The 72089-nt window shown below is 41.4% G+C and overlaps 1 protein-coding gene across 1 annotated transcript; it reads right to left on the bottom strand.

Moving 5' to 3' along the window:
* Nucleotides 1–28341: 28341 nt before the first annotated feature.
* Nucleotides 28342–54573, bottom strand: MANEA (mannosidase endo-alpha). The gene is made up of 5 exons (XM_074948123.1): nt 54375–54573; nt 49338–49924; nt 43433–43542; nt 39514–39590; nt 28342–34919 (listed from the first exon to the last, which is right to left on the bottom strand). Exons 2-5 carry the CDS (start codon nt 49885–49887, stop codon nt 34283–34285), a joined length of 1374 nt encoding a protein of 457 aa, XP_074804224.1. The 5' UTR covers nt 49888–49924; nt 54375–54573; the 3' UTR covers nt 28342–34282.
* Between the last annotated feature and the right edge of the window lie 17516 nt (nt 54574–72089).

Here is a 72089-nt window from a genome sequence, read left to right as displayed (position 1 = left end):
GTAGAAGGCAGATATAAACTCAAATCTCCCATAGCCTGGGTGAAGGCTCTAACCACTGAGTTAAAGGGAACAATGCCCCCCTTCCAACTGTAGTTTGTGTGAGGCCCAATCTGGTAGGGCTGCTCTGAATTTACCTAGTGGGTTGGACCTCACAGAGTGAGATAGGCAGGGCAAGGATCCTACTGGAATGTAGGCATGAGCTAGACACATGGGCATAAAAACCTAGGCAGCTTTGCACATACCCTGCAGCAGAAATTTAGGTGTCATGGAGACTTCAGTGGAAACCTAGGGACTTTAGGCATCTGAAGTGTTAGGTGGCTATTGAGCAAGGGTTTTGAGGATCTAAATTTTGAGGATTCTACCCAGGAAAGAATTTTCTGTAGTATCTGGCTGGTGAATCTTGCCCATATGCTCAGGGTTTAGCTGATCGCCATATTTGGGGTCGGGAAGGAATTTTCCTCCAGGGCAGATTGGAAGAGGCCCTGGAGGTTTTTCGCCTTCCTCTGTAGCATGGGGCACGGGTCACTTGCTGGAGGATTCTCTGCTCCTTGAAGTCCTCAAATCATGGTTTAAATAGCTCAGACATAGGTGAGGTTTTTCGCAGGAGTGGGTGGATGAGATTCTGTGGCCTGCGTTGTGCAGGAGGTCAAACTAGATGACCATAATGGTCCCTTCTGACCTTAGTATCTATGAACCTATGAATATGTACTGTAGCTTTGCACATGAACAGTGGCCATGAAACTCAGAGTATGAGAAAGAAGCTGCCCTGTAAGTAGTCAGATGGTCTCCTGGTGTAAACAATGTATTGTTAATTAAGAACCTGGTTCTGCCATTCTTACTCACTTTCTCTTAGTAAAGACTGCAAGTACTCTGTTGAGCAAAGCATGGACTAATGTACAACACAAGGTGGGTAAGTGTGGCAGAACTGGGCCATAAAAGGACTGCACAGACAGATTTTCAGAGGATACCTGTAAGAGGGGGACTGTCCCCTTTACAAATAGTAGGGACAAGGGGTCAGTCAACCTCTGTTCCATGGCATGGCCCTTTCATGGCCCAGGCATGGTTCCTGGACTTCTGGAGTGGACAAAAACCTTAGGGAAAAGCAGAAGCAGGTGTTGAGAAAGAGGAATTGGTCCCCAGAACAATTATATAATGCTGCAGAATGTGAAATATAACTCTGGAATACAGTATGTTCCCTAAACAAAAATCTAAAGCAGTGCAGTTAGAAATAGAATCACATTTCTATTCTGTGCTCCCTTTGGTGATTTGTGCTGACATAGTAACACCAGCGGAAGCCAAAGGCAAGGTTTTCCGCAGACTCCTTGGAGCTGACTGCTTTTATATTTTTTGAAACATTCAAAGGCCTGACATAGCTGTCCTCTGAGTTTCCTGACAGCTCTGTCACTGCAGAGTGAACGAGGCCCCTTCACAATGTTTAATATAGAGCAGGCAGGGTTGATTTGTAGTTGTGTGACAGGTAGAATAAAGGTTCATAGGAAATCCGTACCAGAGACAGCAGGCCTGCAGCACTAAACACCTTGAAGCCCTGATGAGAACAGTATCTGACTTGGAGCAAAGGAAAGATAGCACTGATAACTCCCAGAGTCTATTGTAACTATAATATCAAATGATAACAAACAAAATCTTCCTTTCTGTTCTTTATCAGTGTTTTTTTTAAAAGCATGCACATTCCCCCTTCTATTGCTTGAGTCTCTGACTAAGGTGGTTTAAGGGATACAGGCAATATCAGAAGCACATATTGCTATGAGATGAAAAGATGCAATGGTGATTGCCCTACAGAAATATTAAAGGCAGATAAATGAAAGAGAAAGCTAGACTTTGAGGGGAGAGACCCTAGTTATCTTTACATGCAGGTAATATAGATTGTCTAGGGCACCATATGTAAGGATAAGCTGGAATAGTGCTGGAATTGCCATGGTCATTCTGCCTACAGGCAAGCAAAAGCCAACAGGTCAGTGGAATGCAAATGGAATAAGAGAAATCAGTCTCTTGGTCTCAAGGATATGTCAGGAGCTCAGAAAATAAAGTGCAAGCAGAATCTCAAAGAAAAGGAAGAGCAGACTGAGATTATTCTTGGCACATTAGGGGCATTTTTGGGAGCTATAGAGAGTGGCGATGGTAGGAACTAAATCCTTTCTTCAGCTAGGATGCCAGTGCAGCTATTGTCAGCCCAGGTAGTTGTGCACAAAGGCAGTGCATTGCCTACAAATGCATTGATTGCAAATGTGCATGCAAAATGTGTTGGGGGACAGAAAATTGTTAAACCATAAATCCTTCAGAGGTTCAAAATAGATGGAAAACAGACATTTACATGATTGAATACTGGCTATTGCCAGCAGGCCTGAATTCTGTGGTATTCTGTGGTATGCTGCAATGAAGAAAACAGGAACTGAAAACACTATGTATGTGCAACATGACTGAGACTAATAAGAGGTGACATGTTGTAGTACTGTATAAAAAAGATTATCTGAACACGTCCTCTTTCCCTTTCACAGTATATAGGGAAAAGGGTGCACTCAATGATATTGGCAGGCAACATATTCAAAACTGGTGGAAGGAATTTGGTTATATACAACATAATTAACCTATGGAGCCGCTACAAGGTATTTTTCAGGCAAAGAGCATAGTAGGATTCAAAATGCTATTACAGGAATAATAAAATAAATAAAGATATGAACAATCACAGTAGCTAGGATACAAAAATTGTAAGGAATGTAATCCTTTATATTTCAGGATATATATAACTTGCTAATTGCCTGGGTTCATGCTTTGGTCTGAAGCATCTGTTAATGCTGTTTGTCAGAGACACGACACTGGAGTGGATGGACCATTGGTCATAGAATCGTAGGACTTGAAGGGACCTCAAGAGGTGTACTAGTCCAGTCCCCTGCACTCAGGACAGGATTAAGTATTCTCTAAATTATCCCTGACGGGTGACTGTCTAACCTGCTTTTAAAAATCTCCAATGATGGGAGATTCCACAACCTCTCTAGGCAATTTATTCCAGTGCTTAACTACCCTGACAGTTAGGAAGGTTTTCCTAACGTCCAACCTAAACCGCCCTTGCTACTATTTAAGCCCATTGCTTCTTGTCCTATCCTCAGTAGTTCAGGAGAACAATTTTTCTCCCTCCTCCTTGTAACACCCTTTTATATAGTTGAAAATTGTTATGGCCCCCCTCAGTCTTTTCTTCTCCAGACTAAATAATCAGTTTTTTTTTCAATCTTTCCTCATAGGTCATGTTTTCTAGACCTTTAATCATTTTGTTGCTCTTCTCTGGACTTTCTCCAATTTGTCCACATCTTTCCTGAAATGTGGCACCCAGAAGAGGACACAATACTCCAGTTGAGACCTAATCAGCGTGGAGTAGAGCAGAAAAATTACTTCTCATGTCTTGCTTACAACACTCCTAATAATATATCCAAGAAGGTTTGCTTTTTTTTTTTTTTTTGAAAGTGTTACACTGTTGACTCATATATTTAGCTTGTGATCCACTATGACCCCCAGATCCCTTTCCGTAGTACTCCTTCCTAGGCAGTCATTTTCCCACTTTGTGTGTGTGCAACTGATTGTTCCTTCCTAAGTGGTCTGAATTTGTATGGCAATTCCTATGTTCCTGTTACAGACAGGCTGCATACAAGAGAGAAGATTTTCCACAGCAACTTGAAAAAAAGTCTGTTCCCCATACACACTTACTAAACCCCCGTATAAAGATGTTTCCATTGCTTACAATTTTCTCTTTACAGGTAACAGTGACTGGCAAATTACATGTCAGGTATGTAAAGCTACTCCCACATCCTAATTTGTGGTCTCTCCTCTGGGAGAAATTGTGCGCTGCTTTTAGAATGATTGTGTTTTAGACATTTGATACTATTTATTTGCTTTCAGTCTGAAACCCTGCTCCTGTCTTGGCCCTGGGAATTACAGCTAACTGCAATCTGTTCTTTCCTGCTGGCAAGAGGAGCTGCTGTAGTGTAATACTACATCCGATGAAGTGAGCTGTAGCTCATGAAAGCTTATGCTCAAATAAAATGCTCAAATAAATTGGTTAGTCTCTAAGGTGCCACAAGTACTCCTTTTCTTTTTGCGAATACAGACTAACACGGCTGCTACTCTGAAAACTACTTTTATTTTAAATCTATTTTGGGACTTCATTAATATAACATGCAAATAACACAGCAAAAATGTAACCTTTACATTTACTGTATGCTAAACTGCCAAAAGCCCATTTAAATATCAATCCTGCAAACCCTCACCTCCATTGACTCATAGTGGTCACTTGGGACAATATACAAGAAGAAGGGCTATTGGGGTATGAGTAGCTGTTTGCAGGCAAGGACTTCTGCCATACTGTATATGAGCTCAGGGCATGGTTTGGTAATAACCGTATCAAGCCAACAGCATATGAAGGGCTAGGAAATTCCAGCTTTAGATATCAGAGTTCTATTCGCAGATCATATGGTACAGTACCATATTTTCAAATTAAATTGCCCCTGCAGTTCATAACCTATCCAGCGCATGTAACCAATGGATGAAATAGACAGACACAGAAGGGGGAGCTGTCACTGCACCAGCTGAGTGTGAGGGGGCAGCACTCGCACAGCTTTTACTGGTAAAAGCAGAGGTTCTGCACACATCCTCTTGCTTTAACCTCTTTGTGCAGCTACGGTTGGAATGGCATTCCTCTTCTTGAAGCTCTTCATAATTGAGAATATGTGCAGCAAGGTATCATTTGGCTGCTACATGCCAAGTTCTCTTACATCTCTAATTGTTTTCTATCTGTGTGGAAGGATTCCCCCGCCCCCTTTAGTAGTGCCTATCCTCAGACTAAGGCTAAAAAATATCCACAAGCTGTTATCAGTGAGGCACTGAGCACCCTTAACTTTTCTGGCTTCACTGGGAATTTACAGTGCTCAGTGCCTCACGGGATACGCTCAGCACCGCACAGGACTGGGTCTCAAATAAACACAATGGGTCTGAATGGGATGCATACAAGAAGCGTGACAATTACCAAATCCCTCAACTGTAGATGTATTGCTGAAAGATCACCCAAATGCAAATGTCATTCACTGGGATGAGAAAATTAGACTGTGTTACTAGCAGTTGAGAAATGTAACACTAATCCAGATTCAGCAGTTTTCCTTCAGCATTACATCTGACAGAAAAATCAATGGAGAGAACAAATTTGTAGCTGAAGGTAAAATAAGTAACGAGTATTTCATTTGCAACAGTGAGTGACCTTCAAAGCCAAGTCCGTGACAATGGAAAAACAAGTGCAATCATCAGCGGTCATGTGTGTGATTGGGACATAGTAATTAGCAGACATTTTCTAACTTCAAAGACCTACAATTTCAGACAATCATCAGTAGCAATAGTGTGTGTCACTGTTTATTAGAGATACAAGGTGGGTGAGAACATCTTTTATTGGATTGGTCCGGTACAAGATATTACCTTGTCTCTCTAATATTCTGGGACCAACACAGCTACAATAACATTGCATGCAACTGTGTTTATTGAAATTTTAATAGATACATATTTTCTACATGCCCTCCATGGGGAAGTCTAATGTATAACTATCAGAAACAATATATTTAAAATAGTCCCATAGGAAAATGCTTTTTTAAAAAATATAGAAGCAATATGTTTACGACCACTCCTGCCCAAGAAGCATAATGCGTATTGCATCACGTCTGTTAAATAGCGACAGCTGTGATCTACACTTACAGATCAGTCATTTTATTTTAGCTCAATCTTTATTCTGAATTTTAAATCTGTACCTATTTTGATTGAGGCAATATATGAAAGCAAAGAAGGCCTACTTGATTTTATTTTGCTTGTTTTTAGAAAACCACAGTTACAATTCAGCAAACACAAAAAGAAAGAAGCATGAGCTCTTTAAATTATCAGGATTTATTTTCTGCTGGTATTCTTGCCTATCACCAGTAATTTTCAAGATTTGTGTTTAACAGCAACTCCTCTTTCTAAGCGGAATCTTCCTTCCTAATTCATTTAGGATCAGATTGTGCCTTTAGTTTATCCACCTGACCAGGGAAGTAGGGAATAAGTCCCTCCCACATCTTTGCTCAGCCTTACCTGGAGCTTGGGTGCAGATCTGATGTGGAACTATTGGCCACTGAGACAAGCAGGTGAAGAATGGCACAGCTTTGGCTCTGCTCTCCCTTACTCTCTGACCAGGCATGGGGGAAGAAGTAAGCTGCACCTAGAGCAGGACTGTAACAGGGAAGGAACCGTGACACTGAGTATTCCTTCTAAAGGGTGCTCCTAGGATGCACTAGTTATATGCCCTACACTAGGACTGGGCCTAAAGGATTGACCTAGCCAGTGTTGGGCATCACAACTGCTTCCAAAGCAATGAAGTATCTCAAACACTGGATTACACCACAACTGAATGAAGCAGGTGGAATAAAAAAAAAATCAAGCTTTTGAGAACAGGGACTCCTTCATGTTGTACTGTATCAAGGCCCTGATCCTGCACTACAGTGCACACAGGAAGACCACTGTGCGCATACATAGTTGCACTGACATCACTGAATGGGTCTCCAACTGCATGGAGTGACTTGCAGGATCAGACCCTTACAAGATATTCTTCCTGGATTACCAATGGGTTTTCAAATGTAAGACTAAAAATCCTGCTTACCTTGTTCCAATTAAAACATGACAAAGCTCAGCAGGATTTGGGCCACAGCTTGTCACTTACAATAACTTTTGTTTTGTTTTTCATTTGCTTCCGTAATTCTGTTTCAGCGGCAGTATGTGGGGATTTTCATATGCCAGTTTCTAGTTGGTAGGAAATGTAAAATACAGTAGACCTTCTCTCAAGCTCTCCCAGCAATTCCCCTCCACTTCCTGGCAAAGATTCTATAGCAGAGTGCTGTCTGTAGTAAGGTCTCCCATTACAACATTGTCTTTACTTTTACAAAGTAGAATTGAACATTTACTAGTATAACATGAAGTATTATAAATAATATAATGGGTGGCTTGAGAGTGTTCCCTATTTATTAGATAGTAATCCTATCCAGGATAATCTCTGAAGCCTAAAGTGAAGAGTTTTTTAGCCCAGGATATGGTTATTATCACTCAGTTATCTGGAAGCACCCGCAAGCTATCATTTAAGGATGAAATTTTAATTAAACATTCCATTTTAAATGACAGAAGAAGAGAACCTACAATAAATAAGCTATCAAATAGAGGTGAAAGCTAAAAAACCAAAAATTAAATTGTAAAACTTTTGGCTCTTTCTCCTGTTACCTTCCCTATTTTCTTCCTTCTGTACTCTTCACTTCCTCTGCATTTTATTTTCTACCCTTTTATTCTCATTTCCCTCTAATCAGAGCCATTCAAAGCCCTTCTCCCCAAATTAACTGCTGTGTGTTTGTTTACATTGTTTCACAACTGAGCTAGGATGGAAGAGCTGGAACTTTCCCAATTGAAACAAACATTGAAAACAAAATAAATACTTCTCTTGTATAGTGCTCTTCATCTGTGGATCTCGCAGTGCTTCTCAGAGGAGAGTCAGTTTCATTATCTTCATTTGATAGCTGTGGAAACTGTGGCACAGAGAGGTGAAACGATTTTCCCAAGCTCATGCTGTGTAGTTCAGTTGCAAAGCTAGGACTAGCATCCATATCTCTGAATTACAGAGCTAGTGCTCTATCCACTGAACTCAACGAGCAAGCCCTGCCAAAACAAGCAAGGTAAGGAGGTGAGTGGCTCAGGTTTTTTAGTTTTCAACCTTTTTTAGACAATTTCAGTTTCAGCACCATTTTCTTTGATTTTATTCTTTGTTTCCTCCTTTTGTGAAAAGGTAGAATTTCCGTTTCTGCTAAAGGGAACGGGAAGCTCAGGAGACCAGCAAATGTCTTAACATTCTGAGTGCAGGAGTCAGAGTAGAGCAATTAGTGTTCACAGCCTGGTTATAATTGTGCATTGATTATGCAAAACAGGCATCCACAATCAGACTGCAGGAAAATTGCATAACTGGGGGAAGGGGGTGAAAAGGGGAAACTGTCATGCATCAGTAACTCTACAACATCTCTGTATTTGGCCAAGATAATTCCATATTACTAAATGAAATACACAAAAAAAATGAACAAAGTTTATTCTGGGAGTATCCTTGTGTTCACCTGCTTATTCACTATTTGCAAATTTTATTTATCTGCAATGATGGTTCTGCTACCTGAATAGTTATTATTATGGAGTTAGGTTCCAGAAAGAATCCTTTTCAAGGATCTGTTGCAAGGTTTGTCTGCAGGTGGGAGGTATCTTTATGATGAGATGTGTTATCTTAGCTACTTGTTAAACATGGCTTTTTTGTTGGAGTAGTAGTTTTTTAATTTTGTTTCAATTTATTCTGAGGGCTGCCTGAGCTGTTACATATCTTTATTTGTGTGAGAATTGTCACGCTGTTTGGAGCGGCTCATGACCATGAATGCCAACCTCAGGGTGGACTGTCAAAAAACATGGCAGACACCCCAAAATGGTTGTATGTTCTATAATTAGATTTCACCAGGCCAGTAAATATTATAAAATATTCAGGTTGTTTTCTGTCCCAAGCTACCAGTCATTTATCCCAGATCGATTCGTACCTTAGATCTTACATCAAAGACAACACCTGTAGCCAGTCCTGTAATAAACTATCTAAAGGTTTATTAACTAGGAAAAAGAAATGAGAGTTATTTATCAGTTAAAGCAAGCAAACATGTACACACAATGGGTTACCATCTAAAGATGGACCTGAAGATGACAGAGATGAGGTAATCTGTCAATTCAAAATGTCTTTCAGGGCAGACCCAGGGGTAACTCCTGGAGATCTCTGCCTTAGTTTAATGTTTCTGGCCCTGTGAGAATTCAAACAGCAAAGATATGAAAAAATTTCTTGTTGACTATTTTTATTCTTCCAACATTCCAATTGATGGGAAGAAGCCTTCTGCATATACTTCTCCATGGCTGGATGGGGCAATTAACAAAGCTTTTGTTTTATGATGGCCCACTTAATTTTTGATAGTCCTTCTGCATGGATAAGTGCCTGGGTTCCCATGTCTGGGTTCACAAGTTCAGTGCAAACATTTTTAATGTTATAAAGCAAAGCTTACGTGTTTCCTTATAGCATGGAATACAGACATTGCAAGGGAGATTTAATGCAAGCAGCAATTTACAAGCATTTCATAGAGTCTAAACACTAAATACATTTTTATAAAACTAATACCTATTTTGAAGAAAACTAACATATAGGTGAGCTGGTTTGGTTTCCAGCTATGCGTTTGTCAGTTTAGCTAACGACTAAGGTCTTGGCCAGAACTGCCACTGGTTTTACAAGTGTTCCATAAAAAGATTAAAAGGGGGAAGAGAGAAAGAAAAGGAACTCATGTTAGCTAAATTGTTTTTTAAATTGTAAAACTTTTGGCTCTTCCTCCTGTTACCTTCCCTATGTTAGACTGAATTACCTTATCAAATGTGGGCTAGAAAATGTATAATACTGGAATTTTAACAAAATATTGTATCGCTCCCTTTTAGGAACTGCATAAACTCTTTGCCATAAATGCTGTCTCCACCTTTCTTATACTCTAGAGTTGTGGTCCTGTTGTAATTAGAGTTACCATAAGTCCAGGTTTTCCCAGACATGACCACTCTTTTTGTTTTGGTTTGTTTTGGTCCTCCAGTCTCTGTCCAGGCAGATTTTTGAAATAAGAACAAATGCCCATGATTTTGAACTGAGTAGCTGGAAAGTGGCAGCTGCTGGCCAGGAATCCAGCTTTGAAGGCAGCACTGTCACCAGAATCAGTGCAGAAGTAAGGGTGGCATGATATAGTATTACCACCCTTACTTCTGCACTGCTGCTGAGGGTAGTACTGCCTTCAGAGCTGGGTGGCCAGAGAGCAGTATCCCTCCCGTACTCCAGTTCCCCCTTCCCCTGGCAGCATCCTCTCTTTGGGATCTTGACGTATGTTACCCTAGTTGTAATCCACATTGCCAGTTAATGTGTGTTCACACAAATGAAAATGCTATTCTAGTCACTCCACAAATATTTGTTCTATGACAGAGTTGTTCCTGGTCATGGTTCGCCTTAAGACCCATGACCAGGAACAAACATTTGTGGAACCTCTAGATTAGCATTTAAAATCATTCAAGTCAACCCTCCTCTGCCCCGCCCCACCGCAAAGTTGTGGAACTAACATGTTTGCTGCCATCACATTGTTCACTCTGCTTATATGTTCTACTTCTTTCCCTACCCGGTACCTGTTTTTATCTATTTAGATTTCAAGCTCTTTGGAGCAGGGACCATGTAGTACTCTGTTTTTGGTTGGCCCTTAGGCACCATTGTCATAAATATGATTAATAATTAACTGTCAATTGGTTAATCTGAGTTACAGCTGGACTCAAAATTCTGGTCTTCACAAGGCCTCACATGGACAGGACCCACAGTTTATACATAAGCTGTGTTCAAACACAATTTAAAGAATGGCAGACTGTAGCAAAGGCTGTAATTAGGAGCTAAAAGCATAAGAGGCTGTAGATTAAAAGAACATATTGAAAAAACCCTCTACTTTCTATCTAAAAATGAAAAGTGAGTTAGATTTTTTTTTAAAAAAAAGAATAATAATGAATGTGCTTTGGTACATAAAACTATTCTTTATTTCTTTAAAAAATATATAAAATAAGGGCAGAATGCAAAAATGAATATATAAAACTAATCACATCCCTCTAACTTTTAATCTGTCTCTTATAAATTGTAATTTAAAAACACAATACAATAAATAACTGTACAGTTCCATTTATCTTACCATGTACTAGGAAGGGATGCAATAGAAAATGGAACCAGTCTCTTTAAATCATGGTCACCTTAAACCCAACACCACACCTCCTGGGGAGATCTTTGCGATTCTCTCTCTTTTTGGGTATATCTACACTGCAATATAAAATCGGGATTAATGGGATTTGAGTCAACTGGCCGGGGGTTACAGACCCTAGGGCCTGTGCATCTACACTGATTGCTAACCCAACATTAAGATTTTTCTAACCCTGTGCTTGAACCTGGGGCTGGTTCACTGCAGCACAAAGACCCAAGTCGAACCAGCTGTATCTGACTCTCTAGCACCCTCCTGAAATGTGGCCATGATAACCCTAAGACTGTGGTGCACTGTGGGGATACTTGACTGCCCACCTGCACGTTACAGGAAGTTTGAACAGCCTGCCGAACTATCATTTTGGTCTGTTCACTCCCAGCTACTGGAGTCAGCAAAATGGAGGAGAGGCGCCTTTTGAAGAACTTCTCTTGCATGTACTTTCACTCCTGTCTCGAGACAAGCAGAGCTGCTGTGAGGCACTGGTGGACATTTCATTGGTGTTTTCTGACCCACCAAAGGCACCTGACAGAACTTATGATGAAGCAGGAGGAGGAGGAGGACTGGCAGGACTAGCAGACTCTTACTGCCTGAGGTAGTTCATGACACTCGGTATAGCTACGGATGCCCCCTGCATAGACTGGAGGTTCTGGAGCAGGGCTACAAGCACAGACTGGTGGGGTCACATCGGCATGCAGACGTGGGATGAGCAGAAGGGTCCACAACTTGTGCATGAACAAAGCCACATTTCTGGAGCTTTGTAAGCAGCTTGCCCCAAACCTCCAGGGCAAAGACACATTCCTAAAGCCACCCTTGTGGGTCCATAAGCAAATTGCTATAGCCATTTGGAAGCTGGCTACCCCAAACTGCTACAGGTCCTTTAGAAACCAGTTTGGTGGTGGGAAGTCGACTGTAGGTAAAGAGGTGGTGGAAGTTTCTGGGGCAATTAGGCTTGTTGTTTACCCAAAGGTGGTGAACAGAAGATATTCCTGAAGTAATTACTGACTTTCAGAGAAAATGGGGTTTCCAAACTGCACCAGGGCCATCGATAGGACTTATGTGCCCATAGTTTGCCCTCCTCAAGGACCACAGGAATACATAAACCACAAAAGGTACTACTCCATTGTTATGCAGGCCCTTGTGGACCAGAGAGAGCAATTTATAAACGTCACCGTAGGCTGCAATGGGAAAGTTCATGATGACACTTTTTTTTTGCTGATCGGCAGTCTACATTCATTGGACACTATTTCCACCAAATGCCGTGTTCATAAATGGAGTTATTGTCCCCATCATAATTCTGGGGGACCCCCCATACTCACTTTTGCCTTGGCTTATGAAATCATAACCCCAATTTAAGAGCCCCTGGCAGAAGACAGTTTCATTACACTCTTGGCAGGTGCAGAATGGTTGTTAAATGTGCTTTCAGCAGATTGTAAGCATCTCCAATGGGATACCAGACTTATTGGGATTCCAGTGGCATCAATGCTGTCTGCATTACTGTGACTTGCAGTGCTCTTCACAATCTGTATGAAACCAGAGACGAGCCATTTCCCCCTGACTGTAATAGCAAAGGACCTGAACCAGTACACTCCACCAGAAGGTGGACCTACTACAGTTGGAGCTGAATGTACCAGGGTGTAAGCGTGTGGGACTCACCTCTGCGGCACCTCCTGCTGGTGTTCTGGGAATTAGCTCTACTTCCAGCCTTGGAGCGCCCTCTGCAGGCCAGTGTCCCGTTTACACCAGGCCCCCGTGTCCCTCCCGGACCCAGTGTCCCTTGTACATTGGAGTGCTGCCCCCTGGCAGTAACCCCTGCACTTGCAGGGTCTCCCCACGCCTGGGAACCCCCACCCCCTATCCCTACCTCACCTCAGTCTTTAGCTACAGCCCAGTCACTAGCTAGCCCCCCTTCACTGCGACTGACTGCAGTATATAAGCCACTCATTACAGGCAAAGGGGGTTTGGACCTGCTGCCTCTGCAGTACCTAATTGGCCTTCAACTAGGTCGCAGCCTGGGGGGTTTCCAATCCGGAGCTTCCCAGCTCCCTTGGCCTTCCCCCAGCCCTGCTCCACTCTAGGCACTTGGTTAGGCTCCCCAGCAGCCAGGCCCTTCTACAGGCAGAGAGGGTCTGTTTGGACTCCTGGCTCGCAGCCTCTTATAGGGGCCAGCTGGGCCTGATTGGGGCATGGCCCCAGCTTTTGTTGCCTTCCCCAATTGGCCCAGGCCTCTGTCCCGAGCCACAGCCCTCTCCGGGGCTGTTCTAAGCCCCTCTGGGCAGGAGCGGGTGTTTGCCCCACTACACAGGGCAACAGAAGTCAGGGATGCTTTGAGCTCCCACATTATGAATTTGCATGGCCCAACGGAAGAGGAGGACTAATACCTTTATCAATGTGCTTGTCGGAGTGATGTGTGGAGGGGTGTCAGTGGTTGGGCAGGGGTGGGGAGTTTAGTGCCACACAATGTATTTATGAATGACATAACCACTTATGAAATGTTGGGATTGATAGTATGGATTGATGTAAGGAAGTGACTGAAGTATGAATTACTATAGATTATTATGCTGAGGGATAGTCTTAGTGTACTAATTCCTAATTGTCCCTGATAATGTAGGATGTGAAGCAATGGTAGCAATAAATGTGCTTGATGAAATTAAAAAACTTCATTTATAACCATGTATTAGAAAAGTACAACATTCATTCATTGCCAGGCAGGCCAGCTGCCATTACCACACCAACACACTGGTAACAGAACCTGACAGAACTAAAACAGTAAAGTGCATGAACGAGTGCAAGCAGTGAAATTACCTGTTCTCCTTTCCTCTCTTTCCCGATTAGCTGCACACTTGGAGTTGTAGGAAGCATCTACAGGGGAGGAGGAGACACTCGTGGGACCTGACTGCATGTGCCAGAGAGCCATGCAGTCTTCCAAGGTGCTTCTGGACTACAGCACAGGATAGTGTGCAGGGGACTCAGGCTGTTATGTGTGTAATGTGGCAGGAGCTACTACTTTTGCAGTCATTAGTGATATGAGCCACTCAAAGAGCTCTTTCTGCTAAGCTCTCTTCTCCTCCCTAAGCCACTGCTCCTGTTTGAGGAACTGCGTTTGAATTTCCTGGCCACAATTTTGAACCTCATGTGGTGGAGGAAGGGGGAAATGCCAAGACACTAGGATACAATCCACCATTAGTGGATACACGCTGCTAGCAATGGCTTCTCGTAGCTTTTGCATTGTTTACAGAGTGGAAATCCCTCTCATTCCTAGATTAATAAACATTAAAATGGAGCCAGAAATTTACTGTGTTCAGGGGTGATTTCTATCCCTTGCAGGCTCCACAGTGAGCTGTTCCTCAAGAGGTGCACCAAAAAACTCCAAGTATGGACCAGAATGTGCTGTTCCTGCTCCAGAGCCTGTTCTGGGACCAGTTTCAGCAATAAAGTCACTTCATTGTTCTCATTTGGTACCTGCTGCTGGCTCCCATCAGTCCCCATGCTGGATTCTGGAGACAGAACGACACCAGCTGAGCATGTCATCATGCACCACCGTTGGCTCCACGCTGGGTACAATGTCCAGCATTCAGTCAAACTCCTCCGTAAAACGGGCATGATGTCAGCAAGTTGCCCAAGGTGTGGTTCTGGTTCCTGGTTTTTCAGTACTCACTCTTGAGCAGCATAATCTGCTCCCTGCACTGGTCACCGGTCTGGTAAATGTGCAAAGCTGCCGGTTTCTTCGCTATTTGCTAGTATGCATGGTCATTCCTGGGACTCTTACTAAAGTCCACTGTTTTTCTGGCCTTGCACCAGTGATTTAACAAAATCTGGCTGTGCCCCTGTCATAAATACAAAGGGAAGGGTAACCACCTTTCTGTATACAGTGGTATAAAATCCCTCCTGGCCAGAGCAACGTCCTATTACCTGTAAAGGGTTAAGAAGTTCAGCTAACCTGGCTGGCACCTGACCCAAATGACCAATAAGGAGACAAGATACTTTCAAATCTTGGGGGGTGGGGGGAAGGTTTTGTTTGTGCTCTTTGTTTACGGAGTTGTTCTTTCTTGGGACTGAGAAGCCAGACAGAAGTCCATCCTCTCCAACCCATCCTAATCCAAGTCTCCAATATTGCAACCAGTATAGGTAAGCCAGGCAAGGCGGATTAGTTTCTTTTGTTTTATGTGAATTTTCCCTGTGTTAAGAGGGAGGTTTGTTCCTGTTTTCTGTAACTTTAAGGTTTTGCCCAGAGGGGGATCCTCTGTGGTTTGAATCTGAATACCCTGTAAAGTATTTTCCATCCTGATTTTACAGAGATGATTTTTACCTTTCTTTTTTTTTTTAAATAAAATCCTTCTTTTAAGAACCTGAACGATTTTTCCATTGTTCCAAGATTTTGCAACTAATTGGTTAGGATATTAGTCTCAAGCCTCCCCAGGAAAGGGGGTGTGTCGGGCTTGGGGGGATATTTTGGGGGAAGACGTCTCCAAGTGGTCTCTTTCCCTGTTGTTTGTTTAAAATGCTTGGTGGTGGCAGCATCCTGTTCAAGGATAAGGCAAAGTTTGTACCTTGGGGAAGTTTTTAACCTAAACTGGTAAGAGCAGGCTTAGGGGATCTTTCATGCGGGTCCCCACATCTGTACCCTAGAGTTCAGAGTGGGGAAGGAACCCTGACATTCCCATGACAGTGAAGCATTATGCTTTGCAAAAGTCTCCATTGCAAACACAGAAGGTTCTCTGAGGGTGTGTTTGTAGCTTGGTGGTCAGAAGACAATGGAAGGGTTAATGCTGATTCACTGAGCTACTGCCGTATGCCAAGGAGGGTTGCTTCTGTTTTCACTGGAGTCTATTTCAGATTCTTGGGATAGAGAAGGCAAAGGATATGGGCCCATGGGATTGTGGGATACTTTTGACAGACTCCCAGGACCTAAATTGGGGGGGACTGTATCTACACTGTAAAACAATTGGGATTGAACTCCGGCTCATTGCTTGATTCGGGTTCAGACCCTGCAGTCCTGTAGCTCCTAGGACCCTAGGCACAAGCCTGAGTGTGAAAGATTTGTGTGTAGATGGAAGGGGGTGGATTCTGGGCTCAAGCCTGAGTCTGAGCCTGGGCTTACATTGCAGTGTAGACATGACCTTTGTCTAAATCTATAATCTAGCACTCCTTGATTTGTCCCTGTTAGTTTTACCTTGGCCGCCTGTTTTCTCTCCATGACACAAACGGCAGGTGAACTGAACTAAATCCTAGGGACCTGCAATTCCTGGGCATGTGCACTCTATAAATTACCCTGTAATGATGGTTTCCATTCACTGGACATAAACTTGAACATGGTATTGCTTCTCTCAGTATGTTCATTGCCTTTGATTTTTCTGCCAGTTCATGTCTCAACTCCACACTTATATCCCTAATCTACTTCCTCAATGCAGTAGTTTATTTTACTGATAATCAAACTGATGTTATGTCAAAACTTCATAAACTGTAAGGATAGCAAAGAGCTGAATTATTTGAGACTATTCCAAGAATTCTGAAATCTTTTTTTTAAATGAATGCTGAGAATTTCTTCTCTGAACTTCAGTGTGAGGTTTACATAATAATGATTAATTTATATGTGCTTTACTTGCTAATTATAGCATTGCCATTTACATTGCTAAAATTAAAGTTAGCATTTCATTATAGGAGTCTATTTTGTAGGTTTTTATAAACATGCAAAGTGTTCCCCAATGTGACACTAAGATTACAAAGTTTTGCTAGGCATGTTCTTCATATTTTTTTCTTTTTAAAGGGACTGTGGCTGAAGGATTTTGTAATGGGATATAGTTTTTCTACCTCTATGTCACTGTTAAAATCTGGCCTTGATAAGTATTGAATGAAAGGAGGTGCTACCTGACAGCTGTTGGGTGACCCATGTAAAATGAGGTAGTGATCTCAATCCACTCCTTTGTGAACAAGTGCCCATATCCATCATAAAGACACAATTACCACTGGCATAGCCGTTGGAAGACTCAATCAAGGGATTTAGTCAGACAACAGACAGACCTGCCTTTTCCTTTTTAAGGAGTGGGGGGGAGAGCGGGAAATGGGTCCCTCAAACTCATGGTTGAAGCACAGTGGTGGGGCAGAGTGGGAACTGCCACTGACTGTCTTGCACCTGCTTTTGTGAAAAAAATAAATAACTTTAGATTCCAGGGCAAATCAATCCAGTGCTGTTCACAAACACTGAAACCTCCAGAACAATTATGGCTGGGTGGTTCAAATTTTTGAAAAAAATATCCCTGCGTTAGTCATATAAAAAGGCATGGACATAGCTGAATAAGCATGCTTCTAAATGCACTTCAACCTCAATTGCTTTGTTGCAAACAAAGCATTGTACAGCTACGTGAGAGAGCGGAATAACTAGCTGAGTCTGAGAAATGGTCATTTACACAAGAATAAAACTTTGTTGCGACAGAATTAGTCATCTGATTCGTGATAACACATCCAGATAGAGGTCCCAATCCTGTCAACACTTATGCACATGGATAACTCTACTCCTGTGAATTGTCCCACTTAGTTCATTTTTGCAGGACAGGTTACTGTAGACTGGCCTCTGCAACACACACAATAATCAATATTTCTGGCTCATATCAATCGAGTCTCTTTTACTGGCTACTGATTTTATTTTGGATTGCAGAGGCCATTTTTATTAAATGACAGGAAAACGATGCTGTTAGATGCAGTTTAACTATGCAATGAGTGAAAATCAAGATTGTATACATACATCTGAGGCTTTATTTTAAATTGGGAAAGCATTTCACACACAAACACTTTCACCACCTGCAAAGGCCCCTCTGTAATCCTCTGAACTCTTTCAACCAAGAAAGGAAGAATATCTTTCCCCTGAAGTCCTCCAGTACCGCTCCCTGAATAGTCAAAGGATGCCTTCAGTCACACCATGCTGTCTTTATGCCCCAAGGGCTCAAGACCTAAACTGAAGTAGTTTTTTTTGATACAACAGACAGTACTGCCCACTGAGATTATTTTAAAGGGTTATGAAGTAATCTCATGTTTACCTATGTGCACAACTGTATTTGTAAAAATCCCCTACACTACTTCCATTATTACTATTTATGTTATGTACCACTTAGAGGGTCCCTTTGTATTAACAGCTGTACAGAAATGTAATACGACAATCCCTAAACCAGAGTTTATAATCTAAAAAGGGAAAAAGAGCTGCCTAGACTAGTCAAGGGGAGATGCTGATAAGAGAGGTCTGCACTAAGCTCTGCCCCTCTCTCAGAGACAGACGCCTAAGTCCAGGCTGCAAGGAGGTGCCTAGCTCCACCAACGATGCATGAGCAGGAACCTGGCCCCTGCAGTCAGGTGACTTAGGTGCCTTCAGCATTTCTTGAGGGAATGAGTTGGGTGCCTGTCTCACTCCATGCAAAATCAACAGAGGAAAAGGAGGTGTTGACCTTAAAAGTTATAAATCCAGTGGTTAGAGAACCCCTGTGGGATGCTGGAGACTCAGGTTCAATTCCCCCCAATGGGGGTGTGGGAGTGAAAGAAAGGTGGGAGACCCCTGTTCAAATCCTCTCATGACCACTGGGCCATAGGATAGTCTGATATGGGACTCCTTCAATCTCTCTTGTTGGAACTATTCCACTATGGATAAGTAATGAAAGAGTGGTTGGAGCGGAGTTGGGTTTCTGGGTCTCCCACATCCCAGGTGAGCGCCCTAGCCACTGGATGACTGAGTCATTCCCATGCTTGTCCTTTCACTTCCTCTCTCTGGCCCAATGGCTATTTAAATATTTATCTGCAATGGAACAGTGAATTAGGAGCCTAAATCCAGGGTTTAGGCACCTAAGTACCTTATGGATCCCACCCTAAGTGACTTGCCCAAGGTCACATACGAAGTCTGTGGCAGAAGTGGGAAATGAATACATAACCATAAGACAAATCTTAATCCCTTCCAGTTGTACTTACAGTAACATAAGATCTATTGAAGTTATTACCATATCTGAACTTGAACCTTAGCGTGCACTTATGTGCATTCTCAAATATGTAACCCTCACACTAGGGTTTTACCCCAGAAGCAAGGCTGATGCAGTGAGAAGAGACACATTGGAAAAGCTGCTGTGCCTACCCCCAACAAAAGTAAATTGCAGGCTTCCTTTCATAAAAATCTTAATTTTTTATTAATATATAGACTCATATTGCTTTCTGGGACTTCCAGAAAGCCAGTAGGCTATGTGGTTTCCCCCCCCCCGAATATTCATTGATATCACACAGAAATGTGTAATTAATGGCAGAGATTATGCAAACATGAGCTATTTGCCTTGTTGAAATGTAATTTTAATGCAGAAATTCATACTTTTGAAAGTTCAAACTGGGCATCAGATGTCACTGGATGATGATTCTCACCCCTCCCCCCCATGTCCTTATAACAGAACTTGCAAGTCTTTCAAAAGACTTTCCCAATAGAGAGACATTAACATTGCAAAGGCCAGCAGTCTAATTTTCCTATTTTCCCTGCAGCAACTGAAGTTTTGTTTGTTTATTTTCTGACTCATCACACTGCAGTTTGAGAAGTCAAAGATTTGAGACACCACGCTGTGTTTCCATAGAAACAACTTGAAGTTATAAGAACAATTTTGAAGGTCAGATCCTGTTCTCGGATACACGATGCACATTTCCATGCATTGAAGAACATAAACCGGGTTATTGTCTTAGTGGTGCACAAGCGCAGTAGTAACAGATCACTCAGGATACATGATTTATGCTGTGTGTAGCAGAGATCAGAATCTAATTTAAAATACTTTCCAAAAGTGGTAAAGTCAGTTTTGAATATAGTTGCAAAAATAGAAAAGAATACGTTAAAAAATAAATTTATCTTAAAAATTACATTTTCTAAAATAATTTAGGATGGATAACTCAAATCTAGGCAATGTTGTTACTACTATTATTTAGTGATATTTTGAAATTATGTTGAATAACATTTATACATTTTCTGATAATACATTTAACAATTTAATTGTAAATATTTTTAACTGGTTTTACTCATTACTGTTGTATCCAAGTGCCAAACACCATGATTAAACTATACAAGTTTCCATGTTTAGTGACATATGCAGTAAGAGTCCCAACCTTTGTACTACTGTTCCTTGACAAATGGAGTGAAGATGTTTTTAATAGAGGGAGAAGGCAGCATCTTGCTAGAGCCTCTTTGCTTCCACCTATTAACACCGTACGCCTCAAGTAGTTCCATTGAAACCCACAGGACTGCTTGCAAAGTAAGATATAACCCTTTAGTATTTAATGAGAAGTTCACTAAAGCTTGATAATGGTTCAGAAACATGTCACTATTGACATTTTTTCTTAGAGTCTATTTCTTCATTCATAGAGTTTAAGGCCAGAAGGAATTATTGTGATAATTGAATCTGGCCTCCTATATAACACAGGCCAGAGTATTTCTACATGAAGCCCATAACGTGTCTGAGTTATAGCACATCTTTTAGAAAGATATTGCCTTGGCTTAGACTGCAAGAATGGAGATGCAGCTCATGGTAAACTGTTCCAATGTTTAATTACCCTCACTGCTAAAAACTTGCCCTTTATTTCTAGTCTGAATTTGTGTAGTTTCAGCTTCCCACCTTTGGCTCTCACTATGCTCTTTTTTTTTGGTTTTGTTGTTTGTAGGAGACAAAAGAGCCGCTGTTAGCGGAAAGCTTTTCCCCACGTAGGTACTTGTAGACTATGATCTAGTCACCTCTTAATCTTTTCTTCAAGGAAATTTCCTTTTCATGAAGTACAATGATGCTTGATCGAGCAAGAGGTACAGAGAAAAGCACTAGTAAGCAAGAGAGACCAACCTTTTTTGATTTGCACAAAAGTAGTTCAAATGAACTCAGAAGGATTGTTCTGTTCTGTTGTCATTTGGATAGGTTACTAATTTAGGAATGAATTTAACCTGGAAACATCCTAAATTTCCCCATCATTTTTATTTTCAAATCAGACAACTTACATTTTACATACTGAGAATGATTTTTGATGGTCTGAAAGACAACTTCCCTAAGCAAAAGAAATGGAAAAATAATTCTGTGAGAAGTGTGGCCGTTGAATATGTAATGCACAAAAAAGAATCCAGACCTTTAATCATGAAAGCACCTAACTGTCTGATGGTTGTGTAAATATTTATGTACTTGGAGGTGAGCAGGGGGAGATCCTAGCCCTGATGAAGTAGATGAGTTTTCCCATTCTTCAAATTGTCCACAAACAGATTTAGAGGGCATGTTTGAGGATGAAACAAAAATTACCATTAAAAAAGGTTTAATTTGTCAGGAGTTTAGATCACCGAAGAAAACGTTTTATGCTTTAACAAGGTTCCCAATCTGTTCATGCCTAGAATACTGTTTTCCTGTGATGTGGCACCTGGCCTGCTTTAACATTGTAAAATAATAAAACACAGCAGGATATGCTTAAATGGGCGTTAAAACTATGTTAGACCCTAGATACTTAAATATAAATAATGATACATCTGCTGGATTACCCCAGAAACACTTGCAAAAATAGATTAAAAAACAAGTAGCTGTCTAAAATATATAGTAGTACACAACTGGCAGACATTTACAATCCACCCAACTGTAGTAAGGAAACAACATTCACTATCCTCAAACGATCAGTTGGATAAATAGATATTCTATGTAAAGAGAGGATAAAAAAAATCTTTAATGATTGTTATGATGAGTTAAAAGGACACCTAAGCTACGTAAACAGTGGAATAAAATAAAGAAGAGTCCTTGTTCATAAGCAGACTCATTCATGCCAAAGCGCACCTTTTATATACTTGCCCATATATGATCCGATCATAGCTCCTAAAGAGACCATCTCTTTCTCTATATAACAGCTCACCAACTGAGATCAGATGATGTGCATTTGAACTTTGGGAAACTGGAGGCAGTACACACTTAATGGAGGTGTGATCTTTTCTGGTGCTCATTTCCTTTACTGGTCTGCTGGGCATAGGTGCTGACTTTTGGTTTTGCCGGTGGGTGCCCTCCCGAGGCCTCACCCCCGCTCCGCCCCTTCCCCCACCTGCCCACTGCTCATGCCTCTCCGCCCTCTCGTCCAAGGACCTCTGCCAGTTTTGGAGGGAGGCTATTTGCATTACAGAAAAAAGGTGGGTGAGGTAATATCTTTTATTGGACCAGCTTCTGTTGGTGAGAGAGACAAGCTTTTGAGCTTTCACAGAACTCTTCTTCAGGAAGAAGAACTCTTTGAAAGCTCCAAAGCTTGTCTCTCTCTCTCACCAACGAAAGTTACTCCAATAAAAGAACCGTGTTAGGATATAGATATTCAGGCCTGCCTGTAAAGGCCTATTCTTTAAGAATTTAGGTATATGTTTATCATTTAGCTAGTAATAGAGGTATACAAGAAAGAATCTGTGTAACGGCCTTTTCTCACTGTGACAGTCTGAGGCCCTGTTCTTAGGTCAATGCCTTTGGCTAAGCAGCAGAGGCAGCCATAAACTGGGAAGTGAATGGTCACCTCTCACATTCCAAACTAGTCAATCTGGGGCTGTTAGGAAGCTGATCCGATCTATCACCTCCAGAGAAAGGGAGGCGCCTAGAAGATGTAAAAGGAAATTTAGTCTGATAGTTTTCTGACTGGTAAGAACTCACTTATCAATAGACACAGCTGGGAAACCCTTATGTCTTTATAGATGTAGTTGTGAAATCCTCACTTCTGTATCGTTTTGTCATTATAATTCCCACTTTGCTATTGTTTATTTGCATGGTCTCTGTCTGGTTCTGTGATTGTTTCTGTCTGCTGTACAATTAATTTTGCTGGGTGTAAACTAATTAAGGTGGTGGGTTATAATTGGTTAGCTAATCATGTTACAATATGTTAGGATTGGTTAGGTAAATTTCAGTAGAATGATTCGTTAAGGTGTAGCTAAGAATATTACTTCCTGGTTGCTCCTAATTTATATAGTAAGTTGGGATTCGAAAAGAAGGAAAAAGGAACTTGGATTTAAGATTGCTGGAAGTTCACCCCAATAAATATTGAATTGTTTGCACCTTTGGACTTCGGCTATTGTTGCTCTCTGTTCATGCGAGAAGGACCAGGGAAATGGGAGAGTGAAGGAATAAGTTCTCTAACAAACCGTAAACAGTTGACTGGTGCTGGTGGGTGCTGAGCACCCACTAATTTTTCCCTGTGGGTGCTCCAGCCCCGGAGCACCCACGGAGTTGGTGCCTATGTGCCAGGGTATGTCGTCACAGGATTTTGGAGCCACTGAGAGCAAGTGAGGGATGCGGTTTGGAGAAGGGGACCCTCATGCACACCGCCTGCAGATTTAGCTACCGTTGGAGAGACCTGAGAACTTGTGATGGGAGTGTGACCACCTTGTCCAGGCTGTTGCAATCTGGGTGATAAGTTGACACCAGCCAGGCCGGGAGAGGTTCAACCTCAGCCTTGCATGATGTACTACTGTGATGAAGTGGGAATGTTCTTAATGTTTTCTCTGAATACTGTGTGGGTGTCTCAGTTTCCCCTATGCAGTTCTTAAGTATCTAGGTGGTGGGATAAGCTGTGTGATTGTTGCAGAGCCTTAGAGGGCCAGTGTGATGCTGTCTGCACAGAAAATGGCCAGCACCCTGCCTCCTGGCAACTGATGGCCTGGGCCCCTCCCTTGCAAGGTGCCAACTGAAGGTGTTGGAGAACAGAGATCAGGTGGCCTCCTGGCCCAGGAAAGAGACAAAGGCCAGAGGAGGGGCTAGAGAGTTCAGTTTGGAGCTGACTGAGGAAATGGAGGGCTGCCCAGACAGGGCTCTGGCATCCTTGGCCCAAAGATGGACCTGACTTAGGGCTCCTGTTTCCTGTACCTACAAGCTCTGTTTTGGACTGTGTTCCTGTTGTCTAAATAACCTTGTGTTTTACTGGCTGGCTGAGAGTCATGTCTGACTGCAGAATTGGGGTGCAGGAGCCACTGGCTTCCCCAGGAGCCCCGCCTATGTGGACTTGCTGTAGGAAGCGCACGGTGTGGAAGGGCATACTGAATGCTCCGAGGTCAGACTCAGGAAGGTGAAAGCTGTGTAAGCTTCTTGCCCTAGAGACAGTGTGCTCACAGAGAGGAGGCATGCTCCCCCAGAGTCCTGACTGGCTTCGTAAGGAGTAGTTCCAGAGCATTGCCCGGTGATTCCGTGACACCTACATAAGTACAAGATGCCATATGTCTGCGGAGCTTCAAGCAATTCCTTGCTGTAGTGGTGGGGTATTGCCTGAGGCCTTCTATGATGTCGTACATTGTCTGAAAATGAGACTCTAGCAGGAAGGCTCTGACTTGATCCAAGTCCAACACTTCCCCTATAAAACTCTATTCTCTGAGTAGGGGATAGAGTTGATTTGTGTACATTCACCAAGAGACCCAGCCTGTCGAAGGTAGACTGTATCATGCTAACATGTTGCTACACTTGTGCCTTGGAGCAGGCCCTGACCAACCAATCACTGAGGTACAGGAATACCTGCACCTACCTTTTTCTCAGGAACTATGACCAGCGTTCCCTCTAATTTTTCCCACACATGTGCTGAATGAATTTTGTTATGTGCACCAATATGGAGGTGATGTGACACACATCACCTCCATATTGGTGCACATAACAAAATTCATGTGGCAGGGTGGGGCTGAGGAGTTCGAAGTGTGGGAGGAGGCTCAGGGCTGGGACAGAGAGTTGGAGTGTGTGTGGTGGGGGAGGGGGTTGAGGGCTCTGGCTAGGGGTGCAGGCTCTGTGGTGGGGCCAGGGATGAGGGGTTTGGGGTGCAGGCTGTCCCAGGGCTGGGGTGCAGCAAGAGGACTTCCTCCCCCCAGCTCTCTCCCCCTGCAGCAGCACCTGGGCTGGGTTGGGGCCAGGGGAAGGGCACCTCTCCCCCAGCCGCAGCAGGTGTGAGCTGGGTCTAGGTTGGGTTGGGGCCAGAGGAGGGGCGCTTCTCCCCCAGCCACTGCAGGTCTGGGGCGCCTCTTGCTGCTGTAGGGGGTCTGGGGGAGAAGCATCTCTCCCCGCTGAAGCCCTGAGCACCTGCATGGTGCTTAATAGGCTGCTGCATGGCCACACAGCTTAGAGGGAACTTAAGCAATGACTTCCATGCACTTGGTGAAAACTCAAGGGGCTATTGGCAGGCTGATGGGGAGGACAGTAAACTGGTAATGGTTGCAGTTCCCTACAAACCTGAGGAAGTGTATGTTGACTGGAACTATTGTTATGTGGAAGTACGCATTCTTCAGGTTGAAGATGGTGTACCAGTTCCCCTGATCTAGGGATGGGATGATGGTAGCTAAAGAGACCATGTGGAACTTCAGCTTCTTCATGAATCTGTTGAGGCCTCCCAGGTCAAGAATGGGTCTGAGACCCCCCATTGGCATTGGGGATTAGGAAATATTGGGAGTAAAAACCCTCGTGCCCCTTAGCTCCCAAGGAATGTCCTCCACTGCTCCCGTGGCTAGGAGCATTTGAACCTCCTGCATGAGGAGTTGCTCATGAGAAGGGTCCCTGAAGAGGGACAGGGAAGGGGTGGTGGGAGGGAGAGGAGGAGGAGAATTGGAGAGAATATCTCACTTCTACAGTGCAGAGAACCCAGCAATCTGAGGTTATCTGGGCCCAAGCATGAAAGACAGACAGTTCAGAAAACAAAGTGAAGGATCCGGTGACTGGACTGGTGCTTTGCCCCTGGGCACACCCTCGAAAGGTGTGCTTAGAGCCAGAGGATTGCCTCACCAACACTTGGCCTTGATTGAGCGGTAGCTGGGAAGGCTTGCGCCAACCATTCCTGCCCTGCTTCCAGAAGTCCTTCCTAGGTTAGGGAAGGTAGAAGTGTGGAGGAGGTTAGGGCAAACCCAGCAATTTCAATGTTGCCCATAGTCTTTTAGGCTATGGAGCTTAGAGTCCATCTGCTCCAAAAACAACCCCACACCGTCAAAGGGCAGGTCCTGAATTGTTTGCTGCACCTCTGGGGGAAGGCCTGACACCTGGAGCCATGAGCTTCTCCTCATGGCTATGGTGGAGGATATGGCTCACGTAGCCAAGTCTGCTGCGTCCAGGCCTGTAAAGAGGTCCATGCCAGTGCCTTGCCCTCCTCCACCAGAGCAGCAAACTCTTCTCTAGAGTCTGACAGGATCAACTCCTTATAATTTTAATTCATGGAACACCATGATGAAAGTTATCTACTCAAGATTGCTTGCTGGTTAGCCATCCAAAGCTGGATCCCCCCGATGGATTGCACCTTCCTGCCGAAGAGGTCCATCTCTTTCTTTCTCTCATTCGCAGCACCTGCAACCAGCAATGCAGGCTGTGGATGAGTGAACAGATATTTGTACCCTTTAGAAGGGATGAAATACTTTCCCTCTACCCCCTTAGCTGTAGGGGGAATGGAGGCAGAAGTTGGCCACAAGGTCTTTGTGGTGGTTTGAATGGTTTTTATGAGGGGTAATATCACCCTGGAAGGCTCCAGATATCCACCATGGGGTTCACAGGCTTGACCACCTTTTCGGCCTGTAGCCCCATGTTATGAGCCACCCTGTGCAATAGGTCCTGGGGTGCTCTATTATCAATGGGGGGGCCTCAGAGGAAGACCACCACATCACCCCCTCATCAGGCAAGGACAACAAAGATGCCCTAGGCAGAACTGGGCCCTCCTGTCTCTCCAGCTCCCAGTAATGGTCCTGTTTGTTGCCGTGATACTTGGTGCCAGCAGCGGAGCTGGGATGCAGATGGGGCTCTGCGCCGGGGTCCAAAGCCATCTTGGTGTCTTGTGGCAGGGCATGGTCCTGGGGTGGTAAAGGGGCATGCCTTTCTGAGATTATCAACTGGGAACCCCTGGAGTAGGTGCCCTGAGCCTGATGGTATGCCTACTGGCTCCAGAAAGGCCATTGCGTGGGCCTTTGCCAATGCTCCAGCCACAGCACCATTCCCACCTCCTGTCTGTAGCGGTGCCACTCTGATCGGAGCCGGCTGTGCCTGGAGTAATAGGACAGTACCTCGGAATCCAATGACTGGGACTCCAAGGGCAGAGACCACAACAGTACCAAGTGGGACAGTGCTGGGGGGAAGGGGACAGTGAGCGGTGCCTCATCACTGCGGGTTTGCCTCTAGATGACAGCACACATTTTGGTGCCAGAGGTCTATCCCACCATTATGGCAATCAGGTCCCTGGCCACTTCAAATGTGTCTGCAGTGGAAGGGAGCTCCAACTCCTCCACCTGGCACACTCTAGCAGGAGAGTCCAACAGCGCAAGATTCGACGGACCCCTCTGCGGGCCCAAAGTCGATGGTGCCATTTCCTACAAGACAGGCGTCAGGTGCTGCTGCCCGGGACGCACAGTGCTAGAGCTGTCAGTCCTGGCTGCTCTCACCGTGGGTGAGTGCCCTCTGTCAGTCTTCTTGTGCCGCTTATGAGGCACTGGTGAGCGTGAGGGATGTTGTGTTACCACCACGGGCTTCGGCGCTGGGGAGTGACGGTTCCGAGAGTCTCTATGCATAGAGTCCTTCCTCGGTGCTGTAGCTTCTCTAACGGAGGCCGGAAAACTCCACACGGAGGTGCTCAGTGCAGAGTCCCGCTGGCCCAGAGACAGGTAGGGACAGAGGGCTGCCTCCATGAGGAGTTGCTTGCGCTTGAAGTCCCTTTCCTTCTTTGTTCTCAGGTGGAACCCTCTGCAGATCTTGCAGTGATCTGTTTGATGTGCCTCCCCCAGACACTTTAGGCAGGACTGATGGGGGTCACCCTTTGGCATGGGCTTGTGGCAGGTCCTGCACTGTTTGAAGCCTTGTGATCGAGGCATGCCCCGAACCCCAAGAGGGGAAGGAATTGGGGTCATGGAGAACCCCCAACTCTAACTAAACTATTTAACTAGTTACAGGCTAACACTAGGAGAAATGCTTGCCAAAGCAAGAGAGAGAGAGCTCCAATGACCATCACTTGTGGTAAGAAGGAACTGAAGAGGGGGCGGGTTGGCAGGGACCTATATACACTGCCAAGAAGGGATGACTCCAGGGTGCTCCACAGCTGACATGATGGGAACCGCTAGGGGAAAAACCTTCTGATGACTGTGCACACGGTGCACACACACTTATTTGGAATTGACATGAGCAAGCACTCGAAGAACTGTTCCTTCCTATGTGTCTGTATGGCATCTATCATATTGAAGCTTCTATTCCGATTTTATAATGCTAGTGTATGGGAAAAGGAGATGTCAGGAAGAATTTATTTAGATGAGCTTGAAGGAGGCTCTTTTGGAGGTCTTTGACCTAGTAAGTTTCTGGTCTGTATTTTTTCATTTTTATAAATTGAGAATAAAACAAACACTAAATAAATATTGATAATTTGGGAATACATGCAGCTGTTGTAGCTGTTTCTTAAAAAGCTGCTGTCTTTTTCCTTTGATATCCTGCTGAAAAAACTGAACGTTACAATAAAAACAGCTGTCATAACGTATTTCCCAGGAAAAAGATTTATTGAACATGCATCCCACATTCAGCAGAGGAGGCTGACAGAAAATTTAAACAAAAGAGCAATTAAAATTTCATTTTATTTTATCATCAGTTCTTAATACAATGTTTTGTGTAATTTACTGAAAATATGGTAATAGAGATTTTATTTACCAAAACAAACAGAAATCATTTACAGTCTCCTCTTAGAGTGACAATTACATAACAAGGTACTTAATATAATTTTAAATTTTCAAGCACATTTTGTATTTGATTCAATTTTGGATTTCCTGAGACATGCATAGCATTTCTTTAGGCTATAGTAAATTAAACACTGTGCATAGCAAAACATTCTACATTAACAGTAGTGGTACGTCACTGAAATTTTAGTGGCCAACAAATTGAAGTGCAACAAGAATGAAACTATTCTAGGCTTCAAAATACCTTAGACTATATCTAGAAACATGTAATAATGAATGCGTATATTACATTTCTAACCCAGTAGTTTCTTACTAGAATACATCTATTTCACTATAGTGAGTAGTAAAATATACTATAAATATCTGAACAGGATATTTGCCAAGCATGGGTTATTTACAGGTAGATTTCCACTCAATAACTAATGCAAGTGGTGCATTTATATTTTGGTTGCTTTTCAACTGGAATAGGACAATGCATCTTGAGAGTCTAACATCCAGATTTTGGGCCTGATCCCAGTTTTCTCCCACAGACAAAACAGGCATAAACCATTTCTGCCGTAAGACTGGGTGATTACCGCTATTAGGCTTTTCTTTAGAGATTATATATACATATATGCATATGAGTCTCCTCCTTTTACCACTTTAAAATGCAAACCTAAATCCTACATTTTTCATCTTTTGGTTAAACATAGCAGTACCGCCTGTGTAATTTTTTCAAAGGCATCTGAGTATTTTTATGAGTTGTGCACTATCGAGAAAGCCTGTTACTGGATTAAATGCAACTTCAGTGGAAGTTTTGCCTATTTAAAAACATAAGAATCAGACCCAATATTTTTCATGGTTTTGTACTATGAGAAGTCCTGCATCACTATTCACTTTTTCTGTCTTTCATTAGACATCGCACTGGCTCACAAAGCAGAAACTGATTAGCACAGGGCAAATTTTGGTGAACCAATCTCCTTTACATACAAATTAGAGCAGCAGACAGTTCATAGAAAGAACCAATATGCCATGTTAGATATTGCATTGGCTCACATAAGATACCTCAATTCTAAGGTCATAAGTGATAGAAAATTCACTTTCTAAACTGTTACTGCTTAGAGATTGCTACTATCATACACTCTATGGCATTTTGGGAGTACAGTTATTGTTCATCAACATTTAAGCAACTAGTTTTTTGTAAACATGATTATAAATGAAAACACTGTGTACTCAAATGATTTGCTATGAGCTAGATTATGCCACAAATCTCATACATTGAGTAGTACCCTGACAGGGTGACAGAATCAGGCCACATTAGTAATACATTTCTACAGCCAGGTAGGAAAACAAAACACCTGAAGTGTAACTAATTTAAACTCTGTCCATTGAACAAAACAAAATATTAATATCCACAACAAAAATCATACACACATTTTGTAAAATTCATGCTTTGTTTATAAAATACATATAATAAGGACATTCTCTTACAAAATATTGTAATAAGTTGGTTACATTGGAACTATACAGGAATTCTTAGAAAGAAAGTTACTTTAAAAACAGACAAGATTTAAATCTGGACAGAAGTAACAGACTACGATAATAGTTTGAGGAGGTTCACAAAAAGAAAGGAATAAAAGATTGTGAGGGTTTACTGAATTGTTTAATATAGATTATAGTAGAAAATCAGAACTTCTTTGCAGCTAATACTTACAGTATCTAGAACAGTTTGCCAGAGATTTCTACCTTATCTTAAATAGAATATATGTAGGATTTTTTAAAATCAAATTATGTCTCTCCTTTATTAAGTACATAAGTTTTGCAAAAACTTAAGACCACCAAAAGTTAATTTACTTGTCCAAGTGCATAAAAATGTGTTGAACTAATCTCTATTTCCTACCACCAGCAACAAAAACTCTATGTACAATATATTTTCCTGTAAAACATTATAAAGGGTACCTGAAAAACCCATGCAAAAGACTATCAAAATGTATGTAATATGCAAGTATATACTACGTATACAGTGTGTACAGAATTTCATGGTGAAAGACACTTACTAAGGACTCTTCTGTTCCAAAAGCTTCTTAAGTCTGTGACAGAATATTGGCACCACAAGACAAACTGAATTCTACAAATAAAGCTGATCCAAGATTGAAGCTGTGCATTCACAAGAGGACAGCCATAAGAAGTTAACAGTATGTGCAAAATAGATGGACATGCTCTTTTACTTGGATAAAAAGGCAAAGCAACTTTTTCAAATCTGTGCAATATAGACAAGGGTTCTGAGAGTACAGGGGATGGACTATGCTTCAGTTTAGATATAGTCCATGGAAATAAATAAATATTTCGAAAACTTACTTGGGCCTGTCAGAAACTGAAGCCTACAACTGAATTAATAGGGCCTTCCCACACTTTTATAAGTGAATTATGTGGCCTTAGAAACATTGCTACTTGGCCTTGGAGAGCATTTCCTGAGTATTGTCATCACTCATTTCCCCAGTCACGATTGCTCAGTAGTATGTCACCAGTGATTTCAAGCATTGCTATAGAGCACAGGTATAATAGTGAGTGATTGCCTTCAATAATCATTTATCGTTTTTATTTTTGCCTAATTACCATTAATGCAGTATTATCTATTATGAATACTATGACAAACAGTTACCTACACCTAGCCTTTCCCAGTTCACGTAGGAGGAAGAATGAGCATCCCTTTAAGTTGCTGAGAGAGGGAAAGCTAGAAATGAGGAAATAACTGAAGGAATTGTGCACTCCCAGGCTTGTAAATAACGAAAAAGTAACAAATTTAAAAACAAATAAATAAATAGGTATAGTTATTTAAGGAACTGATACTAAAAGTGCATACATTAGTTTCCTTAAGAGGCTGTGTGAGAGTGGTTAGAATGGGGATCAATACCTGCTCTATGTCCTACACTGTCACTGATTCACTGTGTGACTGTGGTAAGTCACTAAATCATCTATAGCTCAGTTTATCCATCTGAAAAATAAAAATATTACTTACCTACTTTGAAAAAGCATTTTGAGATCCTTAGAAATGAAGTCTGAAAGTGCAAAATATTTAGAAGATACCATTTAACAGAAAACAACAGCATTGAAGGTGCACTGTAACATCCCAGACTACATATTAGGCTATGTCTACACTACAGCTTATGTTGGCATAACTTCTGTCGCTCAGGTGTGCGAATAAACCACCTGATAAATAAACCTCTGAGCGATATAAGTTACAATGACATAAGCGCTGTGTGGACAGCGCTATGTTGGCAGGAGACCTTCTTGCAGAAGTGGTTTTCTTATGCTGAGAGGAGAGCTCTCTCCCGTCAGCATAGAGCATCATCACCAGACGCACTGCAGTGGCACAGCTCCATTACTGTAGTGCTCCTAGTGTAGACAAGAGATAGGCATTTCTCAGGCATGTTGAAGGCACCAAGCTACTCCTCACTTCTCAATACACAAAAGGGAAACAATCCTGCATTCCTTGCATACCCAAACTTATCTGCAATGGGTATGCATGGAACACAGGATAGGATCCAAGATGATTACTTATCACACTTTGGTTCAGATTCTCTCTATTCTGTATTTTGTGTAGTCACACCAGGGTATTTTACACTCACTCTGCCCTGGTATAAGTGACTACACAAGATGCAGGGCAATGCTCTATTTTCTCCCCCCCGCCCCCTTTTATTTACGTACATACATACACGCACACACACTCTTGAGGCTGCTCTAAACTACACTAGGGACCCAACAAGAGCAGAACTGATCCCACCACTGGGAACCACAAATGGCTCCTCTGCAGCCCCTTTTGAAGCTACACCCCACACTCCTTGGCTGTAGCTGAGAATATGGTCCTATATGTTCATCTTAGTATACTAGCCCTATGATAGTTAAAAATAAGTTGGAATTTCCATGCCTATGATGTTTGGGGGCTTACTAATAGAACCATTTAAATAATTTGAAGAGAAACCTTACATACAATTTGCCATCCTGGATGTATAAAACAGTTAAAGAATTTCAGACAGTTTCCCTGCATAAATTTGGTGAAAACTGTCTTTCAGCTATGGAGACAAGTTTCAGAGAAACCCGTCCTTCTTTCACATTAAGAGGTCACTAACAAATATCAGCAATAGCATGTCATTAAGATTTAAACATGTTTCAGAAAAAAACACAGTTTCACTTTTTCAATCCTGCATTGCGACTGCATGGGCAGATTACTGTGCCTGCACAAAACTCTATTAAGTCAATGGGACTCCAATGGGCAGTTTACAGGTGAATCACAATGCAGGATCACGGCCTAAAGTAAGTAAAAATAAATAAAATAAAAGCAATTATACTATGCTACAGATTAAATACTTGCCAAAGTACTCTCAAATTCACCACAACTATAAAACCAAATAGTCAAACCCATAGTGGTCCAAGTTTGGGGATTTGCTCTATTCAGTTCTGGGTAAGTGCCAAAAAAGCATTGCTAGACAGAGACCATTGTTGAGTGGTGTCTCAGAAACAACCAGGACTACAAATGAATGATTTTTAACATTTGAAACCTGAGAATCTCAGCTTTCAAACAGTATTAAGCACTCATTTCTAGCAATGGCACGTTATGAAATGTAATAAGAACATCACTCAATTACTATCTTGCTTTATTTTCTCCTCGCCTGAATTCTGACATGATTTTGGTAGCTGCTATCTTTAGTACTGCAGGAAATCAACGAACTGTCTGAAAACTTGAAAATTAAGATTTCAAATGGTAACAGACAAATTCATTCTAGTGGCTGAAGACTATGTGCTACTAAAATCATGCAACAAAGACTGCTCTAGAAAATAAATCAATTGTAGGACTAGAAAATATTTATGTGACTCGTAACCTTTTCAGCTTTTTCCAAACACTGGATCTAGGTCTGGATAAGTAATAAAAAAGTCTATCCCTGGTAAACATTAAAGAAAATCTCGTTTAAGAAACAGATTTTTCTTATTTTGAGCAATTTCTTTGCTTTTATACTTTCCGCCCTCATTTTAGTTACTATTATTCCTTCTTTAATTTTAATCTAGTTAGACGATCTCAATGCATTCTGCTGACACTCCATAGTTATAAAAAATACAGAATGCAAAATCCAAATACAAGATTAATCTGGAGTTAAATAACCTTTCATCAATTTTTGAAACCAAAAGCTTTAAAAGCTCTAAATTTCAGAACAATTTCACGCTATTCTTGGTGTTTGTACCACAGACAAGTCAAATGTTAAAGTAAACTCTCCGCCTGCTACAAGGTGTACAAATGATATAACAATTGGTGTGTTATTTCATGCACCACAAATATTTATCCTCTGAGGAACTACTGAGACAAAATTCTAATCACAGGAGTATTCAACTCTGAAACACAGCTATATAGCTAAAAGTAATAAATGTAAATATTCTAAATTCTGTCTCACTCTACTTGAGTCACCTCTGAATTATTCCAGATAGAGTTTCTGTAAGCTTTACATACAGATTATGAATAAAAAGCATCTAGCATTTCACAAAATATTCTCCAATTACAATAGGCTAGAGATGCCAATATTGCTCACTATTGTTTTATCCCCTAAAAGGAGTCAAAGTTAATTCTAACAGGTACAGTAATAATGCATACTACATTCAAAAGGTTTTTTTTTTTTTAAAGTATATTCATAATAAAAGACATCTTGATTGGCTGAATTAGAATTCCCAGTGTCATTTCCAACTCTGAGATGGACTGAATGTATTTACAAACAAGGGAGGCAGCACCTCACATAAGCCATTGTTCTTTTTCCTTACTGTATTTCTCAGACCACTTGCGAGTGAGCTCCAGATACATAGTTGGTTTATGAGGCTTGTAATCCAGGTAAGTTACCTGTCCAGTTTTCTTAGGAACAGCTTTTTCAATCTGAGTCCCTTCATGCCATTCATTGAAAGAGGTGATGGAAATAATTTCTGGTCGCACCAAAAGTGCTGCACTGAAGGCAGTCTCATAATACTTCCCATTAACACGGTTGCGGGTGTTGTGGTTATTCCACGGTCGGATGCTGGTGTCAATGTATCCTGGTCCCACACTTGGAATGAACATTAAGTTGCTGCTGTCACAAAAGGCTTTTAGACTTGGCCAATTGTGATGAGATGAGCCATAAGAAAAACCATTGGTGGCAAAGTATGTATAAATTCCATCAAAACCACTTCTGTGGATTTCATGCTTATGTTTTTCTTCCACTAGAAGTGCAATAAATAATCCATCATACGGTGTATTGCGAATGCTCTGGGATCCAGAAACAGTTAACAGATTTGCCCATATTTCAGGGATTGTTACATAAGAATCATAAACATAAAACATGGGGAGAGTTCTGCCTGTGCTGGTCTTATGCCGGTAAAAAGCTGGATGGCCTCCATATCTATAAAGCAAACAATATGGTAAATATTCATAATATGATGCCAGTTGGGAGAGCATCTTTCACATACTGAACTGAGGAATTTATGAATTTTAAAAAACTATGTTCAAGATTAATTTAACTCAGTAATGTGGCCAAATATATATTTTAACCATACATATGCTGGAAACTTATGTACTATTACAGTAAGGAGATAATAATCTACAGCATAACTTAATTATTAGTGTCAAGTCCTACAAGTAGCTATCACTTTCCTCTCAAAGGCAAAACATTAATTCGCTGAATCATTATGGAAGATACTCTAAGTGGCAGCAATAAAATAAAAACTGGTAGCTAACTTCTCTGACTTTAAGGCTGGATTGAATTTAAGGATATTATGGGTTAGCCCATTAGAAGTTTAGCTGTCAACCTACAAAGTTGTTGATTTTTTTAAATAAAAAAAATGTAAGTGTCTGAGAGCTTAAATAAAAGCAGTTAGAAATGTCAGTCTGAGGTTTCATGAAGCATGTGAAAAAAATTGGTAACTAACCTGGTTCCATAACTATTGGTCTTTAAGATGTGTTGCACATGTCCATTCCACTCTTGGCATTGCTGTGCACTGGGCACACCGATCAGAAACTTCTCCCCTCAGCAGCACCCGTTGGGGTGGCTCAAGCTCCACCTGCTGCTACACACCACTGCATGCAGGTAAAGAAGGCAGAGTCGTCTCTAGCCTCCCTCAGTTCCCTCTTGCCATAACTCTGATAAAGAAGGGTAGGAGGGCGGGTCATGGAATGGTCGTATGCAACATCTCAAAGAACAACAGTTACGGAACAAGTTAATAACTGCACGTGTGCATTCCGCTCTTGATGACTCTCAAACTGTAAAACAGGAGGCGGGATCGGAGTCTATTTCAATAAAGATTGGAGAGCAACTCATCCCACTCTTACATCATCTCTGGAGTCTTGAGCCACAGTACAGTGGGAAGCAAACGTGTGGACTGAGGACCAGGCTGACACTCTACAAATGTCTGCAATTGGAACTTGTGCCAGAAAGTCTGCCGAGGCTGACTGTGATTTCATCAAATGAGCAGCGACTCTGTCAGATGTAGCGACATTAGCCAAGTCATAGTACATGCATATGCAGGATGCAATCCAGGAATACATTCTCTGGATGGAGGAGACTGACTGACCTCTCACTCTGTCTGCCACTGCTACGAACAGCTGGGAAGATTTACAAAAGTAACTGGTTCTGTCCAGGTGAAAGGACAAGCCTTTTCTGACATCCAGGGTATGCAAACACTCTTCCTCCCTGACTGTATATGATTCTGGGTAGAACAAGCAAAAAAATTGGCCAGTTGATGTGGAAAGAGGAAACCACCTGATGAACTCTGGATGAGGACGCAAATAAACCTTGTCCTTAAAAAAGACTGTATATAAAGGCCTTGATATTACTGCCCGCAGCTCCCCTACTCTTCTAGCCAAGATAATAGCCACCAAAGATGCTACCTTCATTGATAGATGCAGCAGTGAGCAGGTAGCCAATGATTCAGATTGGGAGGTGGGTGGGAGGGGGGAGAACGCATAAGTTTAGGTCCTCTGGGGGAATAGAGTCTTGCACTCGAGGGTATAATTTGATTAAGTCTTTTAAAAACTTTAAGGCCACGTCACTGGAGAAAATAGAGCAATTGTCCACTTCAGAAGGGACCGATGAACTAACAGTCAGAGGTATTTTGATGGAACAAACTGACAAATCTTGGTGTAAGTAGTCCAGAATATGTTGAACTGAAGCTGGTCAGTGATACACCATAATGGTGAGACCAGATAGAGAAACCCCACAACTTAGCGAGGTAAATAGCTCTTGTAGAGGCTTTCTGCTATTTAGCGGGACCACCTGAACATCTTGCAAGCAAGCCTGCTCTCTAGCATTTACCTTATGGAGCATCCATGCAGTTAAGTGAAGGGACTGTAGGCTCAGGTGGACTAGGCACCCGTGATCCTAGGAGATTAGATCTGAGTCTAATGGAAGTGAAACTGGAGGTTTCATTGACAGCACCAGGAGAGTGGAGAACCAGTGCTGATGGATCCATGCTGGGGCTGTAAGCATGATTCTGGCCTGGTCCTGTCTTAACTTTTGCAATACTCTATGAAAAAGTGGGACTGGTGGGAAAGCACAGAGGAGGCTGCCTCCCCATGTCAGTAAAAGGACATCTATTATGGAACCTACAAGTGAAATTAATGCATGCAGCAACTTATAAGCATTCCATAAAGTCTAGACACTAAACACATACTTATAAGTAATACCTATCTTGAACAGTACTAACATACAGGTGAGCTGGTCTGGTTTCCAGCTATGAATTTGTTAGTGTTCAGCTGATGCCTACAGCCTTAGCAAGAGCTGGCACTTGGTCTGCAAGCGCATAGAGAGTATATCACACTTCCACAGTGCTCAAGGGACCATTGCTCCAAAGTCATCTGGGACAAAGCACAGCCGAAGTGGGAAAGATGGTTTGCAAAGGAGGTTCAGGTCTGGAGAGATAGAGACTAGTATGTCAACCTTGACTAGTCCATGAAAATGCCTGCTTTGTGGTTCCGGGGTGTCTTGAGGGCCCAGAGCTGGAGCCAAAGCAGCAGGACGGGGAGACCTACACATATAATCCCTGAAACTCTTTTTGATATCTCCTGTCAAGGAGGAGGAGCAGGGTGTCTGCTGTGGCTGACCATGCTTCCTGACCGGGAGAGATGTGTACAGAGCAAAGGACTTCAGGATAGCTCTAGAGTCTCTAACTCCACGGAGTTTGCGGTTTCTCTGGTCTGAGACTAGAGAAGGACCATTGAACAGCAAATCCTGGATAGTACTCTGGACTTCAGAGGGAAGACCAGAAGACTGCAGCCAGGATGATCTATACATGGCCACTGCGGAAGCCATGGTTCTAGCTGCTAAGTTCTGACGACCACTATGCCCTCATTGACCATGGAAGAGAACTCCTGCCCAGCATTCTCCAGAAACAGCTCCTTGAACTTTTCCATGGAACCCTACAAATTAAAATCATATTGTCCCAACAGAGACGGTTGGTTGGGGATATGCAGCTGCAAGCTTCCGTTGAATAAATCTTTCTGCTGAATAAGTCTAGCTCCTAGCATCTTTTGATTTGGGGATGGAAGCCTGGTATTCCTGTCATTCTCTCTCATTAGCCACTGCAACAACTAATGAGCCCAGAGGTGGATGAATATAAAGGTAAACCCTTGGGAGGGTACATATTACTTTCTTTCTGCCCTTTAAGAGGTGGGCGGCAAAAAGGTTGGAGTCTGCCATAAAGTCTTTATCTGCTGTATATCTACTCTCTAATAACTCCTGATAAACCTCAAATCATCATCAAGAGGAGGTGAAGTTGTGCTGGATGAAATGGCTTCGTCTGGAGAGGGCGAAGAGGAAGCCAAGACTTGAGAGGTAGAACCTCTTCTACTGGCTGTTTTCCCATTCTAGAACCTCCTGTTGATGCTTGGTACTGGGCCCAGTGCTGGACTCTGGGGACGGAGCTGCTTAGTGCATAGACTCAGCCCTTCTAGATGAGGGCACTGAGCCCTGGTCTATGCTACAAACTTACGCCAGTATAACTATGTTGCTTGGGGTGTGCCAAACTCCCAGTGTAGACAACACTATGTCGATGGGAGGCCTTCTCCTATCAACAAAGCTACCACCTTTCAGGGAGGTGGAGTTCCTACAGTGACAGGAGAAGTTCTCCTGTCAGCATAGGTAGAGTCTTCACCAAGCGCTACAGTGGCACAGCAGCACTGTAAACGCAGACAAGTCCTGAGTATGTATGGTGAGAATACCTGGAAGCTGGACGAAACCTGCAAGAATTCCAAAACGGCCACTGATACAGGGCAGGATCCCATTGTCCTAGCCACATTTCCATAGCAGGTCCCATTGAGACTGATGGGTCCTGCTTCAGGGTTGTGATAAGCAAGATCCCACCTCTGAGTCCAACGAGGATTCCCCTTCTTCTGACGATGGCACGGCCAATCCAGTCAGTGCCAGAGCCCAGTGTTGAGAGCCTGGCGATGAAAGCAGTGATGCAATCATAACAGAGTTGCAAGGGTCCACCTGTCCGGGAAGCAGGCAACTGAACTACTGGAGGTTGAATCAGTGGCAGAGGCGCCTAAGGACCAGACACCTGTAAGAAAGAAGACAACACCACGAAGAAGAGCAGGTTTTTGCTGCTGCAAATGTCTCCAGGGTACTTGGCACTGAGGTGGTCTCTTGTTGCAATGACAAAGCAGCCACCCAATGGGTATCACTGAGGGAAAACGTTTCTGCTGACCATGTACTGGTGCTCCAAACCAAGAGTTGACTGCACATGTGCAATTACTAAAAGAAGAAGAAATTTTAAATGTAGTTGTCTATTGCATCTCCACATAACATGCATGTCCCAATACTTTAAAATGTGCATACCTTATGTCTGAGTTCTAGGTCTGTCAGTTATGAGCAAAACAGCCTCTTTCATTTCTCTCAAGCACAGGTCATACCATATACAGTTTAAGAGTTCACACAAGAGATGAGAAATATCTATCAGAGAATGTGAATGCCAAAAAAATACATTTTAGAAAGCACTTACTTGTCTACAATGTACTTCACATTGCTGTACATACTACGATCATCGCGATCTTTATATGGCTCAATATGAAAAGTGACCTGTAAAATGAAAATGCAATAAATGCAATATGGATTATAAAGCATTACAGAACGTAAAATCCATTTGGTGTTATTTGTCTAAGTAGTATCAGGCACACCAACAGAGCTCTAGAAAGAGGGATTGTGAAAAGTCTCCACAATGCTATGTGTGTAATTGATTCAAGACTACTATTCCTGAAGATTAATTCAATAAGACTCACTATTTTTTGGACTGCCAAGATTAACAATATAGATTCGATGAAAAAATAGAAAAACTATACACCTACTCTTTATTACTAGTTTTATATAAGATTGCTTGTCTAAGCTACTGTAAATAATAAGCATGCTGGAAAAAATTACTAAAATACACAACTATATAGAGTATTCTAAGCTAGTTAATTAAAAGATTATCTATTGACCATTCAAAAACTGATTACAGCTGATGAAAGTGTTTTATATTTTATTTCTAAGCAACAATATATTCTAGTTGTCACAGATAATATTTCTCCAAGGAGAGCTTTCAGTGAGAAATTAGATTTTAAAATGTAGAATGGGAGAACTTTACCTTTAATTTAGAGTTTTATAGGTTCATCAACAGCAATAAATACCTAGGCACTAAATCTAATATACTATCATTGCTACTTCTAAATTTCAGGCTTGGGGCTTATGAAATTATTTATGCTATAAACTTCAGCTCACTTCAAACTAAATTCCATTGTTTTCAACTACCCAATTAAAAGAGAGAATGTTTTACATTAATCAATGCTGGCAGTTTTTCAGAAGCAGTTTTTAACTTAGAATGCAAATGACGACACCAATTTTCAGCTAGTCTCAAGTGAAATGTGATACTATCAAAGATTTTTTCACAAACTAAAGTGAAACACACTGCTGGACTAAATTGTTAGGATTATTAAGCTTTCCCTCAATTGTCTTATTATTTCTTTTTACTTCAGTCCTATTAAGAGGCAAAGCATACTTGACAAGGCTACTTCTAGTTACACACAGTTATATGACCTTGTTTTTCTCTTTAGATTAAAAATAATTTCTTTTGCATAATGATTCTGAGTTTATTGACAAGTCTATCATCTTTAACTCTAATCATTTTCTCATTCAAATTGCTAGGATGCCTACAAAATATAATATTGAAGATGAGATTCACTGTGCTAAGAATAGACGTTGAGTATAGGTACTGAGAAAATATTATTCCAATGATACTTCAAATATCTTCCCTGCTAACTTCCTGATTTTAATTTTAATCCATTAACACTTTAGGGAAAAATACATTACATTCTTTATATTTCCTAATGCTGAAGAGAACTGTTCAACCAGTATTAACCGAATCAAAAAATAAGCTGAATATTGGTGTCTTTTCGCACATTATTTGTGCGGCCCGCCAAGCTCCCTGCGTCGCCCCCACTCCCCCACGCACCCCTCTGCCTACCCCGTGGCGCCGTGAGCCCCACTCCGCTCCCTGAAGCGGTCAGAACCATGCCCCTGCCTGCCTTGGCCCCGGTGCGCGCCGCATCCACCCCGGAGCTGCTCTAGGTAAGCGGCCCCGGGCCAGAGCCTGCACCCCACACCCAACCCCCTGCCCGGAGCCCCCTGCACCCCGACCCCCTGCTGCACCCCTCATCCCTCCTGCACTCCCTGACGCACCCTGCACACCTCCTGCACTCCCTGCCCTGAGCCCCCTGCTGCACCCTGCACCCCAACCCCCTGTCACACCCCTCATCCCTCCTGCACCCCAACGCCCTGCCCTGAGCCCCCACTATACCCCACACCCCTCCTGCTCCCCCTGGGGGCAGGGAGGGGACAGGGTTAGGGTGCGGACTTTGGGGAAGGGGTTGGAATGGGGGCAGGGAAGGGGTGAGGCCTCATGGAAGGAGTGGAGTGGGGGCGGGGCCAGGGGAGAAAGGGTGGGGTGTCAGTGATGCAGCCCTCAGGCCAATGCACTAGTCCTCACATGGCCCTTGTGGTCATTATTTCAAGCAATTGCACAGAGGGAGAGAGAGTGCACTAGGACACAGGGTTTCCCCCAGCTAGGCAGGTCTCTCCCAGATAAACAATTTGAGCAAGTATTTATACCTTTATTACAGACAATAATAAGCAACAACTGCATATTGTTTATACATATTCCTTCATGATATCTTATTTTTCTTACCATTTCTCTTATAGTCTGCATTTTATTCTTATCTAATACAAGGTCACAACAGCCTCTTTCACAGTTGTTTTCCACTCGCTTCGCACTATCCCCGCTTCTACAAATTTCGCGTTATTAAAGCTAGAGTTAGCCTGACTCCTGCTCATTTCAGAGGCCTGCATCCAAATTCCCTTTATCTACTTCCACACTCCCCCCTTTTGTGCTTCCAGCACAACTGTCAATTTTAAACTTCCATTTTCATTAAATTTTGTATTTCAAACTCTGCATCAAATACGTCAACCTTAGGGGTTTTAATTGGATACAATGACAATGCATGGTTAGTATGGACATGAAAAGTATTATTATTATTACGTTCTTTACAACAACAACCAACAACATAACCCTAAACCAAATAACAATACAAGCAATAACATGCTCTCAATAATACTATAATGGGGTTGTTGCACAGTTTTAATCACAAAACACAATACATCATACTTAGTACAGAAGGTAGGCACTCTATAAGTGGTATGAAAGGCACACTTTTCAACTTGATATATATTTTGAAGCATATGAAGTTGCCCTTGTAACTCAGAAATTTTCTGAATCTCTGGTAGGAGTGAAAGTAAATTTTGGAATCGATCAGGTATTAGGGTGATCCAGTTAAAGGGTATCTGAAACCTAAGAACTGATTGAAAAATTCTATCCGCAGGCCTGCAGCAGTGGCGAGATTAAAATGAATATCTTGTAATATGGTGGCCTCAACACGCGCACAGCTATCATTAGCTTGGAAGAGTATGTGTCCTGTCAGGGTAAGTTCCTCGTCCCATACCCTCCCAACAAACATTGCCATGAACAGTGACAACTTCCCCTGGCTTCAGTTTACGTACACACTGAAGCTGTGGGGGTTCTAATGGCCAGAATGTCCACTGACTCTCTCCCCCTATCCAAATGTTGGGTGTTATTCTGGGAGCACTGTCTAAAAATCTATTAGGCATACCAGGTAGTTAAGTTCCCAAATGTCTTGGTGAATTACCCAGTCCACATGCATCCTCCCCATGGACCTGGCAGGATGTGTTATGTGGGAGCCACATCTCTCCAACCGGTCCATATACTTGGAAGAAACACCGCAAATGTTTGCATCTCCACCCAGAATATCTCCAAGTGTCTCTCCATGGCTACAGATCAGATGATACTCCTGAAGTGTCTGTAAGGGCAGTAGGCCAGGCCTGATGCTCAAGATCACGCCGAATGGCCATCAGCTGGTCATTCAGGAAATCCTGGATTTCTGAGCAATCCAGATCCCACTGCAATGCCTTCCCAGCCTCAGTGATATTCAGTACCATCTCTGTTAACAGTTTCTGGGACATCGAACTAAGGGCGGAGATAACACGTAATTCACCCACTCCAGCCTGAACTTGGGTTAGTTGTGCTCCAGTTATAAGGCCAGTGGCTTTTTCCAATTGTCCTGATTTCTCTTCATGTTCTTGGTTTCTATAAATATTCCAAATTGCTGCTGCACTATTGGCCCCATCCCATAGGGATCCAGCTAAGTCCCTCTTCTTTCTAGAGGAAACCCAGGCCCTTTGTTGTGTTAACCTAATGGCAGCCAAAATACATACAACTGTTAAAAGAGTACAAATTATCTAGTTAATGAACAAAAATATATATGTACATTTGATCTAGAGATGTACTGAATATGAACACTTTAAAAGTACTATACCTTTAGATTGTATTTATGTGCATTATCCAAAATAACAGGCACCAAATCTTCACCAGGTTCCCCATTTTCATCAGCCATACCAGGTGGGTACCAAGAAAGGGCTATGACACCTAAGATATAAAACATGAGCTTGAGTTATGCCACCAAAAACAACAGTATGCCTACTAAAAGTTTAAATAAACGCAAGTGTGTACATGAAACATAAATATTCATGTTAATGTACAACATAGTTTATACAGCTAACTAAATAACGGCCATTTCTGAGAAAACTGGCATTTGATACAAAATATATGTAAATACTTCTTGCAGCCAGGAACAATATAAAAGCATGGTTTGAAAAATATTTTTTTTATGAAACAAGTGAAGGGCAAGGATTTCAAACAACTTAGATATATGCAGCTACACACCTAATTTGCCCAAGCAATTACTGCAGATGAGCACATAAATGTTATAATTGTATGCAGACAGTCAAATCAGCAAGGTACAGAAATAGCCATAATGGAATTTTAAGTGCCTCGTACAATTCTCCCCCCCCCCCCGATCCCTCTGAGTGATGTTAAATTCAACAGTATATTTGCAAACTAAAAGCCTTAGTTACTACATAAAGGTTATACTACCCATGATCTCTGCACAATATTCTTATTGATGGGCTGTCACAGGTTGCCTTTAGATCAAGACAAAGGATGGCACACAGGCCTAACTTTGTAGACATAGCCAGTGGACCATAACTCGTATGGTCCATAGACAATAAAGATCTGAAAACAACAACAATTGCATACTTACAGAAAACCATCCATAAATTGATTTGGCACAAGAGTCTTTTCAGTAAGATATTTTCCTTTCCTGAATGTTTTAAAAACAATTTTTAATAGCATTGTGTATTTTATGGAAATGCAAGTAAAATTTTAGTTCCACTGGAAACGCTAACATTGACATATAATCACTGGATCATTTCATTCTGTTCCCATTAACGACAATAGCAAAGTTTCCAGAGCATAATGGGATTAGATCAGGCCCACTATCTCCTGATAACATGACAAATAAGTTGTCAAAATTATAAGACTCAGTTAATGCATGGGTTATGCATAGTTCTGTATAAATCACTGACTACTGGTATCCAGGCTAAAGTTTAAATAAAAATCTATGATGAGTATATCAAGAAATTATCAGATGACGACCTAGAAAATTCCCACAAGAATCTAGCAGAGTAATGTTTTCTGGTCCATCTGAAGAGCCATCTTTTTCAATAACAAACAAACAACTTTTAGACTTTAGACAGATTCCTTAAGAAATAAGTCAAATTGAAGCTGACAGTATAGTAAGATTGCCAGTAGTCCAGGACTTCCCCGGGAGAAAAATACATAGCATATGTATACTGAACAAGTCCACAACAGGACTGCTAGTAGCACTATCTTGAAACAATTCAATTTCAGACCCCAATGCAACAGCAATCTCCTTTTCCCGTCTTGTCCATCCAACTGTACTAAACACTTAAAAGACTACACTTTCAGATTTTTCTAGCTCTTGCTTCCCAGTGAAAAACCAACAATCATGGCACAGAATCCTTAAAAAAAAAAGAAAAAGTTAATGAAATTATTCTTGAGTTATTATAAGGCTCAGGAAAAATGCCCTATATTTTTAATTTACAGAGAAATATGGCACTAGTTGCTGAATATGAAAATAAGTCAAAGGAAGAAAATATACCTTCCCCAAAGAACTTACTATTTGTACATTCAAGAAAAATACCACCATGTTACTTAAAAAAGTACATCTGATATGCATATTGTCAAAAATAAAGTGTCAGAGAAGCTGAGACAAAATACGTTCGCCAAAAATGACTTGCACTGGAACACAACTTTGAAATAATATATATTTCTGAAATGCAGTGGAACAACAACAATTGATGGGATTTACAGCCAGGTATTAAAGTAATTATACATGAATGACATTAGTTCACAGAACTGGGAGAATAGGTACTATACCTAAAAGATGCCATACACTCTAATGAGAGAAAATTTTGAGCGAAGAGGACTTTACAGAAGAATATGTATGGAAACCAACCCCCAAACATAAAAATACAAGTACAAGTAGGAACATACTACCAACCTCCAAGCTCAGAAAATGATATTTGAGTGCATGACATTTAGGAGATTAAACCAGCAACAAAATCTAATAGAATAGGAATAATGCAATGTGCATCATCTACTTGCACATAAACTGGTCAGATATCAAGTTGGGACATGGTTGAGAAAATCATGCAGGATAATGAGTATAGAGTAATTCTGTCATAAGACATATGCATGCTGCTAAATAAAGAAAAGGAAGAAACAGAAAACAAAATAAATCCAGTATGCTTCAATGGCCACATTATAGAAATAAGAGAAATCCAGCTCAAGTGAAGCCAACAGAAAAGGATAAATATGAGAAGAAAAATTTAAGATGGAAAGTAAAAGGGCACAGCACACAGATAAGCATATAAGAATGATAGGTTCTCAAAATACACCTGGAACAAGAAGCCTGCAAAGAATCAGTGGTTGTGTTGCACATTAAGACACATAGGGAACAACTGAGGAAGAAGATAGCTTTCTGCGCTGCTCTGATTTAAATTTTTGTATCAGTCTTCACCCCAGAAGTTGTTAAGAAGATACTTACTATAGATCTCTTCACAGGCAAAAAAAGATGAAGCACTCTTAGAGACTGAAGTGGCAAAGGGAGGAACAAACTAAAAAAGTAAATCGCAGCAAGTCACTAGAACCTGGTATTCATTCCAGATATCTGAAAGAATTTAAGGTTCAAGAGACTGAATATTGTTGTTAGCAGCTCAATCTCATTAAAATCAGACACTAATGGAGGACAGCAAAAGTTGCACCTATTAGGCATACCCATGAATTACAAACTAGGGAGATACTCTTCAGAAGCAGGTAAATTCACTGAAATAAAAAGAGTTATAAAATATCTAGAACAATGTGATAGCGACAAACCCTGTAAAGGAAATTCTGCCTCTCCCATCTTCTAGAATTCCTTGACCACAACACCACATTAGTGGATAATAGAACTGGTTAAAACTAATTTAATTAATTAATTAAGTCTGTTTGAAAGCGTAAAGGCCCACATAAAAGGCTAGTAAGAAAACGAAGGCCAGATGTAAAGTACTGTGATGGATTAGAAACTGTTTAAGAGACAAATAATGGGATAATGGTCAATTCTGCAGCACAGGAAAAGGTGAACAATACCCCAAACATCCATACAAGGACTGATGTTTATTGTAGCAATTAATGATCCACAAAAGCAAGTGAACTCTGAAATCAAATGAAATTATTTGAGATAGTCACGACTAGACAGAACCAAGAGAAAATTCAGAAGAATCTTATATAGGTGTATCAGCAATGTACACTGAAAGAAATAATTTAAACTATTCACACACTACTGAGTCCTAAATCAACTGTAATTACTTGGCAAAAAGAAGAATGCACCAAGACTCTTGTCTACACCAGACATTTCTTCCTAACGTTCTCCACCAATGCAGCTTTACTGGAGGTAAAGATTATGGCCTGAATCTTAAAGGATTATTATACCTTATAAAACTGTAAACAAGGTGATAATTGTTGCCAGTGTTTAAATTGCTTTCCCAGAGTGAGACAAAACACCGCTGTGCTTACAATGCCAGCAGTAACCTGCCCACACCAGTACTCCCACTGTTGCTATCACCAATGGAGCTGTCCCAGTATTAGTAACAAGAGGAAATTTAAGTTTCTTAAAAAACAAAAATGTCACTAGTATGAACATAGCAATCTTTGTTCAATATGTAGCCGTGGTCAAAAAAGCTAACAATGTTAGGAAGTAAGAAGACTGGGATAGACAATATTAATGAACATATTATAGTGGCATTATACCAATTGACAGTAAGTCTTCACCTTGAATACTGTGGTCTGGTCAAATAATATATTTGTAGAAACAGAAGGGGTCCAGATGTAAATGATAAAATAATTAGAAGCATAAAAAGAAATCCAAAAGAGGAAAAACAGAAAAGATTATGACTGCCTAGTTTACAGAATAAATGAGAAGGGCTATAATAGAGATATATAAAATAAAGAATGGCATAGAAAAGTTACGCTGAGTGCTCCTATTTATGTTCTCCCTCATTTAATATAAAACTGGGGACAAACAACGAAACTCATTAATAAATTTTAAATTTAAGAGATAAAAGGTAATACTGGTGTATACGTTAATTTTTTTGTTTTTTAAATAATTAACCTACAGTACAACCCATTCTACCAGGTATTAATGTTGTCAAGAGCTTAAGAGGTTTCAAAGAAGCATTGGACATGTATATGGATAGTAAGAATATCCATAGTTACAAAGTACAGGAGGAAGGAATTGTACAAGGGATATAATCCCTCACAATTCAGGGCATAAAACAATTATTAGGTGTTAGTGGTTGGCTAGAATTTTCCTCTGTGGATAGGTTATTTCATAATTATCTATTATGGGATTTCTTGAACCAGCCTCTGAAACTGTGACTCAGAAACCCTTCGATGCCAACTGGAAATGGGATTACAAGAATACACTGATCCTGGTACATACATTCTGGTTCACCAAAGAACATTATGTGAAATCATAAATGAAAGCCAGGATCAATCATTTTGGTCAATAATATTGTTGTGAAACTTCTGGACAGATACTATGTAAGGACTGTATATGTATATATGTTTTAAAATCTGTGTTGAGGCAGAGTTGATAAATGGAGTTTTCTGTCAAAGGATGTCTATTCACCTGTCCCTTCGACATGTAAATTAAGCACTGTAACGTAACACAATGGAGAGTCATTTACAAAGGCAATGGGGGATCTAAAATCAACAGGGAGGCAGCACACTGTCGGTGGACAATGAACTTTGGGGGATACAAGAAAGCAAAAAGACACCGCTTTATCTTGCGCCTAGGAAGTAAACAGACAACACAGTTACATTTATGAAACCAGGATCTCTTCCTACCTTGGTGGAAGACTCTGCAAGAAGCTTTAGGTGTGAGAAACTTGTTTAGACTGGAGGTTAGTATGTTAAATTTAGTCTCTAGAAAGTGGGTTATAATTGTTTTATATGTAATCTTATGTTTCCATTATCTTTAGTCATTATCATTTGAACATTTGATAATAAACTTTTGTTTTCATTATAAATGTAACTCAGTGCTGTGATATTAACAAAGGTACTGATCCTGAGTAGGATCACACAAGCTGGTGTGTACACTATCTCCTTGTGGGCAGCAAACCTAGGATTTCTGTGAGTACTCAGTGGATAAGGGGCTGCTTCAAAGGTGTGGACTAGGATGCACCTATTGTTAAACTAGGAAAAGTAAGGACAAGTTTGGAGGTGTGAGGGAGCTGACACCCAGGTAAACACAAGCAAGTCTTCCTCTCGACAGAGGTAGAGGTTAATAAGGTGACACTTGGTCCTAGATTGCCTGAGAACCATTACAGAAACATCTAGGACTGATCTTCTCTACTTGAGAGACATCATATCCACTATAAAAATGCCCATATCTATATTTTATACACTACACAGAGTACTGTTAAACAAGTAAACAAATCATATAAAATTCCTTTATCTAAACAGCTATAGATATAGTCCCCAATCCTGCATCTGCTCTGAACAGGTCCATCTGTATGAAGCAGCTTGGAAGATCAGAAACTAAGTTAGGGATTGAACCTGAAGTACAAAATAATTTGTTAAAACCAGAAGTTTCCATGAAGGAATCATTGACACAAACCTCCTGTGCATGCAAAAAGAAAATACCAAAGTTCCCTTACATTTCAATATGTAGAAAAAACAAAGGTGAACAGTTCTGTTTACTCAAATATATGAGGTCAAACAAATGATTACTATGCCAAAAATAAACAGACATTTATTACCAACAGAGGCTGAACGCATTTGTTGCATGTGGGCTTCTATGACAGAAGGGTCTTTAGAGCTGTATGTTCCAAGTTCAGGGTAAAAACTGGACGCAATATCATCTGGAGGACTGTGTCTTCCCTTTGGGTAATTGTTTGCAATTTTGGAATCCCAATGTGGCACCAGTGGATGGTTCCAGTGAATATATTTACCATCATATTGTGGATTCCCAAACCAGCTGTAGTAGAACACATGAAAGTTATAATTAGGGGAAGGCAATTCCTCTTCCAACTTTCTTACAGAGGCCATAGATGTTTTAATGCTATTCAATGCAATACTGTGCAAATTATTGGTGTGTGTTACACTATCACCATTGGCAGCAGTTAGGGGACTGTGTTTATTTTCTAAGAGTGTTGTCCGTTGTTGAAGTTCCGGTAAGAGACCAAGTCCAAATGGATCCCCAAAACCAGCTCTGTCAGGTCTCAGAGTCTTCAAAGCCATCATCATGGAGCAAATGAATAAAATAAAAAGCAACAAAATAATGCATGTTCTTCGGTGAAATCTTGCCATGATGTCATAGTTCAGCGTCCAAACAACAGGTTTCCAGCTACAATTGGTCAAGAAAAAAATATTTTTAAATCAGATTTCTTGTCACCTATCAATTCAACATTATTAAACACTTCATAAAATTTCTATATAAGAGATTTAGGAACAAACAACTAATTTCTAAAAAATATACTATGTTTGCATACTCTTGTACATATCGCCTTTGCTGGGAAAAATAAGACAATCAACACATACATTCTCAAAGATCATGCAGACCTGTTTTAGTGAACCATGCGATGAAGCTTTATGCCATCCAAGGATTACACATTTTATGGAACATCCTACTTTTCAACAGTCTTCCTAGTTTTCCCAAACTGCCACTAGACCCTATGAAATGGGAATTCTGGTTACGCTATTTCCAAGCCACTGCTTTGTGCTTACCCTATGTCACTGGCAGAAACACCGTAGTATAGCTGTGATTTTTTTATTTTATGCATTTGATACTTCTGGGGGAATTCTGTGTCTCTGTGCATGCACAGAATTCATGTCTCCCATAGATGTTTCCCCCTTGCAGAATAATACATATTGCTGAGGAGACACTGCAATTACACCCACCAGTGGCTGCTGTAGCACCAAAAGAGAGAGCAGCCGGCTCAGGGCCAGAGCAGTCAGTCCCAGAGAGGATGCTTTCCTCATAGCCCCCTGCCCATGGGGCCAGGTGAAGAGGCATGGGATATTGGGGGACGGGGGGGACGACAAAGACTGTAGGGCACCTGGAGCTCCTGGGGATCACACTGACTGCAGTTCAGAAGGGTTGGAGGAGACACATTGGAGTGGGGGAACAGGAACTACTGGGGTGACAGCATTGAGCCAGGAGCTTAATGGAAGTGGTGGGTGCAGGTCACATGGGATCAAGGGGGTAGCTGAGTGGTGGTGCAGGGACACATAGGGATGCGGGGGACAAGGGTGCAGTGACACATGGGGACAGGAGGGAGGAGGGAGCTGAGTGGAGGCCACAGATACACACACAGGGACGGGGCAGATGTGCCTGACTGAATGGGAGAAGCTAGGGGTCAGGCAGGGTCTGCATTGGGGAAGCTCTCCAACTCCCTAACAATCTCCCCTCCTCCCAAAAAACATTCCATACTTCTTCCACTCACACCCAACAATCCTCCAGGTTCACTCCCAGGCTCCTTCCCAGCAATTACTTCCCTCTGCCCAGCTCCTCCGTTACTCCTGACTCCCCCAAGCAAAGGCCCTTGCACTGCTTCTGAGGGGGTGCAGGTAAGGAGTGTGGGAAATACGTTTCTGTATTGTAGTTTAAATGAATTATTACGCAAAGTTCTGTATTAATAAGCCTGGTAAGCAATCTATTTGTCAAAAAACATTTCCTGAATCTTTTTTGTTGTCTGTATTGTAACAGAGATACTTGCTGACAGGTATTTTGAAATAAATATCCAAAGTAACTGAAACCAGTATGATTATATTGCATTATTTTGACAGATAAGATATGCAGATTATTAAAATATTGTGCACAGAATTTAGATTTTTGGCACAGAATTCCCCCAGGAGTAACTTAACATACAAATTTCAGACTCTGGATTGTAAACTTGGGGCACTGACCCTCTTATTGTATGGATTTGTACAGTGCTTTGCTCAATGGCCTCCAGATCCCAACTGGAACTTGGAGCTATCATAACAAACTTGGCAACTGACCATTAACTGTAATATAAACAACTCCATTACAGGACTTTATCAGTGAAAATGTCTGTCCAACTTGTAAATGAACTCTTCTGCACTGTTTCAAGAGGATACAGTATCACTGGTAAACCCACGGGATTTAAACAGCTTCTGAAATTTATTTAAGTTATTGAGTCTGATGTAACGATATTTACTTTGTGTATTGACATGTGATGTTGACCATTTGTATTTTAATTGTCATAAAGCTTTAACCTTTTAAATTTCAACATACACTGTTATTAAATAATTGTCAGACCCTCCCTACTTTCTGACCTGCCCATAATTTCTCAACTGTGAAATTTTAAATCTCTAAGCATTTTTTGTCAATTTTTAAAACCCATCCCAACACGCGCAATTGTGAAGAATTTAAAATAAAACAAAAAAAATGTAAAAAGGAAGCAATCAATATTATCTGTTGAAATGATCAAATAAAAATAAAAATTGAATTCTACCAAGCCTAATTATAATGCATTTTGCCTTGGAATGCAGCTGCACACATTTCTGAAAACAGGTAAAAAACATGTTAATGTAGGTGACTGAGTTTCACTAGAAACAAAATTGGTGGCTCAACTCCTGAAGCCTCAAACATTTGTGAGAGTTGTTCCAGTTTCTTTCTCCAGGTCTGGGGAGCAGGGTTTAGATATGGGACTCAAAATATTTGAAATCTACCAAAGTTGATCTCCTTTAGCTACTCCTACTATGGACAAAGATACTGAAACATCTCTCATTCCGTAAGGACTCAGCAAAATCTGACATTTTCCATGTGCATGATTAATGAAATATGGATTACAGTCTCTCTTTCTCCAAAACACCTACATGCTACTTTACTTGCTGCTTTCTAAACTCCTATATATGAAAAAGCTACTTTTTACCAAATCTTTAGAGACTGAAGACATAAAAGCCACTTTTTCCCTCTACCACCATTTGTGTCCTGCAATAATCATTTCCATATGGCTTTCATATTACTCATTCTTGCCTCTCATCCTGAGAGGTTTCAGAGTAGCAGCCGTGTTAGTCTGTATCTGCAAAAAGAAAAGGAGTACTTGTGGCACCTTAGAGACTAACAAATTTATTTGAGCAAAAGCTTTTGTGAGCTACAGCTCACTTCATCGGATGCATGCAGTGGAAAATACAGTGGGGAGATTTTATATACACAGAGAACATGAAACAATGGGTGTAACACTGTAACTATGTAACTAGAGTGATCAGGTAAGGTGAGCTATTACCAGCAGGAGAGCGGGGGTGGGGAAGGGTGGGGACTTTTTGTAGTGATAATCAAGGTGGGCCATTTCCAGCAGTTGACAAGAACATGTGAGGAACAGCGGGGGGGGGGGGGAGAGAAGGGAATAAACATAGGGAAATAGTTTTACTTAGTGTAATGACACATCCTCTCCCGGTCTTTATTCAAGCCTAAGTTAATTGTATCCAGTTTGCAAATTAATTTTCCTGAGAGGAAATCCGTGGTTCTTGTTCCTGCAAGAAGGTTAATGTAATTTTACCCCTTTTTTAATAACTCTCAAGCATAGTCTTTTCTGTTGTCTCATAAATATGTGGGTAAAAAAGGCATTAAAAATAAGGCCAGGAAGTTCTGAGTTTTTTCAGCTTGTTTTGCATGTTCACTTAGGTATTGCCTAACTTGTTCTTCCTGGAAGATTCTACGATTATGAAACTAGTAATATCATGAGATCAATTTTCATTTGCATGGTATCTGTGACCACTTGAACTTCAGCACCTCAGCTGAAATCAGTCATTGGCAATTTTATCTTTGTGCTCCTCTAAGCAGGTTTAGATGACACGAAGAGTACAAACAACAGTGGTTTGCTTTGTATAGGAGACAGCCATATTTTCATTTCTCTGTCTAAAAAAATTAAAACAATTCTTAATAAAATTATAACATGGTTCTTTCTGTTCCATCCAGTTCCCCTCTCCTCCCCACAACAAAAGGCTATACCATAGTTAGGTTCAAACATATTTAAGCAAAGTTATTTTTATACTGTAGACAGAATGTGAACATTATTTTTGATTAACCTGTCCTGAATTCTTAGAGCAAACTGTGGCAGAAATGCCAAGGATCCATCAATGTTAAATATTTTACTGTGTTTAGACATGGTAGTGTCCCAGTCCTGCAAAGGCTTCAATAAATTCACCGATTATAAGGCAGAAGGGACCACCGTGATCACCTACTCTGACCCCCTTGGGTAATTCAGTAAACGCCAGGCCCAGGTTAAGTCCTCTTTGAACTAGAACGTCTAAAACCCGACCTTTGTTTAAAAATTGCCAGCGATGGAGACGCTACTACGCTACCCCCACTCAAAGCGGCTACAACTGAAAGAGTTTAGAGAGAAAAACAGCTGGCTGGTTCTGCCAGTTTATGTACATTTGGGACCGGTCGGAGCTTAGTTTTAGAGCCGTTTTCAGTTTCCGCTGTACAGTCTGCCAGCTTCCCCTTGCAATCACAGAACAAAAACAAACCCCAGCAACGTGGGGCTGTAAACCCAGCAGGCCGCGTCCGGCGGGCACCTGACGCTGGTGGGGCTGAGCTCCGGCGGCGACGGGCGCGGCAGGCCCCGGGCTCCCAGCACAGGCACGTCCTGGCGCGGGTCCGGCCGGGGCGGCGGCCTGTCACTCCCCCGGGCACGGCCCGCCACAGGAGCGCGCAGGGGCTGGGTCGGAGCCGCCGCCCCGCGGCACCAACCAGCGGCGCGGCGAGCAGGGGCCCCGGGGAGCGAAGGGGGGAGGCAGGTGCTCTGGGGGCTGCCCCGCTTACTCACCCGTCGGAGGCGGGGGCGCGGCCCTGCAGCCTGGGGAAGGCGGGGGGAGCAGCAGCAGCGCTCCGCCTAGCGGCCACTCCCGCACGCGAGGCAGTTGGCGTCTGCACCGGGGCCTGCTGGGGCAGTGGAAGACGCGGGCGTGATCATGGGCTGAGTCAAGTCAGTTCGGGTTTTGCTTCCTAAACTTACTGAGCATGCTCAGACTTAGGAGCATGCGCAGCAGCTATTGGCGAAGCCGCTACCCGGAGATCAGCGCGTTCCCCGAAGAGACGAGGGAGCGTCGCGGTTGGCTGCTGAGCATGCGCGGTAATACCTGCTGGCTTCTCTCCTCTGCCCTCACTGTGCCCGTACTTGGGATTCCGAGCTTGCTCCCTGCCAAAGCTGTGCCGTGGGCGGTGAGCTCCGTGCACGGGCCCTTCAAACCCGTGCGGCCGGGGAACGGGAGAGGTTCACGTGGCAGGACAAAGTCAGGGACAGGGTTGGCGCCTGGGTGAAGGATGGGGTAAAGAGGCAGTGACAAGCAGGCGGGGGCAGAGGGGAGAAGAGTTACCCCAAGTAGGGTGTGGCTGGTAGAGGGGCTTCTTCCCTACCCGCAGGATGGTAGGGCTGAGCAGCAGCTTTTCAAGGGCTGGGTTTGGAATGGCACCATATAGCCTCATGCCTAGACAAGGCAGATCTGAAATGACGTATTAAGCTAGTAAAGGAGATTTGATTCATGAAATATTTTATAAACACCTACAATCCGCAAAAATTCATAATTTTGAGAGATTTGTTGGTGTTTAGAATAATTCCTTATAGTTTATAAAATTGGCTGTTTTTTTCAAAAGATGTGGTCTAGGAATTATTTTGAAGAAGTTCTATAGCATGTGTTATATGGGAGGTCAGACTAGATAATCACAATGATCCCTCCTTGCCTTGGAATCTATGAAATGTCTGCATAAGGCCTCACATCAGTTCACAAATTTGTCTTACTGACTGTTCTGAGTGACTGAATTGGGCTCCCTGTGTTGTAATTCACTGTAAATGGAGTTTCACTCCTTTTAGTTACTTACTTTTTTAAATGTTATTTTCATTATTTATCTTAGTTACTTCATAATTTACCTTTGCTAATGTCATGCAGATGGATGTCATTGTGCTGTTTGAATTATATTTTAATAGTAAATGAAGTAATATAGTAATGGGGCTAGTAGAATACATACTATATTTTTACAGCAATTTTGTAATTTACGGTTTTTAACTCTATATTTATTTAAGTATAATGCAGATTTATTCTTTAGGATCATATGACTTCAAGGTTGACACATTCCCTGGGTTGCCATCAAAGCTTCCATTTCTTTTTATCTGCCAGTGTGGACAGCCTATATCAATTGTTATTTTGTATCGCTATCCAACACCCTAGTGTTTTTTTCATATCCCCACTTATATGTAGAACTTGGTTCACAAATATTTACTAACACACTGTATTCGTATGAAACCCCTCAAACACAAATTTCTATAATTATTTTTACTAAACATAGATATACAATCCAAGATTAATAGATGACCATGAAAGTTAAAAGCTCATGCAAAAGTTATGAAATGTTTTAAGATAAATAAATACATTTTGGGTTCTTTTTATGTGCCTTTAGTTGTAGTCTTTAGGAGGCACTGGCTTCATACTTTTGCTGTTACGGCTCCCAATGATGCAATGTACTTAAAATGGTTGTCCATTTCTATAACATGCCATTTAGCCTTTTATGTAGGGTATATATTTTTGATATTTCACATTTTGGTGTTCTGTTGTTTGGTACTGCCAAAATCAATTTAAAAAAAAAAAGAATTATTCTTTTGCTCCTTTGTATTGGTCAGGCAGGAAGCATAGTACTGACCTCACATAATTTGCCTTTTGATGAAAATAAAGTGCCTTGTCTCCACAATGTTTTTATGGTGGGATGTTAGTTAATCCATGGTAAACATATAGAATCATAGGACTGGAAGGGAGCTCGAGCGGTCATCTGGTCCAGTCCCCTGTACTCACGGCAGGACTAAGTATTATCTAGAGCATCCCTAGTGTTGCCAACCCTCCAGGATTGGCCTGGAGTCTCCAGGAATTAAAGATTAATCTTTAATTAAAGATTATGTCATGTGATGAAATCGCCAGGAATACATCCAATCAAAACTGGCAATCATCCTAACTAACTTAACCTAACTATCCTAATCATCCCTGACAGGTGACTGTCAACCTGCTCTTAAAAATCTCCAATGACGGAGATTCCACAACCTCGCTACGCAATTTATTCCAGTGGTTAACCACCCTGAAAATTAGGAAGTTTTTCCTAATGTCCATCCTAAACTGCCCTTGTTGCAATTTAAGACCATTACTTCTTGTCCTATCCTCCGTGATTAAAGAGAACAATTTTTCTCCCTCCTCCTTGTAACAACCTCTTATGTACTTGAATACTGTTATTTTGTCCCTCCTCAGTCTTCTCTTCTCCAGACTAAACAAACCCAATTTTTTCAATCTTCCCTAATAGGTCATGTTTTCTAGACCTTTAATCATTTTTGTTACTATTTTCTGGATTTTCTCCAATGTGTCCACATCTTTCCTGAAATGTGGCACCCAAAACTGGACACAACACTCCAGTTCTGGCCTAATCAACACAGAGTAGAACTGAAGAATTACTTCTTGTGTCTTGCTTACAACACTCCTCCTAATACATCCCAGAATGCTGTTCACTTTTTTGCAACAGTGTTACACTGTTGACTCATAGTTAGCTTGTGATCCACTATGACTCCCAGATTCCTTTCCGCAGTACTCCTTCCTAGGCAGTCATTTCACATTTTGTATGTGTGCAACTGATTGTTCCTTCCTAAGTGGAGTACTTTGCATTTGTCCTTATTGAATTTCATCCTGTTTACTTCAGAGCATTTCTCCAGTCTGTCCAGATCATTTTGAATTTTAATCCTACCCTCCAAAGCATTTGCAACCTCTCCCAGCTTGGTATCATCCGCAAGCTTTGTAAGTATACTCTCTATGCCATTATCTAAATCATTGATGAAGATATTGAATAGAACCTGCCCCAGAACTGATCCCAGGGGGGACCTTCCTACTTGACTGTGAACCACTGATAACTACTCTCTGGGAACGGTTTTCTGACCCGTTATGCACCCACCTTATAGTAGCTGCATCTAGGTTGTATTTCTCTAGTTTGTTTATGAGAAAGTCATGCAAGCCACATTAAAATCAAGATATACCACATCTACCACTTCCCCCCATCCACAAGGCTTGGCACCCTGTCAGAGCTATTAGCTTAGTTTGACACAATTTGTTCTAGATAAATCCATGCTGACTGTTATTTATTACCTTATTATCTTCTAGGTGTTTGCAAATTGATTGCTTGATTATTTGCTCCATTATCTTTCTGGGTATTGAAGTTAAGTTGACTGGTCTGTAATTCCCCAGGTTGTCCTTATTTTCCTTTGTGTTGATTGGCACTATATTTGCCCTTTTCCAGTCCTCTGGAATCTCTCCCGTCTTCCATGACTTTTCAAAGATAATCGCTAATAGCTCAGATATCTCCTCAGTCAGGTCCTTGAGTATTCTAGGATGTATTTCATCAGGCCCTGGTGACTTAAAAATTACTCAGACCAGTTAGATGTCTTCAACTTGTTCTTTCCCTATTTTAGCCTCTGATCCCACCTCGTTTTCACTGGTATTCACTATGTTAAATGTCCAATCTCTACTAACCTTTTCAGTGAAACCTGAAACAAAAAAGTCATTTAGCACTTCTGCCACTTCCACATTTTCTGTTATTGTCCCCCTCCCCCTCCATTGAGTAATAGGCATATCCTGTCCTTGGTCTTCCTCTTGCTTCTAATGTATTTGTCGAATATTTTCTTGTTACCGTTTATGTCTCTAGCTGCTTTAATCTTTTTTTGTGCCTTGGCCTTTCTAATTTTATCCCTGAAAACTTGTGTTATTTGTTTATATTCATCCTTTGTAATTTGATCTAGTTTCCACATTTTTAGGACTCTTTTTTGAGTTGCCATGCAACTCTGCAGATACACCTCTGAACTCTGGGTCTGCACTGACCAAGGACAGCAACTAGGAGTGGGGTGCAGAGAAGGGTTGGGCACCTTAAAGAGACTTTTGAGTTGCTGGACTTGAGAACCTGAGGGGAAAAGGACACTGCCCAACTTACTTGGGGATGGGTCTTTTGCTCATGGTTTATGTTGATGAATCCTGTTTGCGGTGTTTTCCCAAATTAACACCGAGTTACTTTCCTCCTTTTATTAAAAGTTTATTTTCTACACTCAGACTCTGTGCTTTTGAGTGGGGAAGTAGTGCCTTTCAGAGGTGCCCAGGGGTGGTGCGTAATTTTCCCACCTTACTGGGTTCGAGCCGCTTCTGTGTTGTATTGATGGAAAGGAACCCTTAGATATTGAACCTGGCCCTGGCTGCTGCTGGCTCTGTCTGGCAGAAGGGTTACATATAATTTAATTTAATTTAATCTAATCTAATCTAATCTATTTATCAGGTGGTAATATTTGTCCCATTAGAATTAATCAATTCATCTACCTTTATGGTGATAAATCTTTAATTATAAAGATTTCCTCTGTGATCACAGCCTCTACCAGCTTGGTAGCCACACGTGATATAAACCTTATCTTTTACTAAATATGTGCTCCCAGGAAGCTTTAACTTACCAGCACCACCTTTTCTCTTACACCTTTCTTATGATATGATGGCAATATTAATTAGTTCATGATTGTGATATCCTCAAAAATGTGATGACAGTCCAATAGGCTTCAACAAAAATGTTTAAAGCTCATTTAAAACACTGGATTGTTGTGTCTCTGCACACTTGTAGAGGTCAGGGCTGATCACATGACTCAGAAACATCCAGAAGTAGATTGCAGCAATTTCTGTATTTGTTTCTGAACCCATATAAGGACGTTTTCATTGTGACCAAGTGACCTAGCAGGTCACTCCCTGTTTACTCATCTAATAGCTGAGACAGGATCAGACTGGAATTCATGGACTGAAGCAATAGGCATATTTGGACTTTGTGAAGAAAATGGAAGAGGAGAAAAGTTACTAATTTTTTTTATTAAAACAGCCTGGTGATAATGAACATGCTGTTTCAACAAAGAAAGCTGTAGAGGAAGTGGACCTGGGTATCACCTGATGGGAAGATGAAGAACATCTCAGATGGAAATCAAGTGTGTTGTTGTGCAGATCTTTTGCAGCCAATATTGGATCAGATAATAAATTAGCACTTGCATCAATGAGATTGACAGCAACCAAAAAAGTGCTGAGAATAAAGATCTATGAAGTGGACAAATTAAGAGAGTTCCCAAGCTCGTCTTTTCAAGGTGTTCTGCAGGTTTCTTTTGGGGACAAAGACCGAGAAGTCAGATATGGAGTGATCGGATGGTGAAAAGTGTTTGCCCATGGGTGATATGGTGTTTTTGTCTTTTATCCCACCTTGTGTTTAGCTCAGACACTCTGATTACCTTCCCCAGACTTGCTTGTCCTTTTGACCAACAGAAGTTGGTCTAATAAAAGATACTGTCTCACCTACTGAGACATTTTCTCAGTGTGCCCAGAATGTGGGTTACCTGGTAACCTCCCTGCCTCCAGCATGAGAGAATTTATATTGTGATAGCTGGAGGTCAGCTCCTGTACAGCACCAACCTTTCAACCACTCAAGCCTTCTTCTCAGTACTCTGCCAGTCATACTTTGCTTTGCAGGTTAACATTAGATGTATCCTAATCCCTGAGGACTCAAGAAGCGTCCCCCTGTAGTGTCCAGTCCCTGTCACTCACAGTAATTACTACGTAAGCTATCCCCAAAGATACAGGGTACACACAGCTGGAAGTTTACAGTTCAGGATCAGGTCTTTTATAACAACATCACACTGTAATCTGTTTATGGAGAAAACAAATAGAAGTTCCTTAACAAAGAACAGAGATTCATAGATTCAAATGAGTGGTTACAAATAGTTACAATATACAACAAAAGTAACATGGTCTCTCAAGACTAAAACTTAGCTTAACAGGCTACAATCTTTTATCTAAAACTGTCTCTCACCTAAGCTTTTCTGCAGAGCTTGTTGGTTTTTAGTTAAACCAGGATTCAGAACATCACAAACCACCCAAGTCTGCCAAGGGTGTTCCTCAATGAACTGAATCAGCCCACCTGCTCGGGACCAGGAGTGTCCTGTCTACTGCACAGAACGGGGTGGTGGGCTTGATGTTGGGGTGTCTCCCTCTCCCCTCCCATGTACCCGGTCTTCACTGAGCTGGGGTGGCAGGACAGTGGGGAACCTGTCTGTGCTGCTGCCTCTGGGTCAGGAATGGGAGCTGCCAGCGGCTGCTGGTGTCTGAACAAGCCTTCCGGCTCCTGATCCTGAATGCTTGCTTAAAGAGACAGCATGCTGACACAATCACATACACACTCCCCTCAACACACACACACACTGTCTCTCATACACACACTCTGTCACACATTCTCCCAACACTTTCTTTCTCTCACACACACACACTCCCCCACAGACAGTCTCACAAATGCACACACACAGTCTATGTCACAAATCTGAAATGGCGCCGTTGATAAGCCAGGAATGGCCAAAGGGCTGCAGGATGTCCATGGGCTCTGCCAAGATGCAGCCCCCATTTGACAGTGCAAAGCCCGCTTTCATCTGCAGGCTGAGTGCCAGGCACCATAAGCTGCAGCAGCAGCACAGAAGTAAGGGTGGCAATACACTATATATCATGTCACCCTTACTTCTGAGCCATTGCTAATAGTGGTTTTGCCTTCAGAGTTGCGTGCCCTGCCTGCAGCCACTGCTCTCCAGCTACCCAGGCAGTGCTCTCCAGTGCCAGCACCTCTTTCAATTCAAATTAAGCACTGGGAGGAGGGAGCTGAGACCAGAGTTGATGGGAGGGAGGCCAGGGGTGAAGGGGTGTGACCATAGGGTCTGGGGCACCAAAATACAAGTTTGCCCAGGGCCCCATTTTCCCTAAGGCTGGCCTTGCACCAAGGGGTTCTTTTTCCTCCTTCCACTGAGGACTCGCCATCTATAAACATTCTGACCACTACTTATAACTCCAGATATGCTGAACAGTTCTGTAGAAGGCCCTCAGAAAAACTGAGAAACCATCTTCTGCACCATACATATTCCAGAAGGGACCACCTCAGACAAGATAGCATCACATGGTCCCACACAATGGAAGAAAAAAAACCAGGAAATCTACCTGGAGATCATGTAGGAAATCCAAAACAACTGTAAAAATAACAAAAACACTTGATGACATAGACCCAGAACCTGATGCTATGCTAATATGTGGAGAACTACAAGAATTTTTCCACCAACTCCACCTCCAGGAATTCTTTCACAACAAAGATGACACCACCCACAACTACTCATCCCCACCAACAGTCATAAGAAAAAATAATTATCTGACTAGACACACCACAGGAGATAAAAACACACACTAGATCATTACTTCTTTTTTTTCCTGAAGCAATCAAAGACTGAAATCCCCAATAAACATTAGTGAGAGGATAGCTATACAGTTCCTGAAATCCAGGCACCAGATGGTGAGCAAATCCACAGACATAGGCGGTGCCATCATAGTCCTTAATCATGAGGATTGCTTCAACAAGGCCAGCAGGCAACTCTGACACCACCTACTATTAAAAACTCAAATAAGATCCAACACCACAATTCTCACAGGAACTTAAATATACAATCAAATCCTTCCCCAGTCAGCTCCAACAAAAACTCTACTGAATGATCCCCTATGAACCCACCCCAGGGACCTTCTGCATGCTTCCCCCGTTACACAAACAAGGGAACCTAGGCAGAACCATCATATCTGGCCAGGCCGCTCTTATTGTAGGAATATCAGGACTCATAGAAACCATCCTCAAACCACTCACTGCACAAATGGCCAGCTCCCCCGAAAATGCTACTGACTTCCTCCAGAAACTCTGCAATGTCAACAATCTCCCCCAGGACACCATCCTTGTCACCATGGATGTCACCTCCTTATGATAGGTGCTGGAATTAGGGGTGCTGGGACTGCTGCCGCACCCTCTGGCTTGAAGTGGTTTCCATCATATACAGTGTTTATAGTTTGGTTCAATGGCTTTCAGCACCTCCACTATACAAATTGTTCCAGTACCCCTGGTCCTTTTACATTAACATCTCTCACCATGAAAGCATTGTTGCAAATACCTACAAGATAATGTACACCGCTTGAAAATCCACTCTAAAAACATTGTCAAACTCATCTGTTTCATTCTCATCCACAACTTCATTTTTAACAACAAACACTTTGTCTAAGCCTTGGGGACAGCTATGGGTACTAGGATGGCTCCCCAATATACCAACCTCCTCATTGGGCATCTCGAGGAAGAATTGACCTATGAAACCAACTATATAACTGAGATACACTGATGATATTTTCATCCTTTGGACATACAACCTAAACTCCCTCGGATTTCTACCACAACTTCGTCCATTAAAATTCTCTAGAGTACTCAAACACCAGCATCAAGTTCCTGGACACCACAATCAGCTTCAGTAATGGAACCCTACAAACAACTACATACAAGAAACTCATGGATTACCACACTTGCCTCCATGGATCCAGCAACCACCCCAGACACACCAAGCACTCAGATACCACAGACTTCAAATAGATTTTTCTCTAAAGAGAAACTCCAGGTTATACACCTAAACACACTTAAAACCATCTTCACTCAACAAGGACACTACACAAGAGTGGATTGCATCATGGAACAGGCCACCCAAATACCTCAGAAGGACCTTCTTCAATACAGAAAAGAAACCCACTGACTGTACACCCCTAGCTGTCACCTAACACCCTACACTGGAACCCATATGGGGTATCATCAAACAATTACAATCCATACTCGATGGAAACCCCATCCTGAAATAAGTATTTCCTGAACTCCCTCTTCTGGCTTCCAAACAATCCCTCAACCTTGTTAAGCTCATCAAAAGCACGCTCCTCACAGACCATAACACACTAACTCAAAGTGGCACGAGACCCTGCCAGAACAACGCGGATATATATCCAGTGCTATGATGATCAGTACAATCCACAACACATCTTTGAAGATCCACAAGTCCTACACTTGCCTATCACAACATGTGGTACACCTCATCCAGTGTATCAAGTGCCCCAACAACAACTATGTGGGTGAAACCAGACAATCATTATGCTCTCAAATGAACTCACACAGAAAAATGATAAGACAAAGACAATGTATCATCCCTGGGCAAACACTTTTCACAAAGCAGTAACTACATATGTGACCTCCCAGTCCTCATCTTCAAAGGAAACCTGCAAAACACCTCCCAAAAATCAGCTTGGGAACTTAAATTCATAACTCTGCTAAACACTAAAAACCATGGACTAAACAGAGACACTGGATTTATGGCTCATTACAAAAATTTGTAACATACCTTACTGGCTGTCAACTCTCAATTGCCTACTTTATTTTAAGTGGTTCCCTACAGCATGTGTGAACCTCTTATCCATAACAATCTGTCCCAATTTGTGTTTAACTCAGCCACTCTTCCCCAGATATGAAGAAAAGCTCCGTGAAGCTCAAAAGCTTGTCCCTTCCACCTACAGAAGTTGGTCCAATAAAAAAATATTACCCCTACCATGTCCCTCTAAAGATCTTGATAGAAAGATTAAAAAAGAAAAGTCTTTTGGAAGTGATAATGTAACTGCAGAGCTGCTGCAAGCAGCAGAAAAATACACAGCAAAGGTGATGCACAAGGTATTCAACAAGGTTTAGAAACAAGAGCAAGTGCTGAACGAATGGGGGAAAAGTGCTAATACTATCGATCTATAAAAAAGGGGATTAGAGTGAGTGCAAGGAATCAGCTTATTGAGCATGCTGGGAAGAACATTCACCAAGACGTTGCAAAGGAAAATTAAAAGGTATGTGGAATCAGTGCTTGCAGAGGAACTGGCCGTATTTAGACCAGGATGAAGTACAGTAGAACAGTTATTTGACATAGTTTTTCAATATCTCTCATCTAGAACTCAACCTAATCTGCCACAACAACTTTGTAGATGTCAAACAGGCTTTTAATAGCACTTGACAGAAAGGGTTATGGCAATTCTTGAGAGTTTATGGCATCCCCACGAAATTGAGCAAGCTGATAGTTGAGAATACATGAGAAATGTTATGCTGATATCACTGTACAGGTCTGAATGTTGGCATATGATGAAAGCCGATGAATAAATGAACTGTCTGAGGGGGGAATACTGAAAGTTTCAAGATTGTAACACAAAAAAAATGAAGTGATAAGAAAACAGACAGGTCAAGAAATAACACTGTTACAGATACCAAGAAAGGATACCATGCATGGTGATGCGGAGTGCAAGGAGCTAGACATAGAGGAATACCGAGGATGCATTGTATAGACACGGTGAAGAGTGACATAGAACACAAAGCTTTAAAGATGAATGAAGCCGTGAAGCAGGTACAAGATAGAAAATGGTGGAAAGATTTCATTTGGCCCCATTGTCACTGCTGAGAAGAAGCAGCTGAGCCAATCAGGTTTGAAGGGGGAAAATGTTATAAATATATCTTCTTAAGATAGCCCAGTGGCATCAGTGGATGATCAAAGCAAGAGAAAGATGTGTCTGCTGTGAGGGCTGGGTTTACTGACAACATCAAGAAGTGTTTTGTAAAGAAGGAGAGCGCTGACATTTATATGAAGATTTGAAGAATCCCGGTGATGTATACTACATACTGTTGCCACATTATATCTTTTTCCTCTCTGTAAAAAAAAGGTTTTTTTTTTTAATCCTCAGGGTAATTAAGGTGTGTGAGTTAATCTGAGGTAAGAACACAGTGAGGACAATGTATTTTAGTTTTAGCAGTAAGGAAAAGGCCTGAGAAAATGTCTCTGAAACAAGATCAGAGGGCAATGTGCTCATATGTGTTTGCCAAAATACAGAAGTATAATGTTTGCGTTGAACACTTGTTGAGTGTTTACATGTAAATTAAGATATTCTTGTTTCTACATTTGTTACAATAATAAAATACCTTTTGTGTGTGTGTGTCCAAATTTAAAATAGGTATTTCATAATGGTAACAAATTGTGATGGATGGAGATTCTTGTACAATTTGGTAGCAAATTGTGACATGGCAGCAAAAATACCAAGTTATCAGTATCTGCTACTGCCAGCAAATTGTGCCTGGAGACATTTGTAGGACTACACCAGAACTCCTGGCCCAGCATGTTGCAGTCTTTCCATTACCAATATCCCGATTGCACTTTCTGCATGTCCAACATTTGCTTGCAGAGCCTTCAGTAAGAAATAATCCCTTTGCTAAGATTAGCCAAGATATTTAAGGCTTGATCTATTCACCATGAGCTGTCTATGCACTATGGGCTTGTTTCTCCTTTCATTTACCCTAGTGTAGATCAGGAGCTGATACCATTGAAGCTGATAGTTACCCCATATAAAAAGCATGTGAGAAGACAATGAAGATCTGTAATTCTCTGCTGTTCATACTCCTGCCCACCACAACACTGTACAGTCCATGGGGTTACTATAGTGCTACTTCTAGAGTACATCTCTCCTCCCCTTACTCCCTCCCTGCCAAGTCAACAAGAGTGATGGAAGGGTGCTAGGCCCAGTTGTCCTTAAGACTAATGCATTTTGTTTGAGTCTTTCTCACTCACTGGAAAGGGGTGATTGGGGTGAGCTTCAGCCTTCAAATACTGGTGATGAGGCCTCTTCCATAAGTTCTGTTTTATGGAGGGGGGCCCCCTCTTTGATCATCTAAGCAGGTTATTCTCAAATGAGGTCTTTCCTTATTCATAACAGCTGTTATCCAGATGCTGCATATTCCTTTAAATATCTTCCTGAATGTCATTCACCCAGAAAAGAATCTATCCAATGGTGGACTAGAGCCTGTGACTTAAATCTATGAACAATTTAATATGCTAAAAAGAAGAATGTGGCATCTGCAGGGTTGTGCATTATATTCTACACTGCAGTTGCATATTCCAAGGTTAGTTTTTTCTTCAATTTTTCAAGAAATTTGAGAAATATTTTATGATGAAAGAAATTATCTTTATTCTTTCTCATCTAGATCACTTGAGCTACCTGGAAATGTCTCACATATTCCAAAATAAATGCAGTGGAGAGTAGGTAAATACCCATCTTAACTACTATGCACTCACACAATGTTCTGTCGAATGCAGGATTAGAATTACATTATATACATACATTTGCAGGTTTGATGGGCAGCCAAAAGGTAAATGTTAAGGCCTTAATGTGGATTATTAAATATTAAGAGACTAGAACTCAAATACTTACACCTGTGTTTTTGTATAGGATATTACTGAAAAATGAGGGCTAGTTTAAGCCAGGTCTCAATCTTTTTAAGTAACATTGTTACTCCTCAGTGGCAGTACGCCCCACAGTGACACATTTTGGAAGAAAGGAATTTTGTATCTACGGAGTAACAAAAATGTGATAAGTCGTTAGGTTTCATGTATCTCTCATTCACCAGTATTTCAGGTGTACTCTACTGTCTCTCTTGTGCAAAGTGGAGAAAAGATGCTATTGATGTAGCAGACAACTGCCATTTTGTCATAATGAGATTACTTACAGAATCAGAGAAAAAACTACACAAATAATAATAATAAAATTGAAAGCTGAGAACAAACAGTGGTTGATGTACAACAAATTTGGCCTGATATCAATTCTCCTTTAGTTGCATAACATGGCTTTCCCAATAGAACAACACTTTTTCTTCCCATTTCCATCATTAAATGGCAACTATAATGTGTTGGATTCCTGTGGTGTAGTTTGCATTTTGTAAGAACCTTTTCAATAGCCTCAGACACTGAAAAGATATGTTACATACAGTGGCTGAAATCCTAGCTCCATTGAAATCAATATCAAAACTCCCATTGACTTCAGTGGAGCCAAGATTTCACTCAGTAGCTTAAGACTAAGAATAACATACATATTTGGGCATTTAACAGTGCAGTCATAAGCAAGATAAACAAGTAAATTCAACAGCATTTGTGGTTCTTTTTGAATTCTGAGAAAATTGATAGGCAAAATTGTTGCAGGATGTTTTCTTCGGCATCTGAGAACTCTGATGGGAACATAATTCACAACAATGCCTGGTATTCAATGCTATTTCCTGCTGCATGTCTGAATGTTTTCATTAATGGGAATATATAGCAAGTGATTCAGGGATGTAAGGCTTTAATAAGAAATGAGTTTGCATGGGAATGGGCTGGAAACAAAAGCTGAAAATGTTAAAACTTGAGATCCATGATTGCTTCATAGTCATGTAAGTTTTTACATTAAAAATAAAAGTACATTATGATTCTATTTTCTTGTAATGTATAGAATGCATAGGTTAAATTTTCACAGGCTCTATACAGCGTGGGAAACCTGTGACTCAAACTCATGCAGTTTATATGAAAATATATTCTTTCCATACAAAAAGCTTCTTATTGGGGAAGAAAACCTGACTTCCCAAATCTTCAGCCACTGAACATGCTTCATTTTAAGCATTTGAGTAGTTCAGCTGAAGCCAATAGGACTATTCACATGCTTAACTTTAATCATGCATATACATGTTTACAGGATCTTGACCTTAGTGGCTGCAAGTCAGAGTCAGTGTGTGTGTGTGTGGGGGGGCAATGGAAAGGTTATACATCCTTAAAGATGTGACTTTAGGAGCAACAAAAAAGTAGAAGTTGAAACAAAAGTAAATAATCAGGTACATAAAATGATTGCCTCTAACCAGAGAAATATATTAGCAGTGTAAGCACGGTAAATAAAATGAGGTAGTGAAAAAATTGCTAAAAAGATTAAACTTTTAAGCCAGGTTGAACAATACCTGTGCTATACCTAACCCCCTAAAACCAAACTCTCTACAGTTTAAAGGAATTGAACAATTGTGTGCCCTTAGAGTGCAATATGATTACAACTTTGTCAATTTTGTTTGAAAAGTGTAACTTCCTATGTCTCTCATTTGTTATACCTTCTTTCCCTGCAGGGCTCCACTCCCTCTTTTCTTTCACGGTGTATTTTTTCCTACATTGTCTTCAATGTCTCTGTGTTGACTTTTCCTTCTCCCTCCTTCCATCCCCTTATATCTCTCTCTTTGTCTGCATTGTGTTCTCTATCGCCTCCTCTTTTCTTTATATTATGATTGTAATAGCACCTAGAGTGTGTTAACTGCAGTAACAAACACAAAAGAAAACTGTCCATACCCTGAAGAAATTACAGTATAAAAATGCCTCTTCTTTCTTCCCCGCTTCCCCACAGTACTAAGAACAGCCATACTGCATTAGACCAGTGGTCCATCTAGCCCAGTATCCTGCCTCTGACAGTGGTCAGTGCCAGATGCTTCAGAGGGAATGGGTAGAACAGAGAAATTATCGAGTGACCCATCCCCTGTTGTCCAGTCTCAGCTTCTGGCAGTCAGAGGTTTAGGGACATCCAGAGCATGGGTTGCATCCCTGTACATCTTTTTTGCATCTCAAGACTATCAGCCCCTCTTTTCTCTTTCCTACACTTATTACCATATTTCACACACAAGGTCTGGAAATTTTACCAGACAGCTAATGGCCAGAGACCATGAGGAAAGATGTGTGGTCCCCGGGTCAACAATCTAGTGAGAACCCAATGCCTTTTCACCCCTCCTGGTGCTAAAAGGGAGGGATTTGTTAAAAGGCAGTTGTGAACAAGGCTAATATTCTGGGTTGTATTAATGGAACCCGCATATGTAAAACATGGGAGGTAATTGTCCTGCTCTACTCAGCACTAGTGAGGCCTCAGCTGAAGTACTGTGTCCAGTTCTGGGTGCCACGCTTTAGGAAAGAAGTGGACAAACTGGAGAGAGTCCAGAGGAGAGCAACAAACCTGATGAAAGGTTTAGTAAACCTGATCTATGAGGAAAGGTTTAAAAAAACTGGGCAAATTTAGTCCTGAGCATGGAAGACTGAGGGGGGATCTGGTAACAGTCTTCAAATATGTTAAGGGCTGTTGTAAAGAGGACAATGATCAACTGTTTTCCTTGTCCCCTGAAGCCAGAACAAGAAGTCATTGGCTTAAGCGGCAGCAAGAAAAGTTTAGGTTAGTTATTAAGAAAAACTTTCTAACTATAAGAATAGTTAATATTGGAATAGGTTTGCAAAGGATGTTGCAGAATCCCTAGGTTTTAAGAACAGTCTAGACAAACACCTGTCAGGAATATTTTGTGTTTACTTGGTCCTGCCTCAGCACAGTGTTCTGGACTAGATTGCCTCTCAAAGTCTCTTCCAGCCCTATAGTTCTGTGATTTGGGATTCCTTTCAGGATGCTGGCCCTGATCCTCCAGCTTTCATACTAGCCTCTGCCTGGTAGTTGTCTGGTAAAATTAAAAAATCCTTCTGACTGCAGAGAAGAAGCAGCATTTCCTGTCTGGTTCTTGCTCCCAACCCAGAGCCTCTGCTATTCTACTTCTCCTTGACTGCTGCTTTTGAGTCTTCCTTCCTGGTGGCTACTTCCAGGGCCTACTTCCCATATCTTTCCTGTGTAGCAGCAGAAGATAATTGACCATGGATTTACATAACAGCAGTGAAAACTAGCAAGATTGATTAGTTTTCATTCTGCTGCAACTTGGGAAAGCTTTGGGGGCACAGTAGAAGCCCTGGAACCATCTGTAGACTTTGAAAGACAGCGTTGCTTTGGTTTTTCAGTTGGTACATGTTTGGCAGATTGTTGTGCAGTGGTAAAGACTAGACATATCCATTATTTAAAAATTGAAAGCTTAGGTTATGAAGAAGTTGAACGGTACTCGCAAGTTAATCTTGCTACACTCTGTGGATGACTGGATTTTTTGAGCTCTGAATATAACCCAGCGCTATTGCAGGGCCATAGTCCCTTTTTTATTATGTAACTAATCCTGGGATTTATTGAGTGGTTCACCGAATAGAGGTATTTGTTATGGATTTGTTCCAACTGTGCAGCAGCGTAACTACTGTACATATATACAAGTGATAGTAAAGTCAGTATGAAACTGACATCTACATTGTGGATTTCCAAAATCTGCCAGTAAATCCCTATATAAGGGCCAGATATCAGATTTTGAACCAAAGTCCGGCATGCGTGGGGTGATGCTTTTCTTAGAAAAGAATGCCTTTCATGGCTTGCCTATTGTCTGAACGTGTGTTGCGAAAGCCTCAAAAAGAGCATAGTCTAATAAAAGTGGGGTGTTACAGCCGTAATAAGTACAGTGGATTCACTTTAAAAGTTTCCTTTTAACTTTTCATGGTTAGGTAGTACATTTATTGGTACGAACAGATATTCCCTACACTGACACTGGGGAATATCACTAGTCTTATTAATATTTATCTCATGTTACATTATACGCTCTGCTTGGGCTTGGATGCATAATAGATGTATGTGAATGTTGCTGAGTTTGGAATGTTGCTGAGTTTACTGTGTGATTCTGAGGAATATGGTGTGTTGCTATACATGTTGGATGTGTGTGGAGCTTATTCACAGAAGGGCAATGAAAGCAGGGAGTGCGCTGCATGTGAGTTAACACATGTTAATAAAGGATACCATAACTGGACTGGACATGTTCTTACTTTCAAGGATTTGTGTGGAGAGGTATTGCCCTTAATTATTATGAAGCAACCTTAATTATTTATAACACTTCTTTGTTAGTCGTAATAATATAGAATACTCTGGAACAAAGACATTTCCAGTCTCTGCTGGCAAGAAGAAGATTAAAGAGAAAAAATATATTTTGTTATCAAGACAGAATTTTCCCCAGGAGTATTTTTCAAGCTATGAATATAATTTAGTATCTGATATGAGTCCCATATCCTTTAGATTTTTAAAACCTCAAGTGTGCTATTTTGCAGATTAAATGAACTGTGATGGGACAATAATGTTTTCATCTACTGGCAGTGTAGATGATTCAGTATAGGTAGCCTCATGAACTGAAAATTCCTCCATATTGACAGATGAAGGAACAGTTCCTAGACAATTCAAGGGAAGAAATGTGTGATGATTCAAAGGTTTGAGAGTTTATATGCCAGGGTGATAGATGCCTTAAAAATTTTTGTGATAGATTGTGCTGATAAGAAGAAGAACCAAAGCAGCCAAAAGGTTTTAAAGAAACAAGAAACAAAAAACAGATTTGACCAGACGCTGTAGCCATGTTGGTCCCAAGACCAAAACATTATGCTCATAGACCAACACAGATACAACACTGTACACAACAATGGAAAATATTGAATGTTGCCATCTGAAATGGAAACTCCACGGAGAACAAGGAAGGAAATATTTAACAGGAACACCTGCTTCATGAGCAAGGCAAGAAACTAAACATCATCCCCAGAGGTCTCACCATCCATAAGTCTCTGACCACTCTATATAGCTCCAGATATGCTGAATAGCTCTGCAGAAGGACTACAGAAAAACTGAAGAACCACTTACTGTGCCTGATTCCAACAGGAATCACCACAAACAAGAGGTCATTACATGCTCCTTATAGAAGTTGGTCAGATAAAAGATATTACCCACCCACCTTGTCTTTCTAAGATTTGTGAAGAGGCATTTAGTCTATGTGCACATTTTTAAGACATATCAATTTGGTTTTAAAGTGCTCCAATACTGGGTAATCATTTTCTAATTGATTT

This window comes from Natator depressus, chromosome 3 (assembly GCF_965152275.1).
Source record: "Natator depressus isolate rNatDep1 chromosome 3, rNatDep2.hap1, whole genome shotgun sequence".
NCBI classification, from domain to species: Eukaryota; Metazoa; Chordata; order Testudines; family Cheloniidae; genus Natator; species Natator depressus.
Note: the sequence above shows the minus strand (reverse complement) of the source record. Positions and strands in the feature narration are given on the sequence as shown.

Bases quoted from the DNA above. Each gene is read 5' to 3' on its own strand.
- MANEA (XM_074948123.1), bottom strand. From the start codon at position 49,887: ATGGCAAGATTTCACCGAAGAACATGCATTATTTTGTTGCTTTTTATT. The intron at 43,543-49,337 runs GTAATAAATGTC...TTTATATCTTAG, and splicing joins AATGCGTTCAGCCTCTGTTG to GTGTCATAGCCCTTTCTTGG. The intron at 34,920-39,513 runs GTAAGTGCTTTC...TTTGCTTTATAG, and splicing joins GTGAAGTACATTGTAGACAA to ATATGGAGGCCATCCAGCTT.